At 40.1% G+C, this 72,089-nt stretch overlaps 1 pseudogene; it reads right to left on the minus strand.

The window, feature by feature from the left end:
- Positions 1-11,098: 11,098 nt before the first annotated feature.
- LOC132637568 (cytochrome P450 704C1-like) lies at positions 11,099-22,367 on the minus strand (annotated as a pseudogene).
- Between the last annotated feature and the right edge of the window lie 49,722 nt (positions 22,368-72,089).

The following is a 72,089-nucleotide window of genomic DNA, read 5'->3' on the forward strand; positions in this document are numbered from 1 at the left end:
GACAGGTACACAAACCTAACCCATAGAAGCTTCATTAGCGAAATCTCAGGAGTTCTTCATTTGCTTCGGAGCTGCAGTTTATTGGTACTGGTCCTTATAGTCACTTGTATTCTATGTAGAGGCTCATAGACATATGTGTGCAGTTGGACGTTTTATAATTGTTACACCTCGGAAATTTCGGATTTGTTGCCTTGAAAGTAGACCAATGCGAGCTTAAGATGAACGTGAAGTTCTTATGAGATTAAGGAGAGTATTAGATAGCTTAAGGAGCATTACATAAGATTTTGAAGTCATACGAATATGTGAAAATTAGTTTGTTAAAGGCAGTGAAATATAAGCCGTATTCGGAAAGGTTTTTTGCTATAATCGGGCTAATGTCTATTTGGTGATATCTTGAGAGGCTGCTATAGAGCCTATTGTATGGTTAATGAAGTATTATGCAAGTTCCAATAAGGTTCCACGAGGATTAGAAGTCAAACGAATCAACGAGAGAAAGTTTCGTACAGCTAGGAGTTATACGACCACTTATACAGTCAGTATAACTTTATACGGTATATATAAGAGGGTCCGTATAACTCGACCCATTACAAAAAGGGACTTTTCCATGGTGGTGTTATACGGTCCACTTATACGGACCGTATAATATTATATGGACCGTATAAGTGGTCCGTACAAAGTCCATCCGGCAGATTTTATGTTTTTGTATAAATAGATGGCCTTTGCTCATTTATTTCATTTTTCATCTTCCACAAGTCTTAAGAGCTCTAAACCCTTCTCCAAGATTATTCCACCCCAATCCAAGAGAAAACCAAGATCAAGAGGCAAGAATCAAAGTGTTCATGTGTTAGAAGGCTTCCTAAGGTTAGTAGACTACAAGAGATTCTTGGATATTGAAGCTAGGGTTTTCACCTAAGTTGATAGATGCTCCAAAGCTCTTTCCCATGGGATAAAAGGTTAGTTTTTCATGCTTATTTCATGTTATCATGAATGCTTGGTTGTTGAAGAACGTGGGTTGAAGAAGAAAGTAGAAAATGAGGGTTAAGTGTAACTTTTATGATGTTTTTGAGTAATAAGCTAACTTGAGTCATAATTCTTAGTATAATATGGATATATTAATTTGTTATGGAAGGTAGTAATAATAATAAGGAAGCATTGTATGAAAATGTGCTAAAATAGGTATGAGGTTGTTGGTATAAGTTGAACATGAGGATGAATTTTGAAGGCTTAATGGAATGTGATTACTTGATTATGATATTGTGGGGGTATTATGGATGTTTGGGAGTTTTTTTGTAATGTGGTGGAAGTGGACGAAATAAGGGAAATGCTGCCCAATTTTCATTAGATCATGAATTATGCTAGTTTGAATTTTAGAGCATCATTAAGGCTTAACTATGGTATGAATCCTTCTAATGTAGATTGTTCAAGATTCGATGGTGAATGTTAATTAGTTAAGAAGACAAAGAAGTATGTAAGGCTAACCCTTCTTTCATTAAGGCATGGTTCCTTTGCTATGTATATCCTTTCATGAGTTCCATAATGTCTGCTAAATGACTCTATCTCTAAAATTACCGAAGCTCATGATTCTCGATATTCTCATGATACTAGTACCACCTTTATATGATAGTTGATCCTCTAAGGATAGATGTAACGAGAACGATGATAGCAATGATGTTGATGATACTTATGAACTTTTATGTATACGTGTCTAAGTATGTATGACTATTATGTAACACCGAGCTTCTATGGCCGGGTATGATACCTATCGCGCGCACACCACTGTAGTTGGGTACGGATAACACTGAGCCTTGATAGGGCCAAGTATGTATAATCACCGAGCCTTGTCATGGCCGGATATGTGAAACACCGAACCTTCATGGTCGGGTATGATATGGATACGAGTATGAATATGAATACGAATACAAATATATATATATATATATATATATATATATATATATATATATATATATATATATATATATATATATATATATGTATGTATGTATGTATGTGCATGAGTAAGCATTAGAAATGGAAGGTCCCTATGAAAGACAAGTAGATATGAAGAAGGCCACTAGAGGTAAAAAGGACTCCATTACCTCCTGATTCTCCCATCTTATCCTATTTCTTATGCTAATTCTTATGTTGTCTCTTATGCTCATACTATGATCGTACTGACGTCCTTTTATTTGTGGACACTGTGTCATGTCCGTAGGTGGACAGGGAGACAGGCTTGATCCATAGATTTCTTATTCAGTGACTGCATAGAGGAGCTCCATTTCATCCGGAGCTACAACTTTTAGGTATTATTCTTTTGTGTACATACATATGGGCATGGCGGGGTCCTGTCCTGCCTAGATGACCTTACTTACTCTTCTTAAAGGCTCATAGACAGTTGTGTATGGTTAGATGTCTTGCAGCCTTGTCAGCTCATATTTTTGTATATCATTTTGATAGCCTCGTCGGCTTGTGTACATGGATCTGGGCATTGTTATTGATAATGATATAAATGTGTTGTTGCCCAACGAGATTTGCACTATTGTCGTACATAAATTATGAGTAAGCCATGTGGCTCACCTAGATATGAATGAGAAAGACGCTAAGAGGTGCCCGGGTGGGTTAGCACCGGGTGCCGGTCATGGCCCTCCGGTCGGGTTGTGACAATAACCTCATCAGTTCATATTGTTATGTAATGTTGTGGTAGCCTTGTCGGCTTGTGACGATGAGCATAGTTGTTGACGATTATGTAGAGCTGGGTTGTTATTTTGTGATATATGAACCTTTACAGATTATGATATCCATGAGCTATATTTAAGGTCCACCCAGAAATGATTAGGAGATGTATGTTTAGAGGTGCTCGTTGTGTTAGCTCTGGGTGCCCGTCATGGCCCTCTGGTTGGGTCGTGACAATAATTATTGGCTAGGGTAACAAGGAATATTGATTGAGTGGTGAGTGTTATCATAGTTGAGGGGTATGTGTTATTGAATAGGGAATGGGTTATGTATCATGGCTGGAAAGAGGTATTTCATTATTTAGATTATGCATCCCTAGGAGTACTTGATTTCCCTCCTTATTTTCAGATATATTGAAATACTCGCATGATTGTCATTCTTGTTAACAAGAGGTTTGTATTGAGAGGACGGAAGGAAATCGATTAGTACTACGCCCGTGAAGGGCATGCTTTATGACTTATTTGATTTATTGCATCATTGCATTGCATTGCAAGTGTTATGAGGAAATACATAGAGCAGGAAAGACTGAGTATGGGGCAGTTGTGTTATTTGGTCATATAGTCGTTTGAATTGAATATTAGAAATCTATATAATATGGATCCGCGTCCGAGGTTGTTTCCGGAGAGGAGTATTTATGGCTCTAGTCCGATGAGTATCCAGAACGGGTGTATATGGACACCATGGGTCCCCTGCAGGTCATGACTACTGAGCAATAACATCAGTTAGTATGTTTGTACAGCATGGTTGGGCCTTTGCATTGCATTCTGCATTACACTACATCTCATATTTCTATGTTATGCATGTGTGTACTGCCTGTCAGTTATATTGCTTATGCATCTTTATGATTTCGTTGAGTTTGTGTGGGGTGGTGGTTATTATAAAGGTAAGTGTAATAGCGGATTTCAGATGGTAATCCATTCCCTGGTGTATCACATCGTAGTAAGTAAATTGAGTAGATAACTCTACGGATAAACGGTAGAAATTGGAGGATAGGATGAACGTGGAGATGAGAGTTAATAAGTTGGATGAAAGGAAGGGAACGGTTATGATTAATTAGAACACATGTTATTCTTGGGAATAAAAGGAGTGAATAGCTAGAGTAGAAAGGTGAGAGGGGGATAGTGAAGGAATCTATATTGAGAATCCCGACAGCCTTTGCTTATCTGTTTATCTTATTGACTTTATATTGTGTTGTGTGAACTAATCTTAGTCGACCTATGATACTTACCAGTACGTGTGGTGTACTGATACTACTCTTGCTACATACCCTTTGGGGTGTAGATATGTTGCAGGTTTAAGTTGAAGTCTCTTCCTGTGGATTTTTAGGCATCCTCCTACAGCCTCGCTTATCTCACTCCAGGCAGAGGCTGGGTCATTTAGTTTGCCTTCCTTGTGTAGTAGGAGCTCTTGTACCTGTCTAGACTAGATCCCGGGAATTCCTTTTCAGTTTTATTGTATTTGAAACAGTCTGTATGAAGTTTTTATTTCAATATTGTGAGTTTTAAGCAAGTTTGACTTTTAAAATGGATGAGTATTTGGGTGGTTGGTCAGGGTTCGCCTACTAGTCAGTAATAAGGTGGGTGCCCGCACGACCCGCCTGTTGGGGTCGTGACATATTTGAATTTCCATGAATTGCTCGTCTTCCTAGCTCTTATCCGAATCCATGGGAGATGATCGTTCTGGGGAAGGATATGGAGAGGAGATGTTGGGAAATGTCTCTCCTCTTGGTGTCAAGGTTTTTTCTTCTTGTGATAACCTAATAGCAACCTTAGAGAGTATTTTATTAAAAAGAAGGGTGAAATTTAAACTAAGTAACCAAAAAAACGCGTCACTGCCCAGCCTCGTCCGCCGTCTCTCTATAGCGGGACCGTTATGGCGGTCCCTTGGCCGCTATAGCGATCCAATTCCTGCCCCGTGCCCATGACTTTTAACTCTTTCCGAAACTAATTTTTTCCACTATTAATTCTTAAAACACCCCATGGGGCTTATTATTTATGATCATAGACCTAGATTGGGCATGGGTTCGCGAAGTATTAAATGACGACCGGACGGGTCATTACACTAGATACCAATTAAATCACCTTTCGTCCCCGAATGACGTGGGGAGAGGTAATAGTCACACTCCTGGACCTTACACCATAGGAGGTAGGATTTCGAGTTATCGTTAAGAGAATGGAAATTTTAAACAAAGTTGAAAGAACGCAACCTGCTACAGCGATCAGATGACCGCTATAACGGTATCGCTGTAGCGGTAAATCCACCGCCACAACAGTCATCGATGTTACACCTCGGAAATTTCCCCGTGAACGTACCACGAATAGACTAATGAAGAATATTGGTATATGGTGTTTTAATCAGAAGAGAATGACGTTTGATGACCCTAAGTAAGATTTCAAAGGCAATGGGAATAAGGGATAAGGTTATGCTCCACAATGACTAATTATAGGTTCTGAAGACTTGAAAGTCGCAGATTTGAACTTTGGCCTAGTCGACCGTAAAGTGAAATACGGACCGTAAAGTGGTATACGGCCCGTAAACCACCATGTCGTATTTCAACTCACAAAACTTCAACTTTCTGTCAAATGTTTAAATGGTTAAATACAACCTGGAATACGGACCGTAAATTGAAATACAGCTCGTAAACTGCCATCGTAAATCACCATGATCCCTAGCATACTTTCTAGTTTTCATATGCTTAAATACGACCACGAAATACGGCCCGTAAATCGGAATACGGACCGTAAACTGGGTTTACGACCACTGTGCACTTCAGCTACTGTTCATTCTGGATCAGATTTTAAGTCATTAAAAGGAGACCTAAGCTCATTCAATTCATTTCATTTCCACGATATTTCTCTCTAGAAACCTCTAGAATGCTCTCTACTCTTCATCACAAGAAAACCAAAGGAAGTGAAGTAGGGATTCGATGCTAGAGGAGTAATTCCGTTCAAGACTTGTTCAACCATCATCTAAGGTAAGTTTCATGACTAAACCATGTTGTTTAAGGTATTGGAATGTTAAGATACTTGAATTGTAGAAGACATAGGAAATGAGTCATTAATGAGTGAATAGTGTCATAGTTGGATGGTAGTTGGGTTGAATCATGAATGTTGGTGTGTTGTGACTATGAATGCGTTATAAATGACATTTAGACCATGAAATAAGTATTATATACGAGGAAACGCGATAGTAAGCTATAACCATAAAGGTGGAGAAATGGTGGATTGTGGTCAATGTATACAAATGACGATTGTTGATTTCAATATTGTGAATGCTGTTGTGAGCGTGTGGGAGTTGATATAGAATATGGGAAAGTAGTATAAACAAAGGAAGTATTTCCCAATTTTCCCTAGAATTGGTAACGCGTTCTTATGATCGAATTAACTAACAATAGTGCGAATTCTCTTTTGAAGGTAGAAACGTGACATTGAAGGAGAACAAGCAAGCGATAGCTTAGTTAAACGTCAAAGGTATGTGAGGCTAGTACTTTCTTTCTAATGGCATGAATCTCATAGCATGATTTTCCTTCCTCCTCATGAGTTCTTATATCCCAGAAAGCTACAAGCCTATGTCTATGAATAGCTATATAAGATAAAAGATATGACATGATGTTATTTATTGCTTACAATCACCTTACGAGTTAATTCCTTCAAGGTGAAGCAGAATGTCAATGATTACTCCATAATGAAATCGGGAGAATCACGACCTTACGTCACCCCGATAAAGTAAGGTTGTTCATTAGCATTATGCATGTATTATGATAAATGTATGATGATGAGAATGTATGATGATGATATAACACCGCGCCTATTTGGCCGGGCAGTCACCGCTAAGGCGGGCAGCTTATACATTAAGCATACATGACATGATGTTGATTATGAGTAAGCCAGCATGCATTATTTCTTTTACACTTGATAGTCAGATACAATTATTCTTCCATATTGATACTTCTTATATATCATTGCCTTATTTCCTTGTTTATGCCTTTCATACTCACTGCAATGTTCGTACTGACGTCTGTTTTCTTTGGACGCTGTGTTCAAGCCCACAGGTAGACAGGGAGGAGAGCTCGACCCTGATCCGTAGTAGCTGTCAGTTGATTGAAAGCACTCCCTTGTTCGGAGGTGCTCATGATGATCCTTTTTGCGTATAGTCATATATATGTATTTTTGGGCATGACGGGGTCTTGTCCCGTCCTTATGTGTAGCACTCCAGTAGAGGCTCGTAGATGCGCAATGTGGGTTAGATGGTCTCACGAGATGCTATTATATGTATATATTATTTTGATGGCCGAGAGGCACATGTATATAAAAGTATTTATGTTTCCATATAAAATATGATTTTCCTACAATTTGAGTATAAAGTTGATAAAAGAGCTTTAAATGAGTAAGATGAGTGGTAGAACGAGTGGTGCTCGGTGGCCAGCCCCTAGCTGGGTCGTGACAATCGACCAGGCTCAAAATAAATGGGGTGAACTCAGTTCACCCCTCCCACTTCCCACTTATTCCCATAACTGAAAACTCCTCACCTTCCACGAAATTTATCCCCCCTATTCAACTACCCAGTCCTCTCATCTCCCTCCCTCACTCCCCTTTTAACCACTCTAAGCCCCTCAATTTCTTAAAACACTACACAAAATCTAAGAAAAAGAGAAAAAGTTCTCTGCACCCAGGGTTCACGTTTCTTGCAAAGCTTGTAGATCTCTCGTTATTTGAGGGATGTGCTCTCTTTCACTGTCCTATAACTTGATTATGTCTTTCTATTTCGAAATCTCCATGCTTAACTTGCCAGATTAGAGAACAAAAAATTAGTCTCCTCGAACAAGGGTTTTGATTTCTTGGGGTGGGATGTTCCTTGGATCATGAAGGGTTATTTCATCGTTCATATTGTTCTAGCAGCACTTTATACTAAAGATCTGCTTAGAATGGGGTAGTTTACATTGGGGTGGGCATGTTTTGTAGTGGTGCAATTTTTTTATGTTCTTGCTAAATATTTTGGTGCCCATTGTAGTTGGAATAGGGTGCTATAGGTTGTAAAAGTCATGCATGCCATCATAATACTTGATCCCTGACAAAAATGGGGATACTATGGTGAACATTTATGTTTCCTAAAAGTTGGTTTTTGGGAGGATTTTTGTTCTGGGGAAGACGGGTCCGCTGTGGCGGACCTTCCATTGCTACAGCGGTCCCGCTGTGGCGATGGTTGGTCACTGGGAGCGCTCTCTTCTGTTGGGAGGTACCCGCTGTAGTGGGGCCCTGTTCGCTATAGCGAGCCCGCTACAGTGACGAGGCAACGCCATACGGAGCCTTGGCCGTTGTAGCGGCCCTTTGGTCTCTATAGCGGCTCTACTACAGTGGTCATTCCACCGCCGCAGCGAAGCTGCCTGAGGCAGAAACAAAAATTTAGGTTTTTCAACTATTTCGTGCATGCCCTATCACTGTTAAATCTTAGTGCCACAATATTCTAACTCGATTTTTCCCTTTTTCAATCTAACTCTCTCACTCTACTATGGTGGATCCATAACAACAATAAGAACAACAACAATCGGAACAACAACAACAAGGACAACAACCACCAGCTCCCCCTGCATATGTTAGGTTTTCCTCCTATGCCTGCAGAAGGCGCTAGATAGAGCAGCAGACTAAGGGCTTGCTCCACGATCGGGCCTTCCTTATAGACCGAGTGGAGGAGCTGGCCCCGAATTTCTATTAGCTTCTACATCGTATGGGTTGGGGTCCGCTAGTCGAGGAGCTGGGGAATGTCAACTATAACTGGGTTAGGGAGTTCTATGCTATGCTCCCTACCGTTAATTAGACTTCCCCAGAGCTGTAGATTACTATCAAAGGGGTCAACATAAAGGTGGGTGTTGAGGCCCTTAATGGTGTTCATAGGCTGCCCAACCCTTCACAGGCTTAGCTTCAGGCTAAGGACCACGAGGGGAACAAACCGTGGTTGGTGAGGATGCTAGTGAAAGAGTCAAACAGGAGGAAGGCTACCTGGGGTGTCACTCGTTTTGCCATTAAGAGCTGTCACTTTACTCCAAATGCTCGGAGGTGACTGAACCTCGTTGCTCGACGGGTTCGCCCTTCGAGCAATACTACTAATGTCACTTACCCACGGGCCTTTGTGGTGGCTTGCATTTTGGATGGCGTGCCCATGAGTGTGGGGATGCAGGTGATCGAGAAGTGGTGGAGTTTTATGGCCAAGGCTGGCCCGAGTTTGATGTTTTCCTCCCTGATTACCCATTTATGCCATAATGCTAGGGTACCTACGGAGCCTGGGGACCGCTATGTTGAGTGTGATATCCCTTTTGACCCCCTGAAGGTCAAGGGAGCACCGGGCAGGGACAAGAGAAAGAGGATTGGCTAGGACAACGATGATGACAACGATGGCCCACAGGGCAGGAGTGGTCATTCACAGACCTCGGGTACCTTGGAGCGCATGGAGGCAGATACGGCTGCGGTGAAGGCGTCCATGATGGGGTTTGTAAGTCCTTCCATAGAGGCCAGGTCATCTAGTGGTGTTGTTGGTACTGGCTATTTCACTACTGATCAAATGAAGGGCTATATGGATGCCCAGACCAAGATGGGGGATGCTGTTGATGCCTTGTAGGGCGCCTATAGATCTTTGGCCTAGGCTCATGTGGATCTCCGGGAGGACTTAGACTGGGAAAAGAAGAAAAGCCAGGCTTGGGACAAGTTGTTTGTGAGGATGTGGAAAGGCGTCAAAAGCCTTTTGAAGGCCCTAGTCCCGAAGGAGAAGCATCCTAAGGTGACCATCCGAGATGCCCCCCAGTTCTCCTTCCTTAGAGCATCCGAACTCGACAGTGAGGACTCTAGCGACTCGAAGGATGGTGGTGATAAGGCGACTAGCCGAGGAGTGGCTTAGAGATCCCCCCCCCCCTCCCCCCCTTGGTTATCCCTTTCCCCTGGCAGGGATTTATGTTTCAGACAATTTCTTGCTTTTGGTTTGTTTTTGGAATGTTTGGATAATTTTCTTTTTGTTGTTTTTGGTGCGAGTGCCCCGGTTTAAGGGCACTCTTAAGATAATTGCCCTAGTCGAGCTGATGTTTTTATGTAGGTATTTTCTTTGGAAATGGCTTCTTCTTGATTTTGTTAATGAATTACACAGGTTGGGAAAATAGGGGGTAAAGAGAGGGGCTACTAGTTCATGGTACCACTGCGACGGTCACTTGATCGCTGCGACGGTACCGCTATGGCAATGGGAGTCTCGCTATAGCGGGACTCTGCAGAAATTTGGGTCCTCTATAGCGATCCGATGCTCGCTATAGCGAGCCCGCTATAGCGGTCCCCTTACCGCTACAGCGGTACTACAACGCTAGTGGGCGGAAATTTTTGCCCACCAGTTCAGATCGCGTAGGGGCTCACTTATTTGCTTGGCGCGTACCAACACGGTTTTCACCTAACGATTATGAATGCACTATTGACCTTCTAACCCTCCTAAAATAAGCACATAATCCATAACACATTATACTAGCACGGGATTTTCGTTCGTTCACATAATAAACACGCACCTACTCATGGAAAGTCTTCCTTGAGTCCATATAGAGAGATACCAATTGGAATCGACAGATACCAATTTGCCCGTCAAGATACCAATTGGAATTAACTAGATACCAATTGGATTCAACTAGGAGACAACGTATTTGGGGTAACACGATAGAATGAATAAAGGGAAACTTCTAGATGTCCTATAGCCTCTTGGGTACGGGTACGAACGTCATCGTACCATTCCACAAGACTCTACTGGACATTTTGCTCTTGTACTTGGGAGACCGGTAACCCAGGCTCTGATACCAACTGTCACGACCCCGCTTATGGGTTGTGCAGGCACCTACCATATTACTAACCAGTAGGCAAACCCTTACCAACCAACCCAAAATTCAAGCAGTTTATAATTATCAATTTCTTAATGATCACAATATTTAAAGAGTAAATGCTCAACAGACTCTGTTATTGATACAAGAAAATTGAAAACTCCCTGGGATCTAGTCTAGACAGGTACAAGAGCTCCTACTATACAAGGAAAATAAAAGAAATGACCCACCCTCTGCCTGGAGTGAGATGAGCGAGGCGGTAGGAGAATGCCTAGTAATCCACACGAAGAAACCTTTTTTTAATGTAAAAATCACTTAAAACACCTTATTCTCAACTAAAGTCAAAGGATCATAGCGATATATAATGCCAACATTCCCCCAACCTATATATATTTTGCATTTCGTAGGACAAGTACAGTCTTTAAAATCTATAAAAAGGTTTAAGAAAATTAAAGTATTTTTATTTTTGTAGAAAACTCTTCGCATTGCAGAATAATGATGAATTATTTATGATCGATGAATCTCAATTTATGCAGTAATTGAGATACAAGTCTCTTTGGCATTCAATTTTGGTCGATTCTTTGCATAGCAAACTTGTAACCCTCCAGCTATATGAAGCTGGATCATTGTCTAGTAGGTCACGGGCCTTGATTCATCACCCAACTTGAATATAAAGAATCTCACCAAAACTGCTGCACTAATCTTCATTTGTCTATAAGCAAATTCCTTTCCTATACATATCCTTGGTCCAGCTGCGCGTGTACTCAAGTGTTTATTAGATAGTTAAGTTAACCACATAAAGCAGGTGATGTCCTTTAATTATACACACCAGCCTCAATTGGGACATGTCTAAGGTTTTAGAGCTTATTGAAACAAATGTGTATAATTAGAGGAGGTGACATTTTTTAAGTGTTAACTTATATATGTAATTGTCACTTGAAAATACACGTAAAAGTATTTTCAAATTTGAACCGAAAGTGTCTAATAGGAACACTTTATCATGTGTTTAGGTGCTCAACTGGAACAAGGCGTAGTACGAGTGTCTAAATAAAATTTACGAATAAATTTAAGCGGATGTCGATGTATTAATCGTATCATAAAAATCAATAATCTCTTGTAAATTGTCAACAGACCTGGAATACAGTAAATTTGAAGGGGCTTTCTTGTTTGAAGGAACCAGTCTCATCAATCCACCTCTCGGGCCTAAACTCTTGTGCATCATCACCCCATATGTACTTCATCCTTCCCATTGCGTATGGTTGGTATGCCACCATATCCCCTTTATTCACATTGAGTACATCTGGAAGTACATCATCTTCAAAACATACTTTGGCATTCTGGGTTGCATGGCCAATAAACCATAGTTTAGAGCTAAAATAACACTTGATAACAAGACTTTTATACTTCCTTTATAACTTTTTCCTTCCATCTATTTTAGTTTCCATTGCTTGAATCAGTGATAATACTGAAGGCGGATTTAACTACCCCTCCATAGTCATTTCATGTCAAAGGAGCCAATTGATCTTATAGAGTTTCCTATGAGGGAAATAAATTTTAATAAATTATTTTTCAGTCTTATTTGTGAGCATGAAATATTTTCTAGAAAAAAAAATACTAAATTGTAATAAAAGTATTAATTAGCAAAGTGGAGAGTGATAAAAATTTTGAATACTAAAGATTAAGGGGTCGTTTGGTATAATGATAAGCAAAAATAGTTGTGGGATAAAAATTTAGTACCATCTTATCCCACGTTTGATTGGGATAAAATCACGGGATGACTAATCCCGGGATTAGTTATCCCGGTATTAGAGTGTTATTTTATCCCACATAAAGGGTGGAAAAACAATCCCGGAATAACTAATCCTGGGATTAGTTATCCCGGGATAACTTGTTCCCCAATCAAACGAGACGTAATAGTTATGTCTAGGCGTTAGTGGGAGAAAGTAATATGAAAGTTAACAGTTAAGATAGATTGTAATGAAATAACTTTTGTTCATGAGTTTGGAAAGTCATTTTCCGCTTTGCTGAAACATATTTTTGATAACCGACCTTATAAAAAGCATATGACTTCTATAGTACCTCCCAGCAAAGATAAAAAACACTAGGTGGTTTTTTTTTATTTATCCTAGTCTTGATGGATAGAGTTATCTGAAGTGTTGAAGAACACTCTAGAGTTTTCTTGAAGTGTTGGATGAAAAAAATGACGTGAAATGGGCTTAAGTTCCCTTTTAATAATTCAAAATCTGGTCTTAATGAAAATTTGTCGGGATGAACAGTGGTCGTAAACCACCATATACGGACCGTATTTTGATTTACGGTCCGTCCACTGTTGTCGTATTTAACCATTTCAAAGACAGAAAGTTTTGGCTGATGGACATGGTAGTTTACGACCTGGTTTATGGACCGTAAACCAGTTTACGGGCCGTAAACTGGGTCGTATTTAACCATATCATCACTGGGCAGAACTTGAGATTTTTGGCCAGCTGAAGGACGATTGCACTATACGGTCCGTAAATCACTTTACAGGCCGTATAGTGCCATATACGACCACTGGACAGAAAATTTTCCGCGACTTTCTTATTTTTCAAAAATTCTTAATTAGCCATTCCCGACTTAATAAAACATCATTCACTCAACTTTTCATCATTCCACTCATCATATAAGTACGGAGAAATTTCCGAGGTGTAACAGAAATATTTTTATGGAGAAATAATTGATAATTGTTTCGGTATTTTTAGTAATATTGTAAAGTTTTCTTTGACTTTGCAAAGAGATGTTACATCGATGTTGAAGTTTATTGTTATACCTCGCATTTCCAGTGCATGAGTATGGCATGTACCTCATCGTAGTAATGGGGTATCGGAGACATCCCAGGATGCTTTGAAAGGCACAAGCCATGGAAAGTACGTAACAACGAAGAAAACGGTTGAATTACGATCTCGTAAGTCGTAATCGGGAAAACGTACTTTGAAACACGAGAACATGGCCATTATTAGTGTAATAAGTGATAAATACCATGTATGGATAATTTCAGAATATTTCGAGATCGAGCAAATTGAAGAAAATAAGTTCGACGAAAATTTGAGAAACGCGAGACGGGTTTTAGTCAACTTTGGAGGCGCATACCTCATAGTATATGTGGAGTTTTAAGGTATTTCAAAATCCTAAAATGAAGTTCGTTGAGTCTAGTTTGTAATGCAACAAACCGTTCATTGATAGGACATCGGAATAGGGAATTATAGATGTTACAAACTGAACTGTCGATGCAGAAATAGCATTCTCGCGGTACCGCTACAGTACTGCAACAGTACCGCTACAGTACTGCTACAGTCTGTAGCTACAGTGATACCGACTTCAGCATTCCTTTTTAAGGGACAAAAATCTCATTTTTTTTCAGCACAAAAGTTCCCAATATTTCCAGAAAAATTCAGCAACAAAAGATCATTTTTTTAATCTTGTGGATAGAGAATTGAGAGAGAGGTTCGGCGAACTGTTCACGACGGCAAACTGTTCACGGGCTACTATTCACGGCGGGGTACTGTTCACGGTGTCACTATTCACGGCGCTACTATTAAGGTAAGGTTTAATATTTTCCTACATATTTTAGAACATGATTAGTCTTTGTATGAATTGGTGGATGTGGAAGAAATTGCAAGAGTTGTGTATGTTGATATGGAAGTGGAGTTTGGGCCGTATGGGGCCAATTTAAACTAGATATGGTAAATGAAGTTTAATTAGTAGTGTGGTTGTTATTATCATGGATTATATGGCGAAAAAATTAGAAAGTTAAAGTTGGAATTTTGTTGATGTGAATATGATGTTGTTTTCGTTGAATTGAAGGAATTGAAGATATGATTGTATCCATATGTTGTTGTTGGTATTTCTGTGTCAACAGGAGGGCGATTGAAAATTTGGGATAGGCGAATGTATAGGGGAAGTGCTGCCGGATTTTCGCTAGATTTTTAGATAATAAAAAAACCCTAAATGGGGATATATAAACTAAAATATAGGTTCAATAAGAAATGGGTTATAGGCTAAAAGGGCGACGAGGCGAAAAGGATCCACGACTAAGTCACTGACAGGTATGTAGAGCCTACCTTTCTTTCTTTTGGCATGACCTTTATGAAATGAACAAATAACGTATATGTATGATTCTAAGGAAAATTCTATTCTTAGCACCACTAGGATGGCCGATGTCTTTGATTTCCATAAGTACTCCATATGGTTTGATATGTATATACATGACGTTCAAAGATTTTAGTGGGTATATTTCCGAATGTTGTTCGAAAAAAAAAATCGATATGACTAAAGTCTTTGATGAATATTTCGATACTTAAATATGATCTTAAGGTCCCTATTTGATTTGGTCCAAAACATTATTCAGAAGTTTCCTAATATGAATAATACTTGAATTTCAAAATATGGCTTATGAAATGTTTTTAGAAGGTTCCGTACTTCAAAAGCTCGTAACTTTCGTAGACTAACTCGGATTTATTTGAAACGTGTTTGTCGTTTACTAATGATTTCAAGAAAACTAGTTTTGTACTAAAGGAAACATAAAGTCGATTTTCAAAACCACTCCGAAGGGAGTGCGAGATTTTATTATTTAGACTTTCCAAAAACCACTCCGAAGGGGGTGCGAGATTTTCAAGCCTAAGTCACTAGATGACTTCATGACGTAGCTAAGTGTGCTATATGATATATGGCCTCAGCTCGTGCCTGAGTGAGCTATGGCCTCAGCTTACGCCTGGGTGCGCTATGGCCTCAGTTTATGTCTGAGTGTGCTATTTGACACATGGCCTTAGTTTATGTTATGGATTTTCTTTAAAAGAGATTTCCATACATTTGCGTATTTGCATTCATGCCCGAAGGGGCCATTATTGATATAGAGCCGGAAGTGGCTGCCCGAAGGGGCCACTATTGATGTTGAGCCGGAAGCGGCTGCCCGAAGGGGCCATTATTGATATAGAGCCGGAAGCGGCTGCCCGAAGGGGCCATCATTAATTTGTCGTAAGCGGCACGTGTGTTGCATTGCATTATTCACTTAAAGGAGGTGTGTTAGATTACATTACTTATTTTGAAAATGTTAGTTAGATTGCAATTATTTACTTGAAGCCTGCTTGAGATTTGCGTACATATTTATGTTTCTTCCAGCGAAGGCTGCAGGTATTGGGTCGGTTATGATTTATTCTTTCCTAAATTATGCGATGGTTATCATTTATTCCCGCTTTACATATTCAGTACATATTCCGTACTGACCCCCTTTCTTCGGGGGCAGCGTTTCATGCCACGCAGGTATACCCAGGTGAGTAGAAGATTTTGCTAGAAGGTATTCCAGCGGGATTGGCGAGCTCCATCTCAGTTCGGAGTATTGCCGAGTCGAGTACCTTTGTTATGGTGTTTTGTATGTGTTAGAGACTTTGCAGACAGTGTCCTGTGGATAAGGCGTCGAGAAGTGCGAATCATTTATAGATGTTAAAAGAGTATGTATTTTTAGATGATTTCAGTTGGTAAAAAGTACGTAATTGATTGAAAGTTTTTTTTTTATAATTTGTATAAAGATAATGACCTCTATTTGGAAAAGTTTCACGTGTTTAAAAGTTTTTGAAATGACAGGTTTTCGTAAAGCGAATGTTTAAGGGTTCGCTCGACTCTGAAGGGAGTCGGGTGCCCATCACGCCCTATCAAGATGAGGGTGTGACATTTATAAGCGATGATTTTTTCAGTTGAGTTACATTCATTAATCATTTACCAAAATGCCAAGTAACTTTTTAAAAACCCCTTTAGGGATTTAGGTACTTAAGATTTGTGCATTTTTTTATTGATTTGTTATCTTGGATGTTTAGAAATATTAACATATTTTGTTAAAAAAATTGATTAGTGTGAGAAAAATTCATTGAATGCTTTTGACAGTTTTGCTCTTGATTTTTTATTGTCTCATGGTGATCACTTTGGAAATTTTAATTTCAGTTAATGTTATGTGGTAAGAAATGATATGTTTTGATGACATGACAAACCGTAAGGAACCAGATACAATTAGGTTCACCTGTCTGAACTTGGTTAACCTTATGATATCTCATATGCTGCTATTCTAACATGTTTCTTGAAGGATCAGATCCCTGGAGGATTTGCTCATATATGAGAGACTAGATATGATTGATTCAGAAAGATCAGATGGGATCAGGTCTCCAGCCTGCTCAGCCAACGGCGCAGCTGTAGAGCTACTGACAGCGTAGCCAATACTTACAACTTGTTCGAATAACAGATGAGGGAGGTTCCTCCAGATAAAGGTCCTAGTCACTGAAGCGTTGAAAGTCCAAATCTGCAGCTGTAAAGTGTACTGCAGAAAAGTAAAATGCAGTTTTACAGCAGCACCTCAGCAAGGCTGATTGATTAACGGTCCAGATTTCATGAGTGGTCACCTCTACTCTCTTTTTCCTTGCATATAAAGACATCATCTTCCAAGAGAATACTCATTCTTGCACAATCCGAAAATTTCTCCATCCAAAATGCAATTCTCCACCTTTCAAGGTGTTCCTCAAGAACAGAGCCTCAGCAACCCGAAGGACCAGATCCAAAATTGAAGAAGGTCCTTAGGTTATTGAGTCTTTGTTCTTTTGTGCTTAAATTGTAAACCTACTCTTCCATAAAAAGAAGTTGATTGTAGGTGTTTTGAAGTTTCAAAGGTTTCTTGTTAGAAGTGTGTTTCCAAAAGCCTTTGAGTGGTACACTAGGCTAGAGTTATCTTAGTTGTATTAGTGTATAGGTGGCTAGTTAGTCACTGTGGTGAATTCTCAGAGGGTGCCTTTGAGTGGTACGTTAGGCTAGAGTTAGTCTAGGCGTATTAGTTGAATTCTCAAAGGTTGCTTGTTGGAAGAGTGTCTTCACAAAAACTTTGAGTGGCATACTAGGCTAGAGTTAGTCTAGGTGTATTAGTGTGTTTGGCTAGGGGTAGTCAAGTGTGAGGGTTGCATAAGCGTTATTGTAAGGGTGAGGGGTTATGGGAGTTAACTTCTAGCTTGAAATAGAGTTGTAACCTAAGTTTGTTCGGGTAGTGGAGTAGGTTGTGGTTTTTAATACCTTGAGCAAGGAGTTTCCACGTAAAAATCTTATGTTGATTCTTGTATTGAACTGCATAAGGGAACTGATACACAATTAGGTCCCTCCATATACTGTGTTTGGTGGTCGCATAGCCTGCATCATTATGGTTTGATTTGCCTTTTTCTAGTTATTGAAAATGTAAGTTTCGCAGAGTACATTTGTGGTAATGTTATAAACTTGTATGCTTTTATTATTTCTAGGAAAAAATTGAAAGATATTCTAATTTTACTAGAACCTGTTGTTTTGTTATTTTAAAATTGGAGTATTAGAATATTAGAAAAATATTATTTCATAAATTAAATTTTTGAAATATTAAATTGGTATCAGTATGTTGTTGTTGACAAAATGTTGTGATGCCTTTTTGTGATATTGTTCCCTTCAAATTCTATCAAATGTGTATGCCCTCTTTTGTAAGATATTTAATTATTATTTTTTTTGTTTACTGAACAATTTTATTTTCGTAGATACTTGAAGAAATGCTATAACTATAATTAGCTATTTATGTTCATAGAGCTAACTAAATCCCTCTTATATTACTCTTCTTATCCTTTTACAGTATGAAAATAAAATGAAAACTTGAGATCATTTTACTAATTGTGGGTGCTGGCATTAATAAAATCATTATCTTCTAACGATATTAAGTAAAAAGAGTTCCACAGCTTTGTTTGCATAATCTTAGTACAAGATTGATAACAATATTTCCTTATAGGGTTTAGCCGTTTAAATAGAAAGGAAGGGCGGGAAGTTTAAAATGACATAATTTTTTCTATGAAATAAGAGTTAGCTTCCCTTCACAGTAGGAAATTTTATTTATTTTATTTTTTGCATATGTATTTTTTCCTTATACATTTGATGTATTATCTTATTTATGTTTGTCTAAGATTAGATACTTTTAATATTTTGTATTATAATTTTTATAGTCTCTATTACATAAATTAAATTTACAAAATGTAAATGTCTAACTGCACGAAGCGCGAGCCAATTAACTAGTTGGGAAATATTTAAAGTCCGAAAATTATTTGGACCCTCTGCACTGTCCACCACGTCAACATGTTCAGTGATGTGTTACATGCCGAGGTATGTCTCTTTCTTCATTCTCAGGGCCCGTTTGTCCATGAGAATTATTCACTTTTTTCCGGAATATTTTTTCACTTTTTTCACTTTATGGTGTTTGGCCATAAAAATTTCAAATACAACTTGAATTTAGAAAACAACCAAAACTTGTTTTTCACCTTTTTCTCTTTCAATACATTCAAACAACCAACTATTCTTTGCCAAAACTATAACCAAACACAACTCCATCTTCAACTACAACTTCAACTCCAACTCCAAAATACCAAATAAAGTGAAAAGCATTTGGTTTTCGTGGCCAAACACCTATTCAAGTTCAATTGTTTCTTCTTTTGCGATTGTTTAATTTTTCTTCTTCCCTATTTTTATACTTTAATTCCTACATCATTATGTCTTCATGTTGTCTCCCCTCATTTTCTCACTTTTTATTCATTTTCGTTCCGAATTCATTTATCTTCACACCGCTTTATTCCTACACAGCAAAATATAATATTAAGCACAAAGTTATATAATAGTACTCAAAAGACAATTAAAGTACTAAAATGTCAGACAAACAATGAATAAATATATGCATTTTAGGCCGAACATCACCCGGACACCACAGTTATTTAAAAAAATAAATAATCCATAGTACCTAACACGTCGAATCCAATTTTCCTAAAGAAGAAAGCTCGGACGTTTACCAATGGAATAGAAGGATAAAGTCTTAAAATCTCGGAGAGGACAGCTTGTAGATAGTGCATCTTATCCATGGCTTCTTCATTTAGTTGGGTAGCAAAATCTGAAATTGTTGTAGCAGCATCTAATTTTGTTGCTTCTTTAATTTCTTGTGCTACATTCTCCTGTATTTGAGGATACTTGCATAGACTCCAAATAAACCAACCAAGAGTTGTTCCTGTTTTGTCTTTACCACCATTCATTAAGTTTGCAAGTATATCTCTCAAGTACTTTGGATATGTTGTAGAATAGAGCCAGAACCTCGACAAAATGTTTTCTTCTTTCCTCTATTGCGGAATTTAGATTAATTAATAATTAAAAGAGTTAGTGGTTAAAAAAATACTTGAATTATCGTTTTTTTCCGAGTTTCACACTTCAACTATTGGTTGTTCGATTTTCCTACCTAAACTATGCATTAAAACACACCTCGGAGCCGATTAGACCAACTATCAGTTGTTCCCCTTTCCTACCTGAATTTTCAACTAGGTATGTTTTAATACATAGATGGTAATAGTTCAAGTAGGAAAAGGATTGCTACTTGGGGTGTGAAACTTGCAAAAAAGTGATAGTTCAGGTTTGTTTTTTACCATTATCTCTAATTAAAATTAGACTACTATGTAATCTCCAAAAGAATTAGTACAACATAAAATTACTTACTGAGGAATCGTGTGAAAGCTGCTCAGTTTTTCTGCTAATCAAATTATATATGTACTCGTCGAGGATTTGAACGCTTCTCTTTAACTTTGCTTCAGATTCAATATTAAGAGCCTTTTTTATCTTCCAAAAGGGATCGATGTATCGCCAGAAACTGAATTCACTCACTTCATCAAGGGCTCGGATGAATCAACTAGAGCCTTCTTTTACTGGAACCACAAATACTATCCAGCTCAATATATACCGAACGCTACTTGAAACAGAGAATCCATAGATGACTTCAGAAGAAGATCCTACATATATTTTGATGATTAATAACTCTGGAGTATAATTTTACCTCTTGCAGAAATGCTGCGTAAGGTTGCGTACAATAAACCTTTGTGGTCCAGCCCTTCCTCGTACCCCGCGCATAGCGGGAGCTTAGTGCACCGGGCTACCCCCAGGTATTGATATTCTTATAAAGAATTTAATTTATCTATGTTAGAGTTAAAGCTCAAAACACACCTGAACTATTATGTTTTTGCGGGTTTCACATCCCAACTATCAGCTTTTCATTTTTCCTACCTGAACTATCATCATCTATACATGAAAACACAAGTCGAACCTGACTAGACTAACTATCAGTTGTTCCCAGTTCAGGTGTGTTTTTGACCATTATCTTATGGTCATATTAAACTGTTGTATTTGAAGCTGTTGCAACAAGTAATCGGACTAATTCCATCATCATCTATATATGAAAACACAACTCGAAGCTGAATTGACTAACTAGTTGTTACCAGTTCAAGTGTGTTTTTGACCATTATCTTATGGTCATATTAAACTGTTGTATTTGAAGCTGTTGCAACAAGTAATCGGACTATTTCCATCATCATCTATATATGAAAACACAACTCGAACCTGAATTGACTAACTAGTTGTTACCAGTTCAAGTGTGTTTTTGACCATTATCTTATGGTCATATTAAACTGTTGTATTTGAAGCTGTTGCAACAAGTAATCGGACTAATTCCATCATCATCTATATATGAAAACACAACTCGAAGCTGAATTGACTAACTAGTTGTTACCAGTTCAAGTGTGTTTTTGACCATTATCTTATGGTCATATTAAACTGTTGTATTTGAAGCTGTTGCAACAAGTAATCGGACTATTTCCATCATCATCTATATATGAAAACACAACTCGAACCTGAATTGACTAACTAGTTGTTACCAGTTCAAGTGTGTTTTTGACCATTATCTTATGGTCATATTAAACTGTAGTACTTGAAGCTGTTGCAACAAGTAATCGGACTAATTCCATTTTTCATGGATGGTATAAATAGTTATGTTTTAAGTGACTTGTAATGTAGAAATTCGGTGTATAGAAGTTGAGGTGTTGTATGAATAAGTGGAACATTACTTGGATATCAACTCTCGTGTTAGAATTTGCAACTTCAGTAAGGATTTTAGCAAGCTTTGCTGCATTTCTGTGAAAGACGGGACTGTTAGCATACCTCAAAACCCTTTTGGAATAGTGGGGACTCGAAACCTTTCTTTGCTCCTTCCATTTATCACCATTAACTGCAACACACCATCTCCATAATAGTCTTCTAAAACCTCATGATAAAGCTGTTTACCCCGAATTACGGTTAACAATTAGATTTTTATGTGGTGAAATAGGATATGTGGATGAACTTTAATCTTTTAAGTTGGTATGAAACGTCTATGGATGTGTATATGATTATATTTAATATATGTGTATAAATAATATATTAGTAGATGATATGAGCCAAATATGCCTAAACGATGAAGATGGATTAAACCAGTTGTTGATGAACGATACGAATCCGGACCAAAATATTTTGAAGAGAGCTTTTATATTTCAGATGGTTACAATGATATGTTATGAGAAAAAACATAACCTAAAAAAGGGGAAGGTTGCCCTCTATTTATAGGTTTTCCTTATGGGCCCTTATTACAATACAAAAAGCCTTTATGAATAAACCCTAAAAAAGATAAGGCTGATCTGTACGGTCTGACACCCGTACAATTGTCAGCGCAAATGGCGGAATGATTTTATGACGTGTGGTAACCTCACAACTAGTTATCCGGACCAACGGACATGGTTATCTGGGCTAAGACAATCCGGACCAACAGACACGCTTTTTTTGGTTCGGGTCAGCTGTGTCCGGTACAACATCCCCGATGTGGAGCAAAGATTGAACGTGCTCGTACCCATTTGGACCTGTTTTTAGCTTCGACTTCATCGGTCATGCGTTGACCTGGTTTTTACTGTATACAGATAGTCCCTACACTTTTCGGATCAGAGTTTAACCGGAGTAACGGGAAGTGGAAGAGTCTCAAACCGGTGGTCTCATAAGTTCATTCTTGTCACGACCCGTCTAGAGGGCCGCGACGAGCACCCGGTGCTAGCCCACCCGGGCACCCCTTAACTCACTTTTATGCTTACATCTAGCAGAGCCATACAATTAACCATATAAATCTATTCGTTCATCATACCAGTCCCATTGGACGATAATGCCTTTATATAATAATTGGCATCTATGCCACATCAACGTACATGAGCCGACAAGGCTATCAAAATGATATACAAAATATGGGCCGACAAGGCCAGACATATCTAACCATATACAAGTGACTACGAGCCTCTAAGAAGAGTATAACATATCACATGAGCGGGACAGGACCCCGCTGTGCCCATAATTATGGCTCTGAATGAAATGGAGCTCTGCTAGGTGGTCTCTGAGAATACCGCTATGGATCAAGCCTGTCTCCCTGTGCACCTGCGAGCATGACGCAACGTCCACAAACAAAAAGGACGTCAGTACGAAGAATGTACTGAGTATGTAAAGCATAGTTAATATCTATATAGAAGCATAGATAGCAACATAAGAAATAGCATAGGATGGGAGATGGCAATATCATCGTCATATGCACTTACTTGCCTCTCATAGGAACTTTCCCTTGCTAATACGTATTTGTGTACCTACATCACTATCCGTATTCCACCATAATACCCGTACCATATTTGTGCTCGTATTCGTATACATGCCCTTATTCACATTCATACACATGGTCATATCATATTCCTAATCATGTCATACACATAGCATTTACATAGCATACCCGACCACGTAGGATCGGTGTTTCATACATATCCTTATGAAACATACCCGACCACGTAGGATCGGTGTTTCGCGTACCCGATCATATATAGGCTCGGTGATCATACATACCTGGCCAACCAAGGCTCAGTGTTCCACGTACCTGGCCCTACCAAGGCTCAGTGTTATCCATACCCAACTGCAGTGGTGTGCGCGCTTTGCGTAAATATACATACATATACATCTATACATATACTACCCGGCCATATAATCTCGGTGTTCCATAATAGTCATACATATACACAATATCTCCTAAGCATCTTTACTTTTAACCCCATTATCATAACCGTCATCGTTATTATCATTATAGCCATCATCAATACCATTATCACTATCATCATCATTCATTTCTTCTACCTTAATAGGCCTACCCGTCATGCGAGGAACTTAGTACAATCGTAGCGTATCAAGAATCGTAAGCTTACAAGCTCGGAAGATCAAATCATTTGAAAGACAACATACTCGTATAGAGGATTTAGATGTTTGGCCAAAGAACCATGCCTTATGAAAGAAGGGTTAGCCTTACATACTTTTCCGTTTCACTATTCTACACTTGTGCATTCTCCTCCAATGCTAGCGTTTCTACCTTCGTTGAAGTCATACTATCATTAGAATCGATAGCTAGCATATATGACTAAAGCTAGAGAAAATAGGACAGCATCTCCTCCATAACGTATCTCAACTCCCAAACGTCAATAATAAATTCACGATGCCATAACAATAGCCATTACTCATTCACATTATCCATATTTCTAGACTTACATTCAATTCATCCATAACCATGGCCATAACACACACGACGTCCATTTACATACATTGTTCATCTCATGTTCTCAACATCATTTATATCGTATCTACATCACAATACATCAAGACCCATACCTCAATTCATACTATTTCTCAAAATGACACTATTCCATATTCATGACTCATTTTTCTATACTCTTCTACAATCCAAGTATTTCAACTCTTAACTACCTTGAACAACATAGAAATATTATGAATCTTACCTTAAATGCTGTAGGAACAAGCTTTAGTTGATAATACTCCACTTGAGCAAAACCCTAGTTTATCTCCATTTGAATTTCTTGACCTTGGATGATCTTGATGGTTTTCTTACACTTAATTCCCTTGATTTATGTTGTTGATCACCAAATATCCTTGAATTCTTGTGGAATATATGTAGAGAGATGTTCTAGAGAGAAGGGGTGTGATGTAGAAGTGAAATGAAATAAGCCTTGGTCCCCTTATTTAATGACTTAAAAGTCTGATTTGAAGTGCACAGTGGTCGTAAACTTGGTTTACGGTCCGTATTCCAGTTTACGGACCGTCCTTCGTGGTCGTATTTAATCATATCAGAACCAGAAACTCAAACTGAGATGTGGTGATTTACGGGCCGTAAACCACTTTACGGTTCGTATTTTGGGTCGTTTTTAACCATTTGCTCACTTGGCAGAAAGTTGAAGTTTTGGAAGCCAAAACACGACATGGCAGTTTATGGATCGTATACCACTTTACGGTCCGTATTTCATTTTACGACCACTGGCCAGGATTTAAACTTGCAACTTTTCACATTTCCAAAACCAATGATTATTCATTATGGAGCATAACCTCTCTCTTATTGCGATTGCCTTCGGAATCTCACTTAGGGTCGTCAAATGTTATCTCTTACTCGCGGAAACATTGTACGCTCGTACTCATCACTAGTTCATTCACTTGCGTACCAACGGAAGATTTTTCCGAGGTGTAACATTCTCCCCCCCTTAAGAACATTCGTCCTCGAATGTTAAAGTCTTCGGGGATTCTATAAAAAAAATTCCAGAGTTTCCCCTATACTATGGCACTACCATCCTGTCACAACAACCCATAATATCGATGCCTTATAGGGCCACAACACAATAGCATACATGTTTGGCCACGCACGGCCCAAAAAGCATAAAAGGAAAACATACATACCTTAAAATCTTGACGTCTCATCTTGGACTTCTTTCAAGGGCTAAAATAAATGAGGGTATTTGGATCGCATACTTTCTTCCGCTTCCCATGTCATTTCTTCTCGTTTACTGCTTCTCCATAAAACCTTAATTGAGGCCACTTCTTTGTTTCTAAGCCTTCGTACTTGCCTATCTATTATGGCAATGGGTATCTCTTCATAAGATAACTTTTCTGTCACATATACATCACTTATTGGCGTGATCGTAGTAGGATCTCCTACACACTTCCGAAGCATCGAGACATGAAAAACCGGATGGACTGACTCCAAATCCGGAGGTAGATCTAATTCATAGGCTACCTTGCCCACTTTTCGTACAATCTCATAAGGCCCAATGTATCGGGGACTAAGCTTCCCCTTTTTGCCAAACCTCATTACACCCTTCATAGGCAACACTTTCAAGAATACCCAGTCTTTCACTTTGAACTCCAAGTCTCTTCTACGATTATCCGCATAGGACTTTTGGCTACTTTGGGATGCTAACAACCGATCTTGTATGAGCTTAACTTTCTCTACAGCTTGCTGAACCAAATCTGGCCCTATCAATTTAGACCTCTCCTGTTTCAAACCACCCGATTGGGGATCTACACTTTCGCCCATATAAAGCTTCATACGGTGCCATTTGAATGCTAGAATGGTAACTGTTATTGTAAGCAAATTCAATGAGTGGCAAATGATCATCCCAATTTCCTCCAAAATCTATCATACATGCTCGTAACATAACTTCAAGAGTCTGAATAGTACGTTCAGCTTGTCCATCGGTCTGTGGATGAAATGTCATGCTAAGGCTCACTTGGGTCCCTAAACCCTCTTGGAACGACGTCCAGAAATTAGCTGTAAACTGAGTCCCTCTATCGGAGATAATAGATACCGGAACACCATGGAGTCTCACTATCTCCTTAACATATAGCTTTGCATAATCTTCTGCCACATACGTCGTTCTGACGGGTAAGAAATGAGCTGACTTTGTGAGTCTATCCACAATCACCCATATGGAATCATACTTACGTCGAGAACGGGGTAAGCCTGAAATGAAGTCCATGTTAATCACTTCCCATTTCCAAGTTGGGATCTCTATAGCTTGCAACAATCCACCCGGCTTTGGTGCTCGATTTTCACCTGTTGACAGTTGGGACATTGAGCCACAAATTCTGTTATATCTTTCTTCATCCCATTCCACCAATATATAGACTTGAGATCATGATACATTTTCGTCGCTCCGGGGTGGATAGAGTAGCGGGAACAATGGGCTTCCCTCATTATTTTGTGGCGTAAGCCTGCCACATCGGGAACACATAACCTGCCTCGACAGCGGAGAACTCTGTCTCCTGAAATATCAAATGATGACTCCTCTTTCTGGGGGAGTGTATCTCTGTACTGCATTAGCATGGAATGTTCGTATTGTCGCTCTTTCACTTCTGCTACTAACGACGAGACTGCTGAATTCTGAATAGTAGCTCCCCTGCTACCTGAGTCCACCACTCGAACTCCTAGGCTAGCTAACTGCTGGAGCTCACGGGCCATTCCCCTCTTCTCTGGTCGTACATCACATAAACTTCCCATCGATCTGCGGCTAAGAGCATCAACTTCAACATTTTCCTTTCCAAGGTGATACAAAATATCGACATCATAATCGTTTAGCAGTTCCAACCATCGTCGTTGCCGCAAATTCAACTCTTTCTGCTTGAAAATGTACTGGAGACTCTTATGATCTGTGTAGATATCCACATGGACACCATATAAATAATGTCTCCATATCTTTAATGCATGAACCACCGCAGCCAATTCCAAATCTTGGGTCGGATAATTCTGCTCATGTTTCCGCAATTGCCTTGAAGCATACGCAACCACTTTACCATGTTGCATCAATACACAGCCTAACCCAACATGTCACGACCCAACTCCGTAGGCCGCGACTAGTGTCCGTGCTGGACACCTAGACGAACCCGATAACCCAAATTAGCAAAATGACAGAATATTTCAAATATAAAAGTCACTTGACGTTAGTAATTAGCATAAAAGAACCGACACAGTACATGGAGGCCGATGAGGCTGGCACAGATCGTATCATACCCGAACATATACATAACCCACACAAGTATGTCTACAGACCACTACAGATCATAACAGAATCATAAGACGGGACAGGGCCCCGTCATACCCCTGAATAGCATACATATACATAATAGCGGCAGACTGTACCAATATACAGGCTCTGAACAAAAGAGCGCTCCCAATATAGCAGAATAGATGTCCTAGGCAGGCGGTCAGCAAATCTGTCTTCGGTACCTGCGCGGCATGAAAACGCAGCCCCCGAAGAAAGGGGGTCAGTACGAAATATGTACTGAGTATGTAAAGCACAGAACGTAGTAACAAAGTCATAATCAAAGCAGAAGGTACAGAAAATGGACAGAATATCCAGACTAGCAAAATGCTGATCATAAAGCATAAATAATATTTGTTGAAAACATATGTCGTACCTGGTCCCATTACGGAACAAGATCATAACCGAAACAGAACTTACAGAGAAGTGAGTGTGACGTCCGAAGTATCAAATGCGTATTTTCAAAACATGAGGAGTATGTGCAGAAACATATACCATATCATATCCGGCCTCTGCCAAGGGACTCGGCAAACAGAACGTGGCCACCCCCCCGACGCTGGTGCCACCATACATAAGGAACAAAGTAGGGGATAACCCCGTAACATAACATAGCATATCAGATGGCCATATCAGATCATATCATATCATATCAGAGTGTGTACATGGCACAACATACTCCACAAACCCATGTACATGTATACCTGCCCCCTCACATCGAGGCACGGCGAACAATGCAGAGGATTACGCTTGACAACATATCCTGGCCCGGGCTCAGTGTGGGAAACATTGAGGCATCCACGACTAGAGTAGTGAGAAACTAAATGCAATAAAAATATCATAGGTTTCCAGAGACTCAATGAGGCATATCGAAGGACAAATCAAATCAATGAGATCGGACAGAATCATAGTAAGTGTATGTCGTATGTCATAATGAGTTACGGAAAATAATTCCTCTGGGATCGTTTTCATATTCCCAAAATGGTTTACCAGACTCGAGGGAATCATTAAAATAATTTTCCTTCAGAAGTTAGAAGGATAGTTAAAACATTTCATTTTATATTGTTCGAAAATAAAGCAATAGTATAATAATAGAGCAAAGCGGGAATAGTGGGAAACTAAATGTAATATGTAATATCATACCTTTACAGAGACTCAATATAGTATTCAGAATAAGTATCATTAGTAGTTGGAAAAGTAGTTAAGACGTTTCCTTAAAAATCGCTTGAAATCAAGTTACAAATTACCATAAGGGTAAAATCGGAAATAGTGGGCCCACCTCGGGAAAAACAAAGCGGCGGGCTCAAATTACGTATATTAAGCTTATGAGGTCACCTACAGCGGTCTTAGGGATATTCCATAACTTTCTAGGCAGTTTGGAGAAGTTTGCATAATTTTTCAATAAAGCATACTTAAGGGGTTCAATTCTATTGAACGAAAAAAGAGTATTTTCAAATGTGGATTCAGATGGACAGAATGTCTTCCGAGGTGCAAATCCAATCCTAGTACACCTAGGACATGCCAAAAGAAGAATCGAGATAGCTTTACATACCTTTTACGCACTTTACGCCTTCCCAGGTTCACTTCTCGTTTCGTCCAAAATCTGCAAATGGTCACATTTACCAAATGTTAACCATAAGGCTTTAGGCTTAAATCTCAAATCAACACTTTTCTACAGAAATTTGGGCAGCATTTCCCCTATACATATAGCACCCCCGAGAATTCAACTCGGCCAAAATAATCATCAACAACCCAACAACAACACTAACAACAACAACAACAACTACAAAACACACAATATGGCACAACTAGCCTTCTATCCGACATAATGTCATAAACGTCATTCCCACTTCATATTCTCAAATCAATATCAACATTCTCGTATTCATTACTAATCAAGATCATTACAATAAAATTCGGAAGCATTTCATATCATTTCTACAAAATATTCACAAGATATACCAAATATACAAACTTTCCACCAAAGTCATAATTCCTCCAAAACTTCTAATCTTTAACAAACATTTTCATAACATGTTTCCATCTTCCAAGTTCATCAACAATCATCATAATTTACACCTTAACAACTTCATTTCCATAATTTCATAAAATCATACTAAAATGGCATAAGCTTCTACATTCCATTTCAATGCAAACTTACATCATTTCACCTTCATTTACATTGTAAAGATCACAACAACACAACTAACATATTAAACAACATTAATTCATTTCCATTTCAATTTCAATACACCACTCGGCCAACACATACATTTCCAACTTCAACCAAATTCATTCAACTTTCATTCTCAATATGAATTCCATCATACTCACAACTAGAATACAACATAAATTCAACTCACCATAGGTATACAACATTTATACACACATGGCTACATGCCAACTTATATACCTACTTTGTAAACTTCCATATTTCCATACTTTCTACTCATTTCTACATACTACAACACAAACAAACCTTCATAACATAATAACATGGAATGAATTCTTACCTTTTTCTCCAATCTTCTTCACTTAACCAAAGTGCGGAAACGATGAAACGGATGAACCATCTTCCGAAATAATTATACCACGTTGTAGAGGGTACTTGAATTGGTAGGAATACTACAAGAAAATAATTTTTGGAACAAAATTTAAGGTACCTAATTTCCATGGGTTTTGGCCGAAATGGCCCTTAGTTTTTGTTCTTGTTTGTCTTGTTTTTCTCCTTGTTAATTTCATGAACCTTCTAAAGGATAAAGGCTACTTATAATTAATTGGCACATGGAAAATATTCATTAATTTGGTGGTCTTGGGCCTATGATGGCCGGCCACCCCTTCTATTTTGGGCTTGATTTTTCTTTTTCATTTTTCTTGGGCCAACCCGGTTGGTCCCGAATTGGGCATAGCCCACTGACCGTTCGACCTTAAAACATTCATATCTCCTTGTACCGACGTCACCTAGGAACCCACGACCTATGGTTGGAAAGCTAATTCAATTATCTATAACTTCTATCTCTTGGTATTTTTCCAAAGTCCAAACCTATAATACCGTTTTTGCCCCTCAAAGTCAGGTCACCCGAAAACGTTTTCTTAAAAATATTCGTTTGGAGGGCTTCCACTTTGATTTGGACCAAGGGTACTTCATGAGTTGTGTTTAACTTTGCATATGTGATTCATATGAATTTTCAGATGTTCCAAAAAAAAATAAAAAAAAATCTCTGTGTGTGGGCCCCACCCCAGCAGATACTCCGAGGTTAAAAAATACGGGATATAACATCCTCCCCCCCTTTAGAACATTCGTCCTCGAATGTTAGATTAGTCTTATAGGGTCTGTAAGTACTTCGGGGGAGTTCCTTCTTATGAGTAGAATAATTGATACACATTCGTCTTTGAATATAATCACGTAAGGAATTTAGGTTACCGGTGAGCATAAGAAACAAGTGAGGACACTTCTTTTTCATTCCGTCCTCTACTTCCAAGGTCATTGCTTCTCCATTATTGTTTTACCATAAGACATTAACAGGGGGTATATCTTTAGTGCGTAATCTCTGCACCTGGCGATCCAGAATAATTACAGATTGTTCTTCATCAAACAATTCTTCCGTCACTTGAATATCCTTTGCTGGAAATATTCTAGGAGGATTACCGACACACTTGCGGAGCATAGATACACGAAATGCCGGATATATCGTTTCCAGATCAGATGGCAGATCTAATTCATAGGCGACGTTCCTAGTTTTCCGAAAAATCTGATAAGGTCCGATATATCGCGGACCGAGCTTACCCTTTTTGCCGAATCGCATTACTCCTTTCATAGTCGATACTTTCAAAAATACCCAATCACTAAGCTAGAATTACAAGGGTCGACGTCGCTTATTAGCATACAATTTCTGTCGACTCTGGGCTGCTAATAATCTCCCTCGGATAAGTTTCACCTTATCAACTGCCTGTTGGATCATATCTGGGCCTATTAATTCTGTTTCGCCAATATCAAACCAGCCGATGGGTGACCTGCATTTCCTGCCATACAAAGCCTCGTATTGAGCTAGAATGGTAGTGGTTATTATAAGCAAACTCGATCAACGGCAGATGATCATCCCAGCTACCTCTGAAATCAATAACACAGGCCCGTAATATATCTTCTAGCATCTGTATAGTGCGCTCGGCCTGTCCGTCGCTCGGAGGATGAAATGCTGTGCTCAGACTCACCTGAGTCCCTAATCCTTCCTGAAAAGATCTCCAGAAATTAGTCGTAAACTGGGCACCTCTGTCAGTGATAATAGATATAGGAACTCCGTGAAGTCTCACTATTTCTTTAATATATAGTCTGACATAATCCTCAGTTGAATAAGTGGTTCTGACAGGGAGAAAAGGGGATGATTTTGTCAGCCTATCCATAGTAACCCATATGGAAATCATACTTCCGTGGGGTGCGAGGCAAACCTGTACTGAAATCCATATTAATTATCTCCCACTTCCAAGTCGGAATATCCATTGCCTGAAACAGTCCACCCAGTTTCTGATGCTCAATTTTGACTTGCTGACAATTTGGGCACTGGTCAACGAGATCTGCGATGCCCCGTTTCATGCCATCCGACCAGTATAGACTTCTGAGGTCATGGTACATTTTAGTGGATTCAGGATGAACAAAATACCTAACATTATGCGCTTCGCCCATAATTGGCCGTTATAGCCCTACAACGTCGGGCACACATAATCTGCCTCTGTATAACAATACCCATCAGGTAAAACCTCGAACTGGGTCTTTTCCTTGTCAAAGGTCGTATCTCTGTACCATACCAGAATAGAATCCTCGAACTGACGCTGTTTTACCTCTTCCATAATCGATGATTCAGCAACTTCTCGGACAAAAATTTCAATATTTTCTAAATCAACCAAACGGACTCCAAGGCTAGCTGACTGATGAGTTTTACAAACCAATTCTTTGTTTCTGAATGTACGCCGGTCAAGCCATCCATAGATTCACGACTAAGTGTGTCTGCCACAACGTTAGCTTTTCTAGGGTGGTACGAAATATTAACATCATAATCTTTCAATAATTCAAACCGTCTTCTCTGCCGCGAATTCAGCTCCTTTTTAGTAAAATATATATATATACTGGAGGCTCTTAGGGTCCGTATAAATATCAACGCGGACCCCATGTAAGTAATGCCGCCATATCTTTTCTTTCTAACCAACAACTTGATTTTCTCCGTTCGAGACCTTAACAGAATCACAATTATATAGTACACAATCTTATCCGATAGCTGGCACTCAAGTAATATAATTAATATAGCAGTTTATCTCTTGATAATCACATTCTTCCTTCATACCCATTCCTTATCTATCGTTCTGTTTTCTCGATAATCGGATTATTTGATATTCACATGATTCATCATTTCATGCCATAAGTTTTTCTTTGCCATGCACTATTCCAGTTTTTGTTTGCTTTCGCAATTATTTCGTGCTTTGCCCGTCGACTCTTTCAGAGGCTCCGCTTAATTACGTTTCTCGCGGTTCACTTCTCCTGACATTTGGATCTTCCAATCTCAACCGGTAGCAAAATAAGTATCAATCTATTTCGTAACATTGGTACCACACCTTTCCCCTTTTCTCGTAAATTCTATCCAGCTAATGTTTTTCGTATATGACAACACTGGCTATTAGGGTTCACCAATCGATCGACATCATCATAAATGGGGGGCCTACACATACGTATATATATCAATGCCATTTCTTTTACAATACATCTCCAATCATTTATTCAAATTTACTCTAATTTCAGAGCTGCGCTGCTTTTTCTTTTCTTTTTAGCAATCCAATCCGTCCCAGCTCGTGTGACCCCTATAAAGTTTCTAGTCATTCCACATATCCTAATTCCCTTTCGGTTACCCAGAATTTCCTATTCGTCTCTCATATCTAGTTTTGCGAAAATTTTGTACATTTCCCAGGGGGTCACCCATCCCAGAATTGCTCTGGCCCTAGCACGCTTAACCTTACAACTTTAATGAATTTAGGCACGTTAAGACCGGTATAATCACACTGATTGCCCCGCACAGCCTTTGTCACGTAATTTAAGACAAATCGGGTCTTAACAGCCTTTTCAAAGCGTTCTCGTAGCGGGTCCCGCCCTGACCTAGCAAGAATTCTTTTACTTTTCTGACTATATGGTTACCGTGTCGCCCCCTGTAAACCCTCAATATTTACCTTCATGTATATATATGTTCCTAAACAGCCCACGAGTTTGAGTTTTTATTCCACAAATTCCACCTCCCACCAGTCGAGGAAAACTGATAAAATGTGTAGTAGGGTAACTTCCGACCACCAGCAAAAGAAAGCTAGAATCCGACGAACTTCGCGGAATCTTTTAGTACTTAATTCACATAATTACCTCCATTTTTTTATATATATATTTGAGTCGTGAGCGAACCACTCAATTCCCGACTGCTTGTCATACGTTTTGTATTCTTCCAATTAGAGGAAACTTGCTCGTCGGACATTTTTGCCCTTCCGCATATTTTTCCCTTCACATGGGCTATGCTAAAACAAAATGGGGTTAGAACATATTTCTGGTCCCTCCAAATAAATTGTGAATTCGCTACTCGTATATGCTTTCTCGAGATAAAATTTTCCATATGAGGATAACGCTTCTTACGAATGACATGGAGGGTATGTCTTAAACTTTTAACCCAACATAAGAGATTTACCCTATCGGTATCGACTTTCAAGACATATTAAGAATTTATATCTTATTTTCCTGTTTATATTTCTGGAAAAATTTGGGCAGAGGTTCCTCTGTATTTCTTACTATCCCAAAACCTATACACAGGAAATACCAACCATGCCTCACAGGGCCAACACATATACGTATATACATATCATATCATATCGCATCATAGCCACACGGGGTTAACAATTTCAAATAAAAGTACGAAGATGCCGAGGCTTACCTCACATGCCCAACTCAAACTGCACCTGTTACACTTTCCTGTTTACTTTCCCTTACGATTTTAAACTTTATGTTTCAATCGTACTTCAATACCTTACCCAGCATACGTCTTTCATACCATTGCTTACCTGTGTACTGTGTAGCTTCCAATATCATCAGTCGTTGTCATACGTCGATACCGTTCCCCAGCTGCAATCAAGGGTTAGTAAAGAAAGGAATTCATTTTCTACAGCTGGCTCTATCGCACGATCTAAGAATCAAAGAAAGGTAACACCCTAAATGTCCTGTAGCCTCCTGTTTATAGATGTGGTGCACAACACACCGATAAACAAGACTCTACTAGACACGGTCTGTAGACACTCCGAGGACGAACCGCTCTGATACCACTTTTGTCACGACCCAACTCCGTAGGCCGCGACTAGTGTCCGTGCTGGACACCTAGACGAACCCGATAACCCAAATTAGCAAAATGACAGAATATTTCAAATATAAAAGTCACTTGACGTTAGTAATTAGCATAAAAGAACCGACACAGTACATGGAGGCCGATGAGGCTGGCACAGATCGTATCATACCCGAACATATACATAACCCACACAAGTATGTCTACAGACCACTACAGATCATAACAGAATCATAAGACGGGACAGGGCCCCGTCATACCCCTGAATAGCATACATATACATAATAGCGGCAGACTGTACCAATATACAGGCTCTGAACAAAAGAGCGCTCCCAATATAGCAGAATAGATGTCCTAGGCAGGCGGTCAGCAAATCTGTCTTCGGTACCTGCGCGGCATGAAAACGCAGCCCCCGAAGAAAGGGGGTCAGTACGAAATATGTACTGAGTATGTAAAGCACAGAACGTAGTAACAAAGTCATAATCAAAGCAGAAGGTACAGAAAATGGACAGAATATCCAGACTAGCAAAATGCTGATCATAAAGCATAAATAGTATTTGTTGAAAACATATGTCGTACCTGGTCCCATTACGGAACAGGATCATAACCGAAACAGAACTTACAGAGAAGTGAGTGTGACGTCCGAAGTATCAAATGCGTATTTTCAAAACATGAGGAGTATGTGCAGAAACATATACCATATCATATCCGGCCCCTGCCAAGGGACTCGGCAAACAGAACGTGGTCACCCCTCCGACGCAGGTGCCACCATACATAAGGAACAGAGTAGGGGATAACCCCGTAACATAACATAGCATATCAGATGGCCATATCAGATCATATCATATCATATCAGAGTGTGTACATGGCACAACATACTCCACAAACCCATGTACATGTATACCTGCCCCCTCACATCGAGGCACGGCGAACAATGCAGAGGATTACGCTTGACAACATATCCTGGCCCGGGCTCAGTGTGGGAAACATTGAGGCATCCACGACTGGAGTAGGGAGAAACTAAATGCAATAAAAATATCATAGGTTTCCAGAGACTCAATGAGGCATATCGAAGGACAAATCAAATCAATGAGATCGGACAGAATCATAGTAAGTGTATGTCGTATGTCATAATGAGTTACGGAAAATAATTCCTCTGGGATCGTTTTCATATTCCCAAAATGGTTTACCAGACTCGAGGGAATCATTAAAATAATTTTCCTTCAGAAGTTAGAAGGATAGTTAAAACATTTCATTTTATATTGTTCGAAAATAAAGCAATAGTATAATAATAGAGCAAAGCGGGAATAGTGGGAAACTAAATGTAATATGTAATATCATACCTTTACAGAGACTCAATATAGTATTCAGAATAAGTATCATTAGTAGTTGGAAAAGTAGTTAAGACGTTTCCTTAAAAATCGCTTAAAATCAAGTTACAAATTACCATAAGGGTAAAATCGGAAATAGTGGGCCCACCTCGGGAAAAACAAAGCGGCGGGCTCAAATTACGTATATTAAGCTTATGAGGTCACCTACAGCGGTCTTAGGGATATTCCATAACTTTCTAGGCAGTTTGGAGAAGTTTGCATAATTTTTCAATAAAGCATACTTAAGGGGTTCAATTCTATTGAACGAAAAAAGAGTATTTTCAAATGTGGATTCAGATGGACAGAATGTCTTCCGAGGTGCAAATCCAATCCTAGTACACCTAGGACATGCCAAAAGAAGAATCGAGATAGCTTTACATACCTTTTACGCACTTTACGCCTTCCCAGGTTCACTTCTCGTTTCGTCCAAAATCTGCAAATGGTCACATTTACCAAATGTTAACCATAAGGCTTTAGGCTTAAATCTCAAATCAACACTTTTCTACAGAAATTTGGGCAGCATTTCCCCTATACATATAGCACCCCCGAGAATTCAACTCGGCCAAAATAATCATCAACAACCCAACAACAACACTAACAACAACAACAACAACTACAAAACACACAATATGGCACAACTAGCCTTCTATCCGACATAATGTCATAAACGTCATTCCCACTTCATATTCTCAAATCAATATCAACATTCTCGTATTCATTACTAATCAAGATCATTACAATAAAATTCGGAAGCATTTCATATCATTTCTACAAAATATTCACAAGATATACCAAATATACAAACTTTCCACCAAAGTCATAATTCCTCCAAAACTTCTAATCTTTAACGAACATTTTCATAACATGTTTCCATCTTCCAAGTTCATCAACAATCATCATAATTTACACCTTAACAACTTCATTTCCATAATTTCATAAAATTATACTAAAATGGCATAAGCTTCTACATTCCATTTCAATGCAAACTTACATCATTTCACCTTCATTTACATTGTAAAGATCACAACAACACAACTAACATATTAAACAACATTAATTCATTTCCATTTCAATTTCAATACACCACTCGGCCAACACATACATTTCCAACTTCAACCAAATTCATTCAACTTTCATTCTCAATATGAATTCCATCATACTCACAACTAGAATACAACATAAATTCAACTCACCATAGGTATACAACATTTATACACACATGGCTACATGCCAACTTATATACCTACTTTGTAAACTTCCATATTTCCATACTTTCTACTCATTTCTACATACTACAACACAAACAAACCTTCATAACATAATAACATGGAATGAATTCTTACCTTTTCCTCCAATCTTCTTCACTTAACCAAAGTGCGGAAACGATGAAACGGATGAACCATCTTCTGAAATAATTATACCACGTTGTAGAGGGTACTTGAATTGGTAGGAATACTACAAGAAAATAATTTTTGGAACAAAATTTAAGGTACCTAATTTCCATGGGTCTTGGCCGAAATGGCCCTTAGTTTTTGTTCTTGTTTGTCTTGTTTTTCTCCTTGTTAATTTCATGAACCTTCTAAAGGATAAAGGCTACTTATAATTAATTGGCACATGGAAAATATTCATTAATTTGGTGGTCTTGGGCCTATGATGGCCGGCCACCCCTTCTCTTTTGGGCTTGATTTTTTTTTTCATTTTTCTTGGGCCAACCCGCTTGGTCCCGAATTGGGCATAACCCACTGACCTTCGACCTTAAAACGTTCATATCTCCTTGTACCGACGTCACCTAGGAACCCACGATCTATGGTTGGAAAGCTAATTCAATTATATATAACTTCTATCTCTTGGTATTTTTCCAAATTCTAAACTTATAATACCGTTTTTGCCCCTCAAAGTCAGGTCACCCGAAAACGTTTTCTTAAAAATATTCGTTTGGAGGGCTTCCACTTTGATTTGGACCAAGGGTACTTCATGAGTTGTGTTTAACTTTGCATATGTGATTCATATGAATTTTCAGATGTTCCAAAAAAAAAAAAAAATCTCGGTGTGTGGGCCCCACCCCAGCAGATACTCCGAGGTTCAAAAATACGGGATATAACACAACACCTGAAGCATCACAATAAACAACATATCCTTCCAATCCCTCTGGGAGTGTCAAGACTGGGGCAGAAGTCAATTTATCCTTCAACTCTTGGAAACTACGTTCGCAAGCATCTGTCCATTGAAACTTAGCTGATTTCTGGGTCAACTTTGTGAGCGGTGCAAAAATAGAAGAGAAAACTTCAACAAACCTCCTGTAATAACCTGCTAAGCCCAGAAAGCTACGAACCTCCGTAAGAGTTGTGGGCCTTGGCTAGGTCTTCACGACCTCAATCTTTTGACTATCCACTCGAATACCATCGGCTGCAACCATATGCCCCAAAAATGCAACTGAGTTCAACCAAAACTCGCATTTGGAAAACTTTGCAAACAACTCTCGAGTTCGACGAACTCCAAGGACAATACGCAAATGATCCGTATGTTCTGCCTCGGATCTAGAATACACCAAGATATTATCAATAAATACGATCACAAATAAATTCAGGAAGGGCCTAAACACATTGTTCATCAAGTCCATAAATACTGCCGGTGCATTAGTTAGCCCAAATGACATCACCTGGAACTCGAAATGACCATATCTTGTTCTGAAGGCTGTCTTAGGAGTATCTTTATCCCTAACTCTCACTTGGTGATACCTGGACCTCAAATCAATCTTTGAAAACCATTTGGCGCCTTGCAATTGATCAAATAAATCATCAATCCTCGGAAGAGGATATTTATTCTTAATCGTCACCTTATTCAATTGCCGATAATCAATACACATTCTCAAGGAGCCGTCTTTCTTTCGAACGAACAATACGAGCGCTCCCCACGGGGATGAACTAGGCCTAATAAAGCCTTTATCAAGCAAATCTTTCAATTTTTCCTTCAACTCCTTCAATTCTGCAGGTGCCATTCTATAAGGAGGAATAGATATAGGCTTAGTGTCTGGCAACACATCAATAGCAAAGTCAATCTCCCGCTCGGGAGGAAAGCCTGGAAGCTCTTCCGGGAACACATCCGGAAATTCATTTACTACGGAAACTGACTGAAGGGTTGGCGATTCAGCTTCCATATCTTGAACTCGCACTAGGTGATAAATACATCCCTTTGTGACCATCTTCCTTGCCTTTAGATAGGAAATAAACCTACCTTTTGGTCAAGCCGTATTCCCTTTCCATTCTAAAATTGGTTATCCGGAAACTGGAAACGAACTATCTTCATTCTACAATCAACATTGGCATAAGAAGAAGCCAGCCAATCCATGCCCATAATGACATCAAAATCTACCATCTTTAGTTCATGCAAGTCAACTATAGTACGACGGTCACATATCACAACTACACAATCTCTACCATGGCCGAAGCATACCTAGCCAAGGAATTGAAGCGGAGATTGTACTCTAGAGCACTCATACTACCTTGCCTCAAATTTAAGAACTTATCGGCTCTAGCTCGCCGAACTTCCGGAGGCATATAGTGTCGGAGAAAAGCATCAACGAACTCTTGCCATACCGGGGGAGGTGCATTGGCTCCCCGAGAAGCCATCCAAACCGTATACCACTGGATCGAGACATCTCTCAATCTATATGACGCTAACTCCACCGATTCGGTGTCCGAAGCATGTATCAATCGAAGCGTCCTCAACATACCATCAATGAAATCATGAGGGTCCTCTTCCGGCTTTGACCCAAAGAATTCTGGAGGGTTTAAAGTAATGAAGTCACGGGCCCTTGCACTGACAGCCCTATCACCTTGCCCTGAACTTTGCCTCTAAGTCTGGGCCGCAACCAATTGAGTCAGCAAATTAATGGCCCCTTTCACATCTTGGCCCGAAGCATCCGGTGGAGGAGCTGGAGGTGCCGGAGCTGGGGCTGAGGCTCCCTCACGCTCCTCTAATATAGGCACTGAACGGGAGGACTGGGATTAAGCCGCACTCTGGGACTCACTTTCATCTACTACCGGTGGCGGTGCTTTTTCAGCCAGCTTTTCTGCCACCGTCTTGCCCTTTGGGCAGCTGTAGCTTTTCTCTTTCTAGGCATTTCTGAAATACACAACACACGATTAAGGAACAATAATTTCTCACATCATATCTCTATCACACGATTCTTATCAAGAAAAGAAGGTCATTTATTCCTAAAATGTCCGCAGCTTCTTGTTTATAAGTGTGGCGCCCAACACACCCATAACCAAGTGTCACGACCCGGCTAGGGGGCCGCGACGAGTACCCGGTGCTACCCCACCCGGGCACCAACTTATCGTACATAACATAACATCTAGGTGAACCATAAGTCAATTTGTGCTTTTCTTATCGCTAATCATATTGATCCCATTAAACGACCATCATCATTTAACATATCATAGGCATCTATGCCACATCACAAGTTCAAGGCCGACGAGGCCAACAAAAGATATACAAAACATGGGCCGACATGGCCGAACATCTCTACCCATATACACATGACTACGAGCCTCTAAGAGTATGACATATCGTATGAGCGGGACAGGACCCCGCTATGCCCATAATTATATTCACAGAAGAATAAGTACCCAAAAGCTACGGCTCCGAAAGAAATGGAGCTCTGCTATGCAATCTCTGAATAAGCAGCTATGGATCAAGTCTGTCTCCCTGTGCACCTGCGGGCATGACGCAGCGTCCACAAATAAAAGGACGTCAGTATGAAGAATGTACTGAGTATGTAAAGCATGATCAACATCAATATAGAAGCATAATAGATATCATATGAAATAGCATAGGAGGGGAGACAGTAATATCATCATCATCATGTCGCTTACTTGCATACATTGTCGTTCGTATCCCATAATAATACTCGTACCATACTTGTGCTCATATTCGTATACATGTCCTTATTCGTATTCTTATACATAGTCTTATCACATTCATATTCATATTATATACATAGTCATTTCATATACATAGCATTTACATAGCATACCCGACCTTATAGGATCAGTGTTTTATATATATACTTGGCCAACCAAGGCTCAAGATCATGCATACCTGGCCCTACCAAGGCAACAGGGTTATCCGTACCTTCTGCAGAGGTGTGCGCGCGTTTCGTAATCGTATACATACTCTATACATAGTCATATACATATAGTCTTACCCGGCATCATAAGCTCGGGGTCTTATCATAGCCCTTCATAGGCATACATATACATATATCATAGCTCGTAAGCATCTCTAGTCTCATCTTACTCTCATCATCATTACTATCATCATCATTATCGATATATTTACATTATAGACTTACTCGTCATACGAGGAACATAGTATAATCATAGTACATATCAACGGTCATGAGCTTATGAGCTCGGAATGTCAACTATGTGAAGACAACATACTCATATAGAGGAATTAGGAATTTGGCCAAGAACCATGCCTTATGAAAGAAGGGTTAGCCTTACATACCTTTCCGTCGAACTACTCTACACTGGCACGTTCCCTTCCAATGCTAGCATTTATACCTTCATTAATATCATAACAATGGCCATTAGTCATTCACATTATCCACATTATCTAGATTCCTCAATTTGCCTCTAATTCACCCACATTCATGGTCATAACACCCATCTTCGTCCGTTCGTCTAAAATGTTTAGTTCATGATCTTAATACCATTTATAACACATTCATATCACAACACAACAACATTCATAACTCAATTCAAACTATTTCTCAAAATGTCACTATTCATCATTCATGACCTAGTTGACCACATTTTCTACAATCCATGTATTTTAATTCTCCAATACCTTAAACATCTTGTAAAAATCATGAATCTTACCTTAGAAGTTGTAGGAACAAGCTTTGGTTGATAATACTCTTCTTTGAGCAAAACCCTAGTTTTTCTCCATTTGGATTTCTTGACTTGGATGATCCTTGATGATTCCCTTATCCTTGATTCACTTGTCTTAATGTTATTGATGGCTTATAATCCTTGAAAACTCATATAATAAATGTAGAGAGAAGTTTTAGAGAGAAGTTGTTATACCCCGTAAGAGTCCGTGCTATTTTAATTAAGACAAGAAAGAATGAGTTAAGAAAGTTCAAGGAAAGTTAATCGAGTTAGTAAGAATATCGTTATATATATATGGTTGCCTTAAGTATCCCGAGGTGACATCGTAACCTAAAGGATTTGAATCGCGTTATGAGCGTATATGAGTATGTATATGTATGTATAAGAGGTTACATGAGGGTCGGAAGAGGATTAGAAGTTAAACGAAGCTGAACGAAATGAATCCAAACAACTTCAGAAAATATCTCGGACCAGATTTTTAGCCCATATTGTTGGAGGAATATCTCCTAGTATATGAGGAGTTTTAAGGTTTTTCAAAATTCTAAAATGAATTTCATCGAGTATAGTTTCTAACGCAACAAACCGCTCGTCAAAACGATATCTGGATAAGCAGATATGGACGATGCAAGTTGGGCTGGCGGGGCAGAAAATTGTGACCCGATCCAAACATTCACATTTCGGCCCATGAGGCCCATTAACGTCAAGTATATAAGGAAAAAATATTTGAGGGCTTTTCATTTAACATAAAATCTTCCAAGAACATTAGAGAGAGAGAGAGAGAGAAAACTTCAAGGCTAAGAAGGTCATTTTGATCAAAATCCGAGCCCCGAATCCCGAAGCTCATGAAGAGAAAAGCATTGTACGTTGAGTTGCCTTCAATTTGAGCTAAATATTGGTCTTGGGGAATGAAATTTTCGTGTTTGAGCTGCATCTAAGGTATTTATAAGATTCATTTTATGTTATTAAAGTGTTTATTTAGAGTTTTAACGAATTAGAACGGAGAAAACAACATTATAAACTCGTTTGTTGTTTTGTTGAGATTTATGGATTAGGGGCTGTTTTAATTGAAATTGATGGACTGATTTGAATTAATATTTTGGTTGTTGTAATCATATATTATGTGATGAGAATGAAGGAATTTGAAGGTTAGAGTTGGAGTTAAAAATTGTTGTGGGTTGTTGTAAGGATTATAGAGATAATAATGTGGTTTAGTTGCATATGAATAGATGATGTGGTGTCGTGTGGCTGCTGTTGTATTTCTCAGAAATTTGCTGAAAAGATTGCATGGAATAAGGTATAAGAAGTGCATACGGGCTGCTTGGTGTATTGCAAGTGTTCGTTAGAATTTCGGGCATCGTTATGTTATAGTTGGGGGCTGTTTTGATATGTTGTTGTTCTTGTTGAAATAAAAGAATTGAAGATATGGTTATGTCCATATGTTATTGTTGGTATTTCTGTGTCAACAGGAGAGCACTTGGAAATTCGGATAGGCGAGTTTATAGGGGAAATGCTGCCGAAATTTCGGTAGGCAATTATGTGATTAAGCTTAGATTCTTGAAAAGCTTGAAATTGACAATTGGTAAACATGACCATTTGTAGATTCTGGACGAAATTGGAATTGAAGCCAAGCGAGCATAAGGCGCAATCGAGGTATGTAAAGCCTTCCCCTTTGTTCTTTGGCATGTCCTAGGTGTGCTAGGTGGAGATTTTAGCCTCGGGGGCAATTCTGCTCATCGGAAACCGAGATTGATTTATTGGTACTATTCATTCAATTCAATTGAACTTCAAAAGGTGCTTTTGTTGAAAAAAAGTGGTTAAACCTCCATAACTTTCACAAATGTAATCCAATCACTCCGAAACTCTCCTGGATGACTCCGTAGAGTCTAATGGGCGTGATTCATGTCCGCCACCCCGACTTGACCCGAGGTGGGCCCGTTACCCCCGGCGCCCCTCCTATGGTTTTGTTTGTCTCATTTCGGTGCGACAAGTCTAGGGACTTATGGCTATTGTCCCGACTACTAAACGGGAGATATTTTATCTATCCTGAAACGGATTTTAATTATTATTGAACCAACTGCGGGGACAGAAACCCTGATATGTGCTGTATGGCTTTAGCCAATGTACTCTTGTCCGGAGTTCGAAGGTAACTCCTGGTTATTATGCTGTTTACTATACGATAGGTGTTATGACCACCTTCATGAGCGTTATAAAATGTTTTTGACATCTAAACCGTTTTGAAAGCCTTACCCTGATAATTTGGATAAACTACTTATCTTCTGTATTTTCTGATATACGATTTTGGCATACCTGAATCTTATGTGATGCATGATCCTGGCACGTGTGATTTATGTTTGGGAAGTAGTGATTTGGTATCCTGTATGGATGTTTTCTGTTTCACCGAGTCCCGGGCCGGTTATGTGAATATGCGCCTATGTAATATTGGCTGCTGGACCCTCGACCGCGGCGTGTCCGACATTGACAGCTGGACCCTTGACCGCGTCATGCCGGACGTGTGGCATTGACTGTTGGACCCTTGACCGTGTCTCCCGCACTTGTGATTGTGCCTGACATAGACCGCTGGACCCTTGACCGCGGTATGTCAAATGTGAGATTGTGACCGATGGACCCTCGACCGCGGTATGTGTGATTGTAACCGCTGGACTTTTGGTCGCGGTATGTGTGATTATAACTGCTGGACTTATGGCCGCGGAAATTGTGCGTTGATTCTTTTATATGTGTGAAACAAAAATGTTTTTTAAAAGAAAGTAAAGCATTTTGACATTCTAACTGTCGTATTTGCCTGCTGGAACCTCTTGGGTATGACTTGTGCACTAAAGGCGACCCTGTGGCGACCTGGTTATTCGTGCACACCCCAGTGCACTGTCCATTGCGCCCCTCACTAAAGGGCCGAAACCTGAGGTAAATGTATACTACCTGTGCTTGTGTAAGTTTATGATTCTGCATGCATGGTTCTGCCTGTTACATTTCTGGACAGCGGATTCGGAGAATGATTCTGTTGGTGTTGCTTCTGCATGAATGAGCCGGACTATGCTTTAGTCGGCTATAGTTCTACACCCCTAGATTCGGTTGCGGGTATGTCAGTCGCACTCTGTGCCCCGATCCGCACGATGATCCTGCCAGTTAGGCTTTGTACCTCTGTTTCATATCACGATTCAGACGGCTACACCCCGTGCTTATGATATATATCGTGGTCCTGGCCACACACTCTGTATTTCCGTTTCGGACTCGGATCCGATACTACCTGTTCTAGTTCTATACTTCTGGCTCGGTTTTGCTTATATTGTTATATTTCCGCTTTACATACTCGGTACATTTCCGTACTGACCCCCTGTTCTTCGGGGGCTGCATTTCATGCCGCGCAGGTACTCCCAGTTGAGTTGAGGACAGATGGAAGATGTTCCAGTGCAGATGGCAAGCTCCATTTGTTCCCGGAGTGCTGCCGAGTCAGATTCTGTATGTTATGCTTTTGGGATCTTACTAGAGACTTTGCAGACAGTGTCGTGGGTATTGGTTGTCGGTCTGTGTACGTAATGAATTTTGTATGATCACAAATTTGTTCGGCTTGAAAGCCACGAGAAAGAATATTTCTGAAAGAAAAGTTTTGCTATGTACTTTATTATTTGTTTTAAAAAAAAAAAAAAATTGACGTGATTTTATGTGCAGCGAGGGTCTGAGGGTTCGCTCGGCCCTAAGTAAGGGTCGGGTGCCCATCACACCCCAGCGAGGTCGGGGTGTGACAGAGTGGTATCAGAGCAGGTCTGTCCTAGGGGTTGTCTGCAAAGTCATGTCTGGTAGAGTCCTGTTTATGGTGTGTTGCGCGCCACAACTATAAACAAGAGACTACGGGGCATCTAGGGATTGTTGATCTTCTTTGAATCCTGGATCGTGCGATAGAGGCAGCTGTAGGAAAGGAATTTCCTTTTTACTAACCCTTGATTTCAGCTGAAGAACGGTATCGACAGAACAAAGTGGCCGATGATATTTGAAGCTACACTGTACACAGGTAAGCAACGGTGCGAAAGGGGCATGTTGGATAAGGTAAGAATATTGAGATATGATTGAAAAATAAGGTTGAAGAATGAAAGATAAGGTAGGTAGGAAAGTAAACAGGAAAGTGTAACAGGTGCAGTTTGAATTAGACATGTGAGGTAAGTCTCGACGTCTTTATACTTTTACTTGAAATTGTTAGGCCTGTGTGGCTATGATACGATATGATATATATACGTATATATGTTGGCCCTGTGAGGGATTGTTGGTATTTCCTGCGTGCAGGTTTTGGGATAGTAAGAAGTACAGAAGAACCTCTACCCAAATTTTCCCAGAAATATAAAAAGGGTAAGAATTCAATAACAATAGTGCGGTTGCAATATTTTGGATACGTCAAAGAAAGGTGTAAGGTGGTTTAAGGCAAAACTACAGAGACATCATTAGTACGGAGAGCAAAAGCCATAATTGGGCCCCGATACTATTGGAAGGTATGAAGGAAGAATGTAAAGTAAAGCATAAATACTAGTGAGACAACGCTAAGATATTTTCTGGGCTGATTTGAGTACCTACACATACTCGTGTAAAGCTTGCAATAAGATGCATGATAGGAGAACTAAGAGCAAATCTGAGTAAAGAGGCAATAGAAGAGTTGAGTCAAAAATAGAGAAACGACACGAGATAATATGCTTAAAGTGTTATAAGTGGGATTAAGGGAAATTGCAAAATGACTTAAGTGAGATGGTCAGAACGAGCTAGTTACAAGAAGACAGTGAATTTAAAGAGGACGATCAAGAAAAACTCGACCTAAGCTTCAAGTGTAGATGGACATGGTAAGTTGCAGTCGATTACAGAGGTAGCTAAATAGTGTCTACTATATTTGGAAGATCAATATTAACAGATGTCAGGTGGAGAATGGAATTAGGCTAAGTAAAGAAATGCACAGCATGATAGATGAGTTCAAGTTACAAATGATTCGTTATAACATCACCAGAAGCAGTATACTTATGTAGGACTAATTTGACATTCGGGGACGAATGTTCCTAAGGGGGGAAGGATGTTATACCCCGTAAGAGTCCGTGCTATTTTAATTAAGACAAGAAAGAATGAGTTAAGAAAGTTCAAGGAAAGTTAATCGAGTTAGTAAGAATATCGTTATATATATATGGTTGCCTTAAGTATCCCGAGGTGACATCGTAACCTAAAGGATTTGAAATCGCGTTATGAGCGTATATGAGTATGTATATGTATGTATAAGAGGTTACATGAGGGTCGGAAGAGGATTAGAAGTTAAACGAAGCTGAACGAAATGAATCCAAACAACTTCAGAAAATATCTCGGACCAGATTTTTAGCCCATATTGTTGGAGGCATATCTCCTAGTATATGAGGAGTTTTAAGGTGTTTCAAATTTCTAAAACGAAGTTCATCGAGTATAGTTTCTAACGCAACAAACTGCTCGTCAAAACGATATCTGGATAAGCAGATATGGACGATGCAAGTTGGGCTGGCGGGGCAGAAAATTGTGACCCGATCCAAACATTCACATTTCGGCCCATGAGGCCCATTAACATCAAGTATATAAGGAAAAATTATTTGAGGGCTTTTCATTTAACATAAAATCTTCCAAGAACATTAGAGAGAGAGAGAGAGAGAAAACGTCAAGGCTAAGAAGGTCATTTTGATCAAAATCCGAGCCCCGAATCCCGAAGCTCATGAACAGAAAAGCATTGTACGTTGAGTTGCCTTCAATTTGAGCTAAATATTGGTCTTGGGGAATGAAATTTTCGTGTTTTAGCTGCTTCTAAGGTATTTATAAGATTCATTTTATGTTATTAAAGTGTTTATTTAGAGTTTTAACGACTTAGAACGGAGAAAACAACATTATTAACTCGTTTGTTGTTTTGTTGAGATTTATGGATTAGGGGCTGTTTTAATTGAAATTGATGGACTGATTTGAATTAATATTTTGGTTGTTGTAATCATAGATTATGTGATGAGAATGAAGGAATTTGAAGTTTAGAGTTGGAGTTAAAAATTGTTGTGGGTTGTTGTAAGGATTATAGAGATAATAATGTGGTTTAGTTGCATATGAATAGATGATGTGGTGTCGTGTGGCTGCTGTTGTATTTCTCAGAAATTTGCTGAAAAGATTGCATGGAATAAGGTATAAGAAGTGCATACGGGCTGCTTGGTGTATTGCAAGTGTTCGTTAGAATTTCGGGCATCGTTATGTTATAGTTAGGGGCTGTTTTGATATGTTGTTGTTCTTGTTGAAATAAAAGAATTGAAGATATGGTTGTGTCCATATGTTATTGTTGGTATTTCTGTGTCAACAGGAGAGCAATTGGAAATTCGGATAGGCGAGTTTATAGGGGAAATGCTGCCGAAATTTCGGTAGGCAATTATGTGATTAAGCTTAGATTCTTGAAAAGCTTGAAATTGACAATTGGTAAACATGACCATTTGTAGATTCTGGACGAAATTGGAATTGAAGCCAAGCGAGCATAAGGCGCAATCAAGGTATGTAAAGCCTTCCCCTTTGTTCTTTGGCATGTCCTAGGTGTGCTAGGTGGAGATTTTAGCCTCGGGGGCAATTCTGCTCATCGGAAACCGAGATTGATTTATTGGTACTATTCATTCAATTCAATTGAACTTCAAAAGGTGCTTTTGTTGAAAAAAAGTGGTTAAACCTCCATAACTTTCACAAATGTAATCCAATCACTCCGAAACTTTCCTGGATGACTCCGTAGAGTCTAATGGGCGTGATTCATGTCCGCCACCCCGACTTGACCCGAGGTGGGCCCGTTACCCCCGGCGCCCCTCCTATGGTTTTGTTTGTCTCACTTCGGTGCGACAAGTCTAGGGACTTATGGCTATTGTCCCAACTACTAAACGGGAGATATTTTATCTATCCTGAAACGGATTTTAATTATTATTGTACCAACTGCGGGGACAGAAACCCTGATATGTGTTGTATGGCTTTAGCCAATGTACTCTTGTCCGGAGTTCGAAGGTAACTCCTGGTTATTATGCTGTTTACTATACGATAGGTGTTATGACCACCTTCATGAGCGTTATAAAATGTTTTTGACATCTAAAACGTTTTGAAAACCTTACCCTGATAATTTTGATAAACTACTTATCTTCTGTATTTTCTGATATACGATTTTGGCATACCTGAATCTTGTGTGCTGCATGATCCTGGCACGTGTGATTTATGTTTGGGAAGTAGTGATTTGGTATCCTGTATGGATGTTTTCTGTTTCACCGAGTCCCGGGCCGGTTATGTGAATATGCGCATATGTAATATTGGCCGCTGGACCCTCGACCGCGGCGTGTCCGACATTGACAGCTGGACCCTTGACCGCGTCATGCCGGACGTGTGGCATTGACTGCTGGACCCTTGACCGCGTCTGCCGCACTTGTGATTGTGCCTGACATAGACCGCTGGACCCTTGACCGCGGTATGTCAAATGTGTGATTGTGACCGCTGGACCCTCGACCGCGGTATGTGTGATTGTAACCGCTGGACTTTTGGTCGCGGTATGTGTGATTATAACCGCTGGACTTATGGCCGCGGAAATTGTGCGTTGATTCTTTTATATGTGTGAAACAAAAATGTTTTTCAAAAGAAAGTAAAGCATTTTGACATTCTAACTGTCGTATTTGCCTGCTGGAACCTCTTGGGTATGACTTGTGCACTAGAGGCGACCCTGTGGAGACCTGGTTATTCGTGCACACCCCAGTGCGCCCCTCACTAAAGGGCCGAAACCTGAGGTAAATGTATACTACCTATGCTTGTGTAAGTTTATGATTCTGCATGCATGGTTCTGCCTGTTACATTTCTGGACAGCGGATTCGGAGAATGATTCTGTTGGTGTTGCTTCTGCATGATTGAGCCGGACTATGCTTCAGTCGGCTATAGTTCTACACCCCTAGCTTCGGTTGCGGGTATGTCAGTCGCACTCTGTGCCCCGATCCGCACGATGATCCTGCCAGTTAGGCTTTGTACCTCTGTTTCATATCACGATTCAGACGGCTACACCCCGTGCTTATGATATATATCGTGGTCCTGGCCACACACTCTGTATTTCCGTTTCGGACTCGGATCCGATACTACCTGTTCTAGTTCTATACTTCTGGCTCGGTTTTGCTTATATTGTTATATTTCCGCTTTACATACTCGGTACATTTCCGTACTGACCCCCTGTTCTTCGGGGGCTGCATTTCATGCCGCGCAGGTACTCCCAGTTGAGTTGAGGACAGATGGAAGATGTTCCAGTGCAGATGGCAAGCTCCATTTGTTCCCGGAGTGCTGCCGAGTCAGATTCTGTATGTTATGCTTTTGGGATCTTACTAGAGACTTTGCAGACAGTGTCGTGGGTATTGGTTGTCGGTCTGTGTACGTAATGAATTTTGTATGATCACAAATTTGTTCGGCTTGAAAGCCACGAGAAAGAATATTTCTGAAAGAAAAGTTTTGCTATGTACTTTATTATTTGTTTTAAAGAAAAAAAAAAGAATTGACGTGATTTTATGTGCAGCGAGAGTTTGAGGGTTCGCTCGGCCCTAAGTAAGGGTCGGGTGCCCATCACACCCCAGCGAGGTCGGGGTGTGACAGAATGGTATCAGAGCAGGTCTGTCCTAGGGGTTGTCTGCAAAGTCGTGTCTGGTAGAGTCCTGTTTATGGTGTGTTGCGCGCCACATCTATAAACAAGAGACTACGGGGCATCTAGGGATTGTTGATCTTCTTTGAATCCTGGATCGTGCGATAGAGGCAGCTGTAGGAAAGGAATTTCCTTTTTACTAACCCTTGATTTCAGCTGAAGAACGGTATCGACAGAACAAAGTGGCCGATGATATTTGAAGCTACACTGTACACAGGTAAGCAACGGTGCGAAAGGGGCATGTTGGATAAGGTAAGAATATTGAGATATGATTGAAAAATAAGGTTGAAGAATGAAAGATAAGGTAGGTAGGAAAGTAAACAGGAAAGTGTAACAGGTGCAGTTTGAATTAGACATGTGAGGTAAGTCTCGACGTCTTTATACTTTTACTTGAAATTGTTAGGCCTGTGTGGCTATGATACGATATGATATATATACGTATATATGTTGGCCCTGTGAGCCATTGTTGGTATTTCCTGCGTGCAGGTTTTGGGATAGTAAGAAGTACAGAAGAGCCTCTACCCAAATTTTCCCAGAAATATAAAAAGGGTAAGAATTCAATAACAATAGTGCGGTTGCAATATTTTGGATACGTCAAAGAAAGGTGTAAGGTGGTTTAAGGCAAAACTACAGAGACATCATTAGTACGGAGAGCAAAAGCCATAATTGGGCCCCGATACTATTGGAAGGTATGAAGGAAGAATGTAAAGTAAAGCATAAATACTAGTGAGACAACGCTAAGATATTTTCTGGGCTGATTTGAGTACCTACACATACTCGTGTAAAGCTTGCAATAAGATGCATGATAGGAGAACTAAGAGCAAATCTGAGTAAAGAGGCAATAGAAGAGTTGAGTCAAAAATAGAGAAACGACACGAGATAATATGCTTAAAGTGTTATAAGTGGGATTAAGGGAAATTGCAAAATGACTTAAGTGAGATGGTCAGAACGAGCTAGTTACAAGAAGACAGTGAATTTAAAGAGGACGATCAAGAAAAACTCGACCTAAGCTTCAAGTGTAGATGGACATGGTAAGTTGCAGTCGATTACAGAGGTAGCTAAATAGTGTCTACTATATTTGGAAGATCAATATTAACAGATGTCAGGTGGAGAATGGAATTAGGCTAAGTAAAGAAATGCACAGCATGATAGATGAGTTCAAGTTACAAATGATTCGTTATAACATCACCAGAAGCAGTATACTTATGTAGGACTAATTTGACATTCGGGGACGAATGTTCCTAAGGGGGGAAGGATGTTATACCCCGTAAGAGTCCGTGCTATTTTAATTAAGACAAGAAAGAATGAGTTAAGAAAGTTCAAGGAAAGTTAATCGAGTTAGTAAGAATATCGTTATATATATATGGTTGCCTTAAGTATCCCGAGGTGACATCGTAACCTAAAGGATTTGAAATCGCGTTATGAGCGTATATGAGTATGTATAAGTATGTATAAGAGGTTACATGAGGGTCGGAAGAGGATTAGAAGTTAAACGAAGCTGAACGAAATGAATCCAAACAACTTCAGAAAATATCTCGGACCAGATTTTTAGCCCATATTGTTGGAGGCATATCTCCTAGTATATGAGGAGTTTTAAGGTGTTTCAAATTTCTAAAATGAAGTTCATCGAGTATAGTTTCTAACGCAACAAACCGCTCGTCAAAACGATATCTGGATAAGCAGATATGGACGATGCAAGTTGGGCTGGCGGGGCAGAAAATTGTGACCCGATCCAAACATTCACATTTCGGCCCATGAGGCCCATTAACGTCAAGTATATAAGGAAAAATTATTTGAGGGCTTTTCATTTAACATAAAATCTTCCAAGAACATTAGAGAGAGAGAGAGAAAACTTCAAGGCTAAGAAGGTCATTTTGATCAAAATCCGAGCCCCGAATCCCGAAGCTCATGAAGAGAAAAGCATTGTACGTTGAGTTGCCTTCAATTTGAGCTAAATATTGGTCTTGGGGAATGAAATTTTCGTGTTTGAGCTACTTCTAAGGTATTTATAAGATTCATTTTATGTTATTAAAGTGTTTATTTACAGTTTTAACGAATTAGAACGGAGAAAACAACATTATAAACTCGTTTGTTATTTTGTTGAGATTTATGGATTAGGGGTTGTTTTAATTGAAATTGATGGACTGATTTGAATTAATATTTTGGTTGTTGTAATCATAGATTATGTGATGAGAATGAAGGAATTTGAAGTTTAGAGTTGGAGTTAAAAATTGTTGTGGGTTGTTGTAAGGATTATAGAGATAATAATGTGGTTTAGTTGCATATGAATAGATGATGTGGTGTCGTGTGGCTGCTGTTGTATTTCTCAGAAATTTGCTGAAAAGATTGCATGGAATAAGGTATAAGAAGTGCATACGGGCTGCTTGGTGTATTGCAAGTGTTCGTTAGAATTTCGGGCATCGTTATGTTATAGTTGGGGGCTGTTTTGATATGTTGTTGTTCTTGTTGAAATAAAAGAATTGAAGATATGGTAGTGTCCATATGTTATTGTTGGTATTTCTGTGTCAACCGGAGAGCAATTGGAAATTCGGATAGGCGAGTTTATAGGGGAAATGCTGCCGAAATTTCGGTAGGCAATTATGTGATTAAGCTTAGATTCTTGAAAAGCTTGAAATTGACAATTGGTAAACATGACCATTTGTAGATTCTGGACGAAATTGGAATTGAAGCCAAGCGAGCATAAGGCGCAATCAAGGTATGTAAAGCCTTCCCCTTTGTTCTTTGGCATGTCCTAGGTGTGCTAGGTGGAGATTTTAGCCTCGGGGGAAATTCTGCTCATCGGAAACCGAGATTGATTTATTGGTACTATTCACTCAATTCAATTGAACTTCAAAAGGTGCTTTTGTTGAAAAAAAGTGGTTAAACCTCCATAACTTTCACAAATGTAATCCAATCACTCCGAAACTTTCCTGGATGACTCCGTAGAGTCTAATGGGCGTGATTCATGTCCGCCACCCCGACTTGACCCGAGGTGGGCCCGTTACCCCCGGCGCCCCTCCTATGGTTTTGTTTGTCTCACTTCGGTGCGACAAGTCTAGGGACTTATGGCTATTGTCCCGACTACTAAACGGGAGATATTTTATCTATCCTGAGACGGATTTTAATTATTATTGAACCAACTGCGGGGACAGAAACCCTGATATGTGTTGTATGGCATTAGCCAATGTACTCTTGTCCGGAGTTCGAAGGTAACTCCTGGTTTTTATGCTGTTTACTATACGATAGGTGTTATGACCACCTTTATGAGCGTTATAAAATGTTTTTGACATCTAAAACGTTTTGAAAACCTTACCCTGATAATTTGGATAAACTACTTATCTTCTGTATTTTCTGATATACGATTTTGGCATACCTGCATCTTGTGTGATGCATGATCCTGGCACGTGTGATTTATGTTTGGGAAGTAGTGATTTGGTATCATGTATGGATGTTTTCTGTTTCACCGAGTCCCGGCCGGTTATGTGAATATGTGCATATGTAATATTGGCCGCTGGACCCTCGACCGCGGCGTGTCCGACATTGACAGTTGGACCCTTGACCGCGTCATGCCGGACGTGTGGCATTGACTGCTGGACCCTTGACCGCGTCTGCCGCACTTGTGATTGTGCCTGACATAGACCGCTGGACCCTTGACCGCGGTATATCAAATGTGTGATTGTGACCGCTGGACCCTCGACCGCGGTATGTGTGATTGTAACCGCTGGACTTTTGGTCGCGGTATGTGTGAATATAACCGCTGGACTTATGGCCGCGGAAATTGTGCGTTGATTCTTTTATATGTGTGAAACAAAAATGTTTTTCAAAAGAAAGTAAAGCATTTTGACATTCTAACTGCCGTATTTGCCTGCTGGAACCTCTTGGGTATGACTTGTGCACTAGAGGCGACCCTGTGGCGACCTGGTTATTCGTGCACACCCCAGTGCACTGTCCATTGCGCCCCTCACTAAAGGGCCGAAACCTGAGGTAAATGTATACTACCTGTGCTTGTGTAAGTTTATGATTCTGCATGCATGGTTCTGCCTGTTACATTTCTGGACAGCGGATTCGGAGAATGATTCTGTTGGTGTTGCTTCTGCATGAATGAGCCGGACTATGCTTCAGTCGGCTATAGTTCTACACCCCTAGCTTCGGTTGCGGGTATGTCAGTCGCACTCTGTGCCCCGATCCGCACGATGATCCTGCCAGTTAGGCTTTGTACCTCTGTTTCATATCACGATTCAGACGGCTACACCCCGTGCTTATGATATATATCGTGGTCCTGGCCACACACTCTGTATAACCGTTTCGGACTCGGATCCGATACTACCTGTTCTAGTTCTATACTTCTGGCTCGGTTTTGCTTATATTGTTATATTTCCGCTTTACATACACGGTACATTTCCGTACTGACCCCCTGTTCTTCGGGGGCTGCGTTTCATGTCGCGCAGGTACTCCCAGTTGAGTTGAGGACAGATGGAAGATGTTCCAGTGCAGATGGCAAGCTCCATTTGTTCCCGGAGTGCTGCCGAGTCAGATTCTGTATGTTATGCTTTTGGGATCTTACTAGAGACTTTGCAGACAGTGTCGTGGGTATTGGTTGTCGGTCTGTGTACGTAATGAATTTTGTATGATCACAAATTTGTTCGGCTTGAAAGCCACGAGAAAGAATATTTCTGAAAGAAAAGTTTTGCTATGTACTTTATTATTTGTTTTAAAGAAATAAAAAAGAGTTGACGTGATTTTATGTGCAGCGAGAGTCTGAGGGTTCGCTCGGCCCTAAGTAAGGGTCGGGTGCCCATCACACCCCAGCGAGGTCGGGGTGTGACAGAAGTGGTGTAATGTTGTAATGAAATAAAATAAGTCTTGATCCTCATATTTAATGAATTGGAAAATCTGTGCAGGGTGAACAGTGGTCATCCATGGAGGTTTACGGATCGTATTCCACTTTACGGACCGTCCCTCGTGGTCATCTTTAAGCTTAAGAAGGACCAGAAACTTTGGCCTGCATGTATGGTGATTTACGATCATGGTTTACGGGTCGTAAATCACTTTACGGTCCGTCCACCAGGTCATATTATACCTCTTCCTCAGCTGGCAGAAAGTTGAAGTTTGGCATGCCAGTTTACGACCTGGTAGTTTACGGACCGTATACCAGTTTACGGTCCGTATTTGCACTTTACGACCACTGGCAGAAAGCTGAAGCTGTTGCATGGCAGTTTACGACTGCCAGTTTACGGACCGTATTGCACTTTACGGTCCGTATTTTGCAATATACGACCACTGGGCAGTTTTGCCAACTTTCAATTTTTCTCATTTCTCGACTTTTCATTCTAATCATCTCGCGACTCCATTTCTCGTATACACCGAATTCTTTTATTTTCATGTTTGACTATGACCAAGTCTTACAGTCGGTACAATTTGCTCATGCTGGACGGTTCGATTTCCTAGTCCAAAAATACAGGATATTATAACATTCGAGGACGACACTTATACATGTCAATGAGTCATATTACACTGCGCCTAGTTGGCCGGGAAGTCACCGCTAAGGCGGGCAGCTATACGGATACACCATGACCTTTTGGCATGGGCAGACACCACTAGTGGGCGGCATGAGATGGTACCCCGGACGCGGGAGGCCTAGACGCGGGCTAATGTTATTGATTATCACACTGTTCCGATATGGACGGGCAGCTTGCATATTATGCATATATGAGATTATGATGAGTATGAGTAAGACAGCATGCATTACTTCTTTTATGATTGCCATTCAGATTCAGATGTTTCATATTGAAGTTCCCATTATATTATCACTGTCTTTCTTCATTGTTTATGCGTCTCATACTCAGTACAATGTTCGTACTGGCGTCCGTTTTCTTTGGACGCTGTGTTCATGCCCACAGGTAGATATGGAGGTGAGCTTGGTCCAGACCCATAGTAGCTGTCAGTTGATTGAGAGCACTCCATTGTCCGGAGGTGCTTATGATTCTTCTTTTGGTATATATGCATATTTTGGGCACGACGGAGTCTTGTTCTGTCTATATGTTTTGTATGTCAGTAGAGGCTCGTAGATACGCAGTGTGGGTCAGATGGTCTCATAACATGTTATTATTATGTATATATTATTTTGATGGCCGAGAGGCAAATGTATATAAGTAATTATGTTTCTATATAAAATATGATATTCCTACAATTCGTATATAAAATTGGTAAAAGAGCATTAAATGAGTAAGATGAGTATTAGAGCAAGTGGTGCTCGGTGGCTAGCCCCGGGTACCCGTCACGGTCCCTAGTCGGGTCGTGACAAAAGTGGTATCAGAGCCTTAAGCATGTACTATGATAAGATAAGCATATTATGATAAGTATATTATTACAAGTATTTTATGATGAGCATGTCATGAGCATATTACACCGCGCCTAGTTGGCCGGGCAGTCACCGCTAAGGCGGGCAGCTATACGGATACACCATGACCTTTTGGCATGGGCAGAAACCACTAGTGGGCGGCATGAGATGGTACCCCGGACGCGGGCTAATGTTATTGATTATCACACCGTTCCGATATGGACGGGCAGCTTGCATATTATGCATATATGAGATTATGATGAGTATGAGTAAGACAGCATGCATTACTTCTTTTATGATTGTCATTCAGATTCAGATGTTTCATATTGAAGTTCCCATTATATTATCACTGTCTTTCTTCATTGTTTATGCCTCTCATACTCAGTACAATGTTCGTACTGACGTCCGTTTTCTTTGGACGCTGTGTTCATGCCCACAAGTAGACAGGGAGGTGAGCTTGGTCCAGACCCTTAGTAGCTGTCAGTTGATTGAGAGCACTCCATTGTCCGGAGGTGCTTATGATTCTTCTTTTGGTATATATGCATATTTTGGGCACGATAGAGTCTTGTTCCGTCTATATGTTTAGTATGTTAGTAGAGGCTCGTAGATACGCAGTGTGGGTCAGATGGTCTCATAAGATGTTATTATTATGTATATATTATTTTGATGGCCTAGAGGCAAATGTATATAAGTAATTATGTTTCTATATAAAATATGATATTCCTACAATTCGTGTATAAAATTGGTAAAAGAGCATTAAATGAGTAAGATGAGTATTAGAGCAAGTGGTGCTCGGTGGGTAGCCCCGGGTACCCGTCACGGTCCCTAGTCGGGTCGTGACACCAAGACTCTACCAGACACGGCTCATAGACACACCCTAGGACTGAACTGCTCTGATACCACTTTTGTCACGACCCGTCTAGAGGGCCGCGACGAGCACCCGGTGCAAGCCCACCCGGGCACCCCTTAACTCACTTTTATGCTTACATCTAGGTGAGCCATACAATTAACCATATAAATCTATTCGTTCATCATACAAGTCCCATTGGACGACAATGCCATTATATAATGATTGGCATCTATGCCACATCAACGTGCATGAGCCGACAAGGATATCAAAATGTTATACAAAATATGGGCCGACAAGGCCAGACATATCTAACCATATACAAGTGACTACGAGCCTCTAAGAAGAGTATAACATATCACATGAGCGGGACAGGACCCCGCTTTGCCCATAATTATGTACACAAAAGAATGAGTACCCAAAAGTTATGGCTCCGAATGAAATGGAGCTCTGCTAGGAGGTCTCTTAGAATACCGCTATGGATCAAGCCTGTCTCCCTGTGCACCTGCGGGCATGACGCAGCGTCCACAAACAAAAAGGACGTCAGTACGAAGAATGTACTGAGTATGTAAAGCATAGTCAATATCTATATAGAAGCATAGATAGCAACCTAAGAAATAGCATAGGATGGGAGATTGCAATATCATCGTCATATGCACTTACTTGCCTCTCATAGGAACTTTCCCTTGCTAATACGTATTTGTGTACCTACATCACTATCCGTATTCCACCATAATACCCGTACCATATTTGTGCTCGTATTCGTATACATGCCCTTATTCACATTCATACACATGGTCATATCATATTCCTAATCATGTCATACACATAGCATTTACATAGCATACCTGACCATGTAGGATCGGTGTTTCATACATATCCTTATGTAACATACCCGACCACGTAGGATCGGTGTTTCGCGTACCCGATCATATATAGGCTCGGTGATCATACATACCTGGCCAACCAAGGCTCAGTGTTACACGTACCTGGCCCTACCAAGGCTCAGTGTTATCCATACCCAACTGCAGTGGTGTGCGCGCGTTACGTAAATTTACATACATATACATCTATACATATACTACCCGGCCATATAATGTCGGTGTTCTATAATAGTCATACATATACACAATAGCTCCTAAGCATCTTTACTTTTAACCCCATTATCATAACCGTCATCGTTATTATCATTATAGCCATCATCAATACCATTATCACTATCATCATCATTCATTTCACCCACCTTAATAGGCCTACCCGTCATGCGAGGAACTTAGTACAATCGTAGCGTATCAAGAATCGTGAGCTTACAAGCTCGGAAGATAAAATCATTTGAAAGACAACATACTCGTATAGAGGATTTAGATATTTGGCCAAAGAACCATGCCTTATGAAAGAAGGGTTAGCCATACATACCTTTCCGTTGCACTATTCTACACTTACGCGTTCTCCTCCAATGCTAGCGTTTCTACCTTCATTGAAGTCATACTATCATTAGAATCGATAGCTAGCATATATGACTAAAGCTAGAGAAAATCGGACAACATCTCCTCCATAACGTATCTCAACTCCCAAATGTCAATAATAAATTCACGATGCCATAACAATAGCCATTACTCATTCACATTATCCATATTTCTAGACTTACATTCAATTCATCCATAACCATGGCCATAACACACACGACGTCCATTTACATACATTGTTCATCTCATGTTCTCAACATCATTTATATCGTATCTACATCACAATACATCAAGACCGATAGCTCAATTCATACTATTTCTCAAAATGACACTATTCCATATTCATGACTCATTTTTCTATACTCTTCTACAATCCAAGTGTTTCAACTCTTAACTACCTTGAACAACATAGAAATATTATGAATCTTACCTTAAATGCTGTAGGAACAAACTTTAGTTGCTAATACTCCACTTGAGCAAAACCCTAGTTTATCTCCATTTGGATTTCTTGACCTTGGATGATCTTGATGGTTTTCTTACACTTAATTCCCTTGATTTATGTTGTTGATCACCAAATATCCTTGAATTCTTGTGGAATATATGTAGAGAGATGTTCTAGAGAGAAGTGGTGTGATGTAGAAGTGAAATGAAATAAGCCTTGGTCCCCTTATTTAATGACTTAAAAATCTGATTTGAAGTGCACAGTGGTCGTAAACTTGGTTTGCGGTCCGTATTCCAGTTTACAGACCGTCCTTCGTGGTCGTATTTAATCATATCAGAACCAGAAACTCAAACTGAGATGTGGTGATTTACGGACGTAGTTTACAGGCCGTAAACCACTTTACGGTCCGTATTTTGGGTCGTTTTTAACCATTTGCTCACTTGGCAGAAAGTTGAAGTTTTGGAAGCCAAAACACGACATGGCAGTTTACAGACCGTATACCACTTTACGGTCCGTATTTCATTTTACAACCACTGGCCAGAATGCAAACTTGCAACTTTTCACATTTCCAAAACCTATGATTATTCATTATGGAGCATAACCTCTCTCTTATTGCGATTGCCTTTGGAATCTCACTTAGGGTCGTCAAATGTTATCTCTTACTCGCGAAAACATCGTACGCTCGTACTCATCACTAGTTCATTCACTTGCGTACCAACGGAAAATTTTTCCGAGGTGTAACAATTCTTATCTTCAAAATAGGCGGGAATCGTAACGTCACGTCCTTCTGACTTCAGCCACGTGTCACATTTCGAATGGCCAACTTTGGAAACCCTCTCAACCCACATCGCTTCAAGTCAGGTCTCATTAATTCTCGAACACGTGTCGCCTCTCGATTGGTCGACTTCGGTAACTGCCTCGGTGAACTGTCTATAAAAGAGTTACAGTTGCATTTTTACCTTTCACTTTTCACTTTTGACTTCTCTAAATTTTCAACTCCTTGGTTAAAATTCAACTTGCTTGTTTTTCGAATCTTCATCTTTTTCTAAACTGTAACCTTCATATCTTCAACCCAAAATTTCAATCCTTCAAACCTCCAAGCTCATTCCTTCATCTTCGTCTTCAAATCTTCATCTCGATCTTCAAACCTTCAAATCTACATACCAACTTCTTCATAAATTCATAATTGACTAAAAATATCAGCCAACACCGACTCCACCCTCAGTTCATTGGCAGCAAGGTCAATAATTTCCTCGAAGGGTTGAAGATCAAGAAGACATTATCGACTGCGTATCACCCGAGTGCAAACGGACAAGCGAAATCTACGAACAAAAAAATAATTCAAAATCTAAGGAAAAGACTTGAAACATCGAAACATAAATTGAGGGAAGTGCTGCCGGAGGTATTATGGGTTTACAAAACTACGTCAAAATCGAGCACAGGAGAAACACCTTTCTCGTTGGTCTACGTGGCCGAAGATCTGATTCCCGTAGAAGTTGGCGAACTGAGCCTCCGATTCAAATACGTCACCAGCGGGTCAAACGAGGAGGCTATGGCCGTAAAACTCGACCTGGGGAATGAACTACGCGAAAATGCGCTGGTCCGTTTAGCGGCTCAAAAACAAAGAATTGAGAGGTACTACAACCGGAAGGCCAATCTTCGACATTTCCGAGTTGGGGACTTGGTACTTCAGAAAGTTACTTTGAACACTAAGAATCCCAATGACGGGAAGTTGGGTCCGAACTGGGAAGGGTCGTACATAATAACCGGAGTGACGGGCAAAGGATCGTACCAACTGGATTCCATGGACGGATAACGGTTGCGCAATAACTGGAATGTGGCTCATTTGAAGAAATATTGTTGCTAAGGTATGGATGTCTACCCTTGTGATCATCTTTTATTAACCTATCCTTTTTTGCAGAAGTGGTACCGAAATAAGCCCTGAGGAAATGGAGTTAGGTCTGAAAACACGTGTTACACTCTTTTCCTTAGTACGGTTTTGTCTCAAAGTGGGTTTTCCGATAATGTTTTTAACGAGACAACAAGTACAACCTGTTACTTTATGAAAACAAGGCAAAGTACCCAGAAGTGGAGGGTCTGGCCATCGAGTGGGGACTTAATAGTGCTTACCTGATCATGTTGCTCGGATAAACACTAGGGGACTATCATACCCACATCGAGGCCTATCCCGAAAAGGTAGAATGCGTTCAACTCACCGAAGCAGATGAAGAAACACTATTAAGTCCTATCCCGATAAGGCCTTCGAAATTTTATGTCTCTTATTCTTGTGTAAACCCGGACCTTCTGTGTTAGGTTTCGATGTAAGGACCAAACGATCAAAAACGAATCGTGTCCGGTTAGTATTTGCTACAGTAAAAACAGAAGGAAACAGATGAAAACCTCATTTTATGTACAAACACTGGCTATATAAAAATGCGTTATGAAAGCATACGTCTCGGACACGCCTTTGTATTAAATACCCTATACTGGGAATTATTATCAAAATTTGGCAAAGGCAGCAAGGTCGAAATAAACTGAGCCCAAAAATTTTTAACACCTTCGAGTGGGGACTGCAGTCTCAGAACTTGACAAAGGCAAGGATTCAGGTATCCGAACCTAATCTATTATAAGTAAACGGCCGGAAAAGGTTCAAACAATTTAAAAACCTCGACCCAAAATGTCCAACGTGACTCGGAGACGTCTGAGTTCACGAAGTATAAATAAGCCCCTCGGGCAAACCATTCGATAATATCCTCGGTCAAAAACCTACCGAACGAAATAAAATCCAATACTCAATGAGTTAAGGCAGCCGTAATTCGGACAAAAGAGGTAGCTCCGAACCTTTGATTATTCCTTACGGGACAAATGATTAAGGCAAATGTCATAACGTACATTCGGATAAAAGAATGAAGAAAACAACAGCCAAAAGGGAAATATGCATTTCATATATAAACTAAGTCTTTACACTTAGACTTTTCACAGAAGTCAAAAACAAAAACAAAATAAAGGCTCGTACAGGCCCTGATCTACCAAGTATGGTTGGAACAGGAGTTCTCGGAAACCGTTTGCTCGGAATCTTCAGAATCAGCATCAAGGGCTTTCTTGGACCTCTCCTCGACTTCTTTGGCTTCCAGTATCCGGGCCTGGAGGTCCCCTAACCCTTTTTCAACCTGTTCGAGGGTAACCCTCTGGGATTTCCACCGTTCATACTCGATCAGAATCGTAGAACGAGCCTCGACAGTCTCCATGTCTTTAAAAGACCCTTCTAGGTCGGCCTCGGCTTTTTTCAATTTAGCCTCTAGTTCGGATCTCTCTTCAAGAAGAGCTATTCGAATTTGATTAGCCGATTCAAACTCAGCTTGTAGCACATTATTGGCCTCAGTACCCTCCTCGAGCTTGCTCTTGAGCTCGTCACTAATCCGAGCTCGAGTGTCGTCTTTCTCCTCGGCCACCTTCAGTTTCTCCTTGTCATTAGCACTCTCGGATTCAAGCTGGTGATGCATTTCTGCCATCCTCACGGCATCAGCCTTGACCGAGTCAAGTTCATTCTGAAGTTGGGAAATAGTGGCCTCGAGTTCACCAAGCCTAGTAATAAAATTGGCATTGTCTAGGTTAAGACCGACATTATCTGCCTCAAGGAGCCGGTTCTTTTCAATCATATCGGCCAACTCGGCTTTCAAGTGAAGGTTTTCGTCCTTTGAGGCTTCGAGCTCGGATTGAAGGTTGGGAAGAGCAACGGCCCGGCTCAGCTAATCTTCTTTCTCTTGCAGGAGGAGTTGGAACTTCTCCGTTTCTTAGCCCTGGGCATCCAGCTGACCCTTTAAGTCATCAACCTCGTGTTGGGCAAGGACAAAGCCCTTATTAACGAGCATAACACTCTGCAGAAGAAGAAGCAAATCGAGTTAAGAAATTGAATAAACAAGAATTGAAAATTGCACATCAATATTATCGAAAGACGAGCATAAAGTTTACACGGTTTCTCATAAAGTTTACACGGTTTCCTAAATGCATGCCTTTGTTTATAAGGCACTGCCAAGGAACCCCGACCATTTTCCTCTTATCCGAATCCGAGATAAGAGGCCTTAGATAACTTGCTACCCCCACAGGGCGGGATAAAAAACTACAATCCTCGGGGACGGTGATCACGACCGACCTCGTCCTTCTAGGTTTTACACTGGGGGCCGGGAAAATACTACAAGGGAGTCCCTCGCACCCGTTTCAGTGGACCGACTAGCCGCCCTCGTGGCCTGAGGAATAGAAAGGTGTCCAAACCCAGCAGCTTCCCCGGTTGCAGGAGGGATATCCGATAACATGTCCTCCAGGTTATCGGACCTCGATACAGGAGCAGGAGAAACCGAAACGGCTCCAGCAGCCTCGGTAGATATGGGTGCCTCAGATGTAGTAGCTTGGTCGCAACCGGGCAGTGGGTTGGTAACCATTATAGCCTCATTGTCCGGAGTTGATTCAGCCCTTTAATCAGCCTCGGTATACGAAAACGGGCCAGATTTTCTAGGCCTCTTCACTAAGGGTGCCACTTCGAGCGAAGCATCACCTGAAATATCGATGAATTCAATGGACCTTAGAGGAATCGAAAAAAGAACATCTTCCCCACCTGTGTTCGGGATCGGGATGGAAGTTTATTTCTCTACTGTAGACGAGGGGGAGTGGTAGTTTCTTCCTCCGAAACAGAGGAAATGAAGGGGCCCGCACCAACCCTGCGAATAATAATATCAGGCTCGAATTCATCCCTCAGGGTCCGAACATCACTTATCGGCCTTTTCTTTTTCTGCCCTTTGGCCGAGAGCTTTCTCTGTCTCTTTCCGGCTGCAACAATGAGCCGGGATGCCCCTGCCATATCAAATTCAGAAGCCGGTGTGGCAGGCTCGGCCGTTGGTTCGGGTCTTGGCTCCACCGAGCCCTTGGGCAAGCTTGAATACCAAAGGAGTTATAGAAAGAAAAAGCAAAACGGGAAGACGCAATAAGTGCTGAATCAAGGGGAAGATTACCATGATTTTAGGCAACCCACCAGCCACGGGACAGGTCCGCCCATGTCCGTTCACCATGAGGGTGTTGGCTAATGATTGCCTCGACCCACTCGGGAAGGTTCCGGACAGCTGAAGGTATCCATGCCTCGGCTGAAGAAAAAAATTGCATGTAAGAGAGCAAATTTGGACAAAGTATAAACGAAAGACGACTATAGAGAGAAGACAACTGGGAAACTTACGTCTATTATTCCACTTTTTCGGAAAGGGCATGTGATCAGCCGGAATAATGTTTGCGGTCCTTACCCGGACATAACGTTCCAACCATCGTCGATCTCTATCCTCGTCGAGTTTGGAAAGAATCAGGTTCCGACCTCATTTGGCGACTTTTATCACGCCCCCTCGGAAGATTCTCGGAGAATATAACCGGATGAAGTGTGACAGCGTAAATTCCTTTCTGGTATTATTGGCCAGTAGACGGAGGTAGGCCACGATCCTCCAAATAATCAGTCCAATTTGGGCCAAGGTCACGTTATATGTCCGGCACATTTCAAGGATGACCGGATCAATTGGGGGGACGAGCTTCAGTGTGAATGGATACGTGTAAACGAACAGGAACCCTTCCATATGATCGGTGGAGGACTCGTCAGGACCGGGGGCGAACACCTCTACCGAACGATCTTTCCATCCGCATTCGGCCCGGACTCGAGGAAGAGGTCCTCTATAATAGACGAAGGGTATCGTCTCATGTCCAAACCCCTATTCGCGATTAGAGATGGCTTTTCAACGTCAAATTCATGATTGTAATTGGGTCTGGACGGTATTATGTCCAGGGCAGTCGGTTCCACAAAGGCCTTACCTTTGGGTTTTGAAACAGGCTTGGCTCCCCGAGAAGAAACCGAGGGAACGTCCTGGGAAGCAGAATCGGTGTTGGCTGACATTTTGAAGGTGGAAGAGTAGGTATGAAAATTTGAGGAATGGAAAAAGCAGATGAAAGATTCAAGACAAGAACGCAACAATGAAAGAAGAATATTAGAAAGATTGGAGGCTCAATTTGAACCTTGATGCAAAAAATCTTGAAAATTCAGAGCAAATGAAGAAGTTAACAAACAGGCTTTACGATCAAAGAAGTAAGAAGTAGAGAATGAGAAGTGAAATGTAAACTCGAAAAATGAGCAGCTTTGGGCCTTATATAGACGTTCCACTATAGCGGTTACAGAGAACGACCAATCGAGAGGCGACACGTGTCCCAAAATTAACGGGACGTGATTTGAAGCGATGTGGGTTAAGGCGGTTCCCGAGGTCGACCACTCGGGGTGAGACACGTGGCCAAAGTCAGAAGGACGTGACATAACTGTTCCCGCCGAATTTGAAGATAAGCACGAGCTTGTAGAACTACCGGTTTTGGGACTTATCCACTTCCCATTAATCTGGTAAAACTACGATCTGGAAAGTGTGGAGACTATCTGTATACGGTATAAACCGGGTCAATATGTGACCGGTCTGGAGCCTAGGGTAAGTCCAAATGAGCACGAGCATGTTCGATCTTTTCTTCACTGGGGTATCGTACCAGATGAAATTGACCCGAGACAAGAAAAGCGTGTCCGTTGGTCCAGGTACGCCGAGCCAAAATCAACGTGTCCGTTGGTCCGATTAATCGGTTGCGATGTTGCCACGCATCCGAAAACCGTTCTGCCATTTGCACTGACGATCGTACGGGTGTCAAACCGTACGGTCCTACCTTATCTTTTTTAGGGTTTCTTTATTCATAAGGGCTTTGTGTTGTATTCATGGCCCATAAGACATACCTATAAATAGAGGACATTCTTCCCCTTTTTGGGGCTGGCTTCTTTTTCAGATCTCAATATTGTAATGATAAAACTTATTAAAACTCTCTCTCAAAGATATTGATCCGGATTTTGTGGTGTTCTTCCTTAGCTTTACTCATCCATTCAATATATTACTTAATATATATATATTTGGCATAAACCACCAATCGTAATACACATTCTCACTACACTAACACACACACACACACATATATATATATATATATATTATTACAAACAAATCTATTGACATTTCATTCCAACCAAATAGATTAAAGTTCATCCACATATCCTATACCTCACTTACAAATTTAATTGTTACCGAAATTCGGGGTAGACAAAAGTAGATTACTTTCCTGTGCTATTTATATACTGAATGAAGGGCCGGTTAATTTCTTGATTTCATCTTTAAAGTCTAAAGAAAATTTGTATGTAATCTTCAGTGTTGTTTTGAGATGAAATATCATACCGAACATTGATGATTGAACATGATCAAGGGGTAGACGTAGAATATTTATGTGGGACCCATGGTAAATGTTGTGTAGAATCTCATATCCAACTTTCTGACAAAATGAAAGAAACAAAAATACGAAGCAAACAACTCCGAATCTGTATATGGGTGTATATTCATCCGTTTTTCTAATGTTGGTTTTAAGTCAACCTTCGTGCACTACTCTTGACATTCATTACTTGTTTCACAAAAAATTTAACGGAAGAAATCACCTAGAAATATTCTAAAGGCCCCATTAGCTAAGTGACTCGGATGTGGATGCCCGATACAGGTGCGGATCTAGAGAGCGGATCCTTCATGATCTAAATTTTAGATTAGGGGGTACGAATACAAATATAAATACAACTACAGAGATTCGGCTAAAAATAATTCAAATATCTATAAAACAATATGCCTAATTATGGTGGATTATTTGCAAGGGTGGCTCAATGAAATCGATGGCATAAAGCCAAATATGAGAAGAGACCTTAAATAAAGTTAATAAAATATTATAAATATTTATTTGATTGTCTTTCTTTTTGTTTTGTAAAGATGGTGTACTAATCATCTAGTGTGTCTGTTTGACCATTAACTTGATAACCTGTTAAATTCCACCACCAAATTATCCGGTAACTCTACTCACCGACGCTTCGGCTCTTTATAAGAGCCATCCACGGTCAAGACAATAATTTCATAAATTCTAATCGTTTAATGGTCTCAATTTCGTACTACAAAGTAATGTTAAAAAATATTCATACATTTCAAATAGTTGAAGCCTATTTTGCATTGAAAAAAGGACGTAGTCCACTCTTTATAAGAAATAATCATAGATACTACAAGAGACTTAATTATTATTTCTTATTATCAATATCGCCATCGAAATTTTCTTTTTCACATATTGTATGCTTATTATGAAACTCAGGTACTTATCACATTCTAAAAAATAAGAATAAATCATAAGCACACTTTTACTCTAAATAACCTCTATCACATTCTAAAAAATAAGAATAAATCATAAGCACACTTTTACTCTAAATAACCTCCATCGACTTTATTGGTTTGGTTCTGTTTTAGAGGAAAACCTGTTACACCTCGGAATTTCCCCGTGAACGTGCAGTGAAAAGTTGCAGAATTTTCACTTCGGCCCAGTGGTCGTAATGTGGAAGACGGCCCGTAAAGTAGTTTACGGACCATAAACTGCTGCCGTCCTCCAACCTTCCAAGATTTCAACTTTCTGTCAAATGTTGAAATGGTAAAATACGACTCAGTTTACGGACCGTAAATTGAAATACGGGCCGTAAACTGTGACCGTAAACCACCATGATCCCAGCAGACCATTCTGTTTCTGATATGCTTAAATACGGCCATGAAGTACGGACCGTAAACCACTATACGGCCCGTAAACTGGGTTTACGGCCACTGTACACCCCGAATACTGTTCACAAAAATTAGATTTTTAAGTTACGTATAAGGGACCCCAAGCTCGTTTTATTTCATTTATCATCTTTCCAATTCAAGAACTCTCTAGAACACTTCAAAGCACTTCATCCACAATAATTCAAGAGAATCAAAGGAAAACCAAGATCAACGACACATAATCCATGAATCAAAGTGTGTAAAACTCAAGAAAAGTTCATCTTCCTCAAGAAAACCAAAGGAGGTGAGCTAGGGCTTTGGTGCTAAGAAGAGAAACTCCACTCAAGACTTGTTCAACTATCATCCAAGGTAAGTTTAATGACCATTTTATGTTGTTTAAGGTATTGGAAGGTTAACATACCCAAATTGTAGAAGAACCTAGCAAATGGGTCTTTCAAGAGTGAATAGTGTCATGAGTGAGTGGTAGTTGAATTGAATCATGAATGTTAGTGTGTTGTGAGTATGAATATGTTATAAATGACATGTAGACCATGAGATAAGTGTGATACATGGGAAAATACGATAGCGAACCCAAAACCATAAATGTGGGGAAAAATGAAGAGAAATGGTAGATCTTGGCCATTGTATATGAATGATAATTGTGATTTGCTATATTATGATTGTTATTGTGGGTTATTGGGAGTTGATATGGAATACGGGAAAAGTAGTATAAACAAAGGAAGTGCTGCCCAATTTTCTCTAGAAATAGTAGTGCGTTCTTATAGTTGGTTAACTAACGATCGTACGAATCCTCTTTTTGAAGGTAGAGGCGTGACATTGAAGGAGAATAAGCAAACACTAAATTTCTTAAATGACAAAGGTATGTGAGGCTTAACTCTTCTTTCAAAAGGCATGAATCCTTCAAGCTTTCCACAAATCCTTCTATAAGATGAAGCTTAAGAGTCCTTCTATATATTAAATCCCCTATGAGCATGATAGTGATGAGAATGAGCTAGAGTCTAGAGACTCAAGAAATTGTGGCATGATGTTCCTACAATGCTAATGATGTTATTATTGTTAACACTCGCCTTACGTTTTCTTCCCTTCGAGGCGAGGCATGATACTCATAAATGTCCATAATACAATCGGGGGTTCACGACCTTACGTCACCCCGACATAGTATGGTTGTCTTAAAGCCTAATGAATGCTCTTAATGTTAATGTATGTTATGACAATAAGGTGATGAATATTGCTAACTTGTAATATAACTATGGGGTACATGGAACACTAAGAAATGATATCATGATGCTATGGCTTGAGATGTATAATAATGACGTGTTATGATTGATGTTGTGATGGTAAGATTCCACCGCGCCTATATGGCCGGGCATGTCACCGCTAATGCGGGCTGCGATGTTTACACCGAGCCGAGAGGGTCGGGCATGATCACCACTAGTGGGCGGCATATGAGAGTTACCCGGACGCGGGTAACGATACAGATTATGATGTGATGATGTATATGACGACATACGTGATGATGTACGGGATGTGATAACATGTGTACTATGATTGTGTAAAATGTGAAATATGATAATAATACGATTGCCTATGACATGTGTGCAGGTTATATCTTTGTCCCATGACTCATGATCTTTCTATTCTGTTTGTTTATTTCATTCCTGCCTTACATACTCAGTACAATATTCGTACTGACATCCTTTTTCTTTGGACACTGTGTTGATGCCCACAGGTAGACAGGGAGGAGATCTTGCTCCGGATTCTTAGAGGCTGCTAGCTGACTGAAAGCCCTCCATTGTCCCGGAGGTGCCTATGATGATTCTTTTGTGTACAGTTGTTGATGTCATCTCTGAGAGGCTCGTAGATACTCGACGTGGGTCGTGTGGTTTTATGGCATGGTCATTATGTATATATATATATATATATGTGTGTGTGTATAGTATTTTGCTAGCCTAAAGGCTCGTATGTATAAAAGCATGTTGTTTCTAAATGAAAATGGATTTTATTATAAATTGAGCTTGAATCGGATAAATGATTGCTAAATAAGCTTAAGAAGTGATGGCACGAGCGGTGCTCGGTGATTAGCCCTGGGTACCCGTCACGGCCCCTAACCTGGTCGTGACAAAACCGACCCACCATGAACACCCCAAGTTATAATAAGTTCCAACATTACAACGAACTAATGCTACAGTTGTCAATTTCGATCTCCGAATTCAATGTTCGAGTCCTTGAGGCAAGATTGTGGAGTACCTAACAATTCAACACTTGGGGTTCACTATACACTTTTACTCTCTCTGCTTTGACAAGTGATAATTTAGCAATGAGTTTAACTCACAAGTACTGCTTTCTGCATAGTCTTTTGAAATAAGAAGTAACTATAGTAAATTGAGAAAGATGAAGCAAACTGATAGATTATGAGGGACTCCTAGATTAGTGGAAACTAAAATAACAACCTATGCAGTAAATAATCTAGTAACAATGAAGAATAAACAGTAAAAACGTTCTAATACCCCCCCTCCCCCCCCCCCCCCCTTCTCAAGCTAGATGGTGTGCAACAATACCTAGCTTGGACAAATGGCGATGAAATGAGGTTTTTGGAAGCGGTTTGGTGAGAGCATCAGCCAACTGGTCGAAACTAGGAATGTGCTTGATGATAAGTCGTTTATCGTTAACCTGTTGGCGAACGTAGTGGAAGTCAATAGCTATATGCTTCATGCGACTGTGAAGATTGTTGTTCTCACATAAGTAGATGACACAAAGGTTGTCACAATAAATTGTAGGTGGTGTGGGGATATGGAGACAGAGTTCCTTCAGAAGATTCTTCACCCAAGTGGTCTCATCAATGGCACTAGCAAGAGCCCGGTACTCTGCTTTGGTAAATGAGCGGGCAATGGTACGTTGTTTTTTGGATGACCAACTAACCAGAGTAAGGCCAAGAAAACACGTGGTGGAACTTCGATCAGTGAGGTTGCTAGCCCAATCAGCATCTGAAAACACAGAGAGATTAAGAGTAGTGCTTGAAGCAATTCGAAGGTCATAGTTAGCACTTAGCAGTGCTTTTAAGATACCGAAGGAGGCACTTAACAGCCTTCCAGTGAGCTTCAGATGGGGCATGCATAAATTGAGACAATTTGTTCACTGAGTATGAAACATTAGGCCTAGTTAAAGACAAGTATTGCAACTTGCCAATGAATTTCCGGTATTTAGTAGCATCATGAGATGGAGTTCCATCATTTAGCAGTAGAATTTGAGAAGAACTCATGGGCGTAGAAGCACCATCGCAGTCTCGCATTAGAAGGTCATGGAGAAGGTCTAAAACATACTTCGCTTGTAAGGGCAGAAGGCCTTTGCCATCTCGATGAACCTCAACCCTAAGAAAGTAGGATAAAGGGCTAAGATCTTTAAGTGAAAAACGTGAAGCCAAGGAAGACATAACCTGATGAACCATTGAAGAATTGTTTCCTGTTAGGATGATGTCGTTTACATAGTCTAAAAGATACACAATACCATCAGAGTCATGGCGAACAAATAGAGACGGATCCGAGTGAGACTTAATAAATCCCAAATTAAAAAGATAGGATATCAGTTCATTGTACCACGCGCAAGGCGCTTGCTTGAGACCATAAATAGCCTTACGCAGAGGACAAA

The sequence above is a fragment of the Lycium barbarum genome, chromosome 4 (assembly GCF_019175385.1).
Source record: "Lycium barbarum isolate Lr01 chromosome 4, ASM1917538v2, whole genome shotgun sequence".
Lineage (NCBI taxonomy): Eukaryota > Viridiplantae > Streptophyta > Magnoliopsida > Solanales > Solanaceae > Lycium > Lycium barbarum.